At 39.1% G+C, this 72089-nt stretch overlaps 3 protein-coding genes across 3 annotated transcripts; all 3 read left to right on the forward strand.

Moving 5' to 3' along the window:
* Positions 1-3663: 3663 nt before the first annotated feature.
* LOC104239158 (dihydrolipoyllysine-residue acetyltransferase component 5 of pyruvate dehydrogenase complex, chloroplastic) lies at positions 3664-9556 on the forward strand. Its single transcript, XM_009793708.2, has 6 exons — positions 3664-4706; positions 5214-5405; positions 5504-5591; positions 8744-8814; positions 8921-9004; positions 9128-9556. The coding sequence occupies exons 1-6, from the start codon at positions 3816-3818 to the stop codon at positions 9230-9232; spliced, it is 1431 nt and encodes a 476-aa protein (XP_009792010.1). The 5' UTR covers positions 3664-3815; the 3' UTR covers positions 9233-9556.
* A 2925-nt stretch (positions 9557-12481) lies between these two features.
* On the forward strand, positions 12482-13546 carry LOC138889936 (uncharacterized). Its single transcript, XM_070173283.1, has one exon. The coding sequence runs from the start codon at positions 12482-12484 to the stop codon at positions 13544-13546; it is 1065 nt and encodes a 354-aa protein (XP_070029384.1).
* Positions 13547-35253: 21707 nt separating this feature from the next.
* On the forward strand, positions 35254-44238 carry LOC104222438 (chorismate mutase 2). Its single transcript, XM_009773673.2, has 5 exons — positions 35254-35546; positions 41706-41792; positions 41893-42042; positions 43017-43109; positions 43812-44238. Exons 1-5 carry the CDS (start codon positions 35340-35342, stop codon positions 44046-44048), a joined length of 774 nt encoding a protein of 257 aa, XP_009771975.1. The 5' UTR covers positions 35254-35339; the 3' UTR covers positions 44049-44238.
* The last annotated feature ends 27851 nt before the right edge of the window (positions 44239-72089 follow it).

Below are 72089 nucleotides of genomic sequence, written 5' to 3' on the forward strand. Positions count from 1 at the left end.
CGCGCCCACTTTTGTGCGGTCCGCGCGATGCCTACTGCGACCGCGCCCACTTTTGTGCGGCCCGTACAACACTCACCACGGGCGCACTTATTTTTATGCGGACCGCATGGGCGAGTTCTGGGGCCTGCAACCCTCCTAGACCCGCTACAACTATGATTTTCAGCCTAAAACATCCCGGAACCTACCCGGGACCCCCGAAACTTCAAACTAATTGTAACAACACATACCATGACATCGTTCAAACTTGTTCAACACTTCGGAATGCTTACAACAACATCAAACCACCTATTTAACATAGGATTCACGCCTAAGAACTCCAAGAACTCTTAAATTATGCTTTCGATCAAAAGGTCTATCAAATCTCGTCCGAATGACCTGAAATTTTGCACACACATCCCAAATGACACATCGAAGCTACTGCAACTCTCGGAATTCTATTCCGACCCCTATATCAAAATCTCGCCTTTCAACCGGAATTTGCCAAAATATCAATTACGCCAATTCAAGCCTAAATCTTCTCTACAACTCCAAAACCCATTCCGATCGCGCTCCTAAGTCACAAATTACCTCCCGAAGCTAACCGAACCTTCGGAACTAACTTCCGAGCCTTGTAACACATAAGTCAACATCCGGATGACTTTTCCAACTTAAGCCTTCTTAAAAGAGACTAAGTGTCTCATTTCTTATCAAATCCTCTCCGAACTCGAACTAATCAACCCGATCACATAAAACACGGATAACGAAGCGTAAAGAAGCTGAAATGGGGAAACGGAGCGGTAACTCATGAGACGACTGGCTGGGTCGTCACATTCAGTTATTTGTTTTTCCGGTTGGACCGATTCAAGGCCTTGAAAACTCTCTCGGGATCTGATAATGCTTCAAATACTTCACCAGTTCTCGATGAGTTTCTAGGCATGCACCTATACAACCAAGTCAACAAACGTTAAAATTTTAATGTATAGATTGGGTGTAGAGAAAACTGACTACACTAAGAATTTTTTATTTCTTTCAATTGTAATTGATAACACCGTTAATTCCCCGGCAACGGCGCCAAAATTTGATCACGCCCAACTATGCCTTATTAAAAGGACACACGGATGTTGCAAATATAATCTGAGTATTTAGCCCAGAGTCGAGCCCACAAGGAATTAACCTATCAATTACTCTCGTTAGACTTACTAAATTCCACGGATTCAACTTCTCATACGTTATGAATAACAATTGAAGATGTTTCTACTAACTAAGAATGAATGTAAATAAGCAACTGAAAACTAACTATGATTAAGTTGTAACCAATTAAGAGAAGGTTCTAAGGTTATGTTTTCCCCTATTGATGGAATCTTTTCCGGTTATGTTTCACATAGAATTGCCTAATCATCTCTATCAACCACGAGCACTTTTATTACTGTAAATCTCTCTCGAGTAATCACAATAATTTACTAGACGCACTCTCCCGAGATACGCTAGTTGGATTTGTTTATTATAGCTCACTTTAGATTGCACCCAAGACGTTGTTATCCCTAATCCCGCCTTTAAACCCTCAGTTATTGATCTCTCATATACTTTGGGAGTAGTATTGTTCAACAATTACCTAAATATGCACTCTCTCCCAAGTTATGCGCACTAAATAGGCACAACTAATTGAGGATCCTATCAATTAACTACGCACATAGTTGAACAAATAGAGATTAAACTAGGCACAATATATTAACATAACAAGAAGTTCATCCTTCAATAGGTTCCATCAAAACCTTAGACTAAAATATTTAGCTACTCATACTAGTGTTCATCATGACAATATTCAAATTCATCACAAATCGTAAAAACAAAAGGAAGAAAGGAAAAACTCGATGTTGAATTATCCTTCTTGCCTCTTGCCTCTCCTTGCCTTGAACTAAGCTATGAAAACCTTGATAATGAATCCTTGGGTGAGCTAGACGTTCTATAGGTTAAGTGGATTTATCCCCGAACTTCCAAGTTTACCCCTGAAATTTAATTTTCCGGAACTGGGCTAGCGCGGTTGCGCTAATGGACGCGCTAGTGACCGTGCATATGCCCTATCATTCTGCCTCGACCATCTGGGCTAGCGCGGTCGCGCTAGTCCAGGTCTTCATTTCGTCTCTTCTTTTTTTCGTCTTCCCACTTACTCAGCTCCTAGGGGCTTTTCTTGCTTCAATTTAGCTCCAATCACAGCTTTAAGTCCTCATACATGCTACTCACTCCTGCAACGTGTGAAATTTACAATTAGAGCCAATTTATCATCATTTAGTTATATTATCACAGTGAAACATAATCAAGCTGGACATAAACAATCGCCATATTACATAAAGCTAGCCTATTATCAGAAACATATCAAGGTTTCAAGAAATTTATTAAATAAAGCTTCAACAAATCGTTATGTGGATTAGAGCAATCAAGGCATACATGATTTATTTTTGTGTCTATTGCAGTTGGTGCTCTCTCTCTCTCTCTCTCTCTCTCTATATATATATATATATATATATATATATATATATATATATATATTGAGTATAAAAATATGCTAGCGAGATATAGTTTTATTCCTATATGAAGATATTGGAACACTATTCGTATTATATTGCAAAAGGAATCCTTGATATAGATTTGTTTATGGTAACAAATATTGTCAAGGTTTTGTTGGTTATGCAAATGCAGGCATTTTTTGAAGTCCGTTCTTTAAACAATTTGTTTGTATGTGAGGGAATTGTCATATTATCATTTGACAAGGTTATCAATTGTTGATAATTATTCAAGTCATGTTAATATACTAGCAATTGATAAAGCAAGTGACTCACCACACTACAGATGTGTGACTTTTCTTTGAAGAGAAGATTCCAATAATAGTGAAGACACTGATGTTTGCTTATCTCAATTGAAAGAAGGACTATCGAAGGAGACAAAATAAAGCACATTCACCAAAGTTCTTCAATTTGTTCAAGTGATAATTTGACAAACTTCTTCATAAGGCATTGCGGATCTCAATATTAGAGAAGTTGTTCTACAAGCTTGGAATTCGTCGTCCCCGAAGAATAAAGTGATGTTTTCATCAGGGGAGGCAAATACGTGTTGTACTCTTTTTCCCTTAGCTAAGATTTTATCCCACTAGGTTTTTCTGGCAAGGTTTTTAACGAGGCACCAAATAATGCGTATTACAAGATATGTGTACTCTTTTTCCTTCACTAAGATTTTTTCCCACGGGATTTTTTATTAGTAAGGTTTTAACGATGCACATTATATATAGATATCCAAGGGGGAGTGTTATGAAATATTATATTTGTAGTGGATGTCTATAACTCCTAAAGAAGTTACTCCCACTATTCTGCACCATTATGGTTGTAACTCTCATATTTTTATAACATCCTCCATGATCTCAATAGTTAATACCATGTTTATGATATTCCTTTGTATACTTCAATGTCATCCTATAAATAAAGGGTTTGGATATCACATTGTACACATTTGAATATATGGAAGAAATAAGAATTTATACTTTCTTGATTTCTACATTTTTGTCTATTTGCTTGTTTCATATTATTACGTTGAGGTAAGTTTATTAACTGACAAAAATTACTAGTTCGGGTACCAAATTCATAATTCCCACTTCCATAGAGTCAAAACAACCAAAAATGAGAACAATTCATTACCAAAATCCAACCGGTAATGTAGTTGAAACCTCCGCCCCCTCTCCTCTCTTTCGATACATCCAATAAAAACTCATTCCTACAAAAACAACAACCTACGCCATTCTTTTTCCCTTCAAAAAATCATCCCCATTTTTCTCCATTCTCCCCAAAATGTCGTCTCATCTCCTCCAAACCACCTTTATGCCCACCACCCCCATCGCCCTCCGCCGTGCTTCCATTTTCCCCGCCACCCATTTACGCAGAACCCATGTAATTGAATCCAAGATCCGTGAAATTTTCATGCCTGCACTCAGTTCTACAATGACTGAGGGCAAGATTGTCAGTTGGGTCAAAATTGAAGGTGATAAACTTGCTAAAGGTGAAGCAGTTCTTGTTGTTGAATCAGATAAAGCTGATATGGATGTTGAATCTTTTTACGATGGTTATTTAGCTACTATTATTGTTCCTGAAGGTGGGTCCGCTCCTGTGGGGTCCACCATTGCTCTTCTTGCTGAATCTGAAGATGAGATTGCACTTGCAAAGGCGAAAACTCCGATACCCACTTCGACTTCCAGTCAAGAAACGACTACTCCGGCTGCTGCTGTAAGCGAAGAGGTGGTTTCTCCGGTAGCAGCAGCTGCTGGAGTTTCACCCTCCGATGCGGGGCCCGCGAAAATGGCATCGGCCGTTCACCCTGCATCAGAAGGAGGGAAGAGAGTGGTGGCTTCACCATATGCTAAGAAATTGGCTAAGGAATTGGGTGTGGAGTTGAGGGGGTTGGTGGGTAGTGGGCCTAATGGGAGGATTGTGGCTAAAGATGTTGAAGCAGCCGTTGGATCAGCTGCTTCAACGCCTGCTCCTGTAGGTAGTGTGGTCGGGACCACAGTGGCGCAGCCAAGTGGCGGTGCACCGGTGGCTCCAGCAGTAGAATTGGGGACAACTGTGCCATTCACGACAATGCAGAATGCAGTGAGTAGAAATATGGTGGAGAGTTTGGCTGTTCCAACTTTTAGAGTGGGGTATACTATTACTACTAATGCACTTGATGCTCTCTACAAGAAGGTATGTTTTTTTTTTCCTGCTAATGTCTTATTTTAGTTGACAAAGATTTGAACTTTGGAATAAACTAGGGGAATTTCATGCTATGTTATGGTTTCGATAAGCTGAAAACGCTAGCTGAATTGGTTTTACTTTGAAATCATTAGAGAAGTGTATTTGCTACAATATCTTGTCTACAAGAAAGTAAGGATTTTGGTTGTCTTATTTTAGCTGAGTAGTTGTAAAGATTTGGACTTTGGAATAAACTAGGGGAATTTCATGATATGTCATTAATTGGATAAACTGAAAATGCTAGCTAATCTAAGAAATGCATTGCTGCAAAATATTGACTTTCTTCTTTTAGATAAGATTCTATGAGAATATGAAAATCAGAGTGGAGCTTCTTTGCTAATTACTACAAGATGTTATTACCCCCCACCTTGATAATATTATTGTAAATTTTATGATAATCAGCTTGTTTCCTATTAGGTTTCATTGCTATAGTTCTTACATGTGTTAATGAATTTATAGATCAAGTCGAAAGGAGTGACAATGACAGCATTGTTGGCAAAAGCCACAGCACTTGCATTGGCTAAACATCCTGTTGTGAACTCCAGTTGTAGAGATGGGAAGAGTTTCACGTATAACAGTAGTATTAACATTGCTGTTGCAGTGGCCATAGACGGTGGTTTGATTACTCCTGTACTTCAGGATGCGGACAAGGTTAGCTTAAATTCAGTTTTTATAATATCTGGATTTTGCATAGTTTCCCTTCCTCGGGTTATTATGAGGTGATTGATTTGATTAAATGTTCCTTCCAGGTTGATATATACTCATTGTCAAGGAAATGGAAGGAGTTAGTTGATAAGGCTCGGGCTAAGCAACTCCAACCCCATGAATACACCACAGGTATTGCTAATACATTAGATGAGTGAACAATTTTTGATTTGACGGAGATGTTTATTTATAGAAAATACCTATCACCAGCTGATCATATCGTTAACTGCAACTGCTTGTCCTTACATAGGGTGCTTTTATTGAACTAGATTCTTTAACTTGGATAATGGATATTATAAGGATTGGTATATCATAATATTTCTGAAGTCTATAAGACTAAGGTTCTCACTCACTCAGTAGACAGATACATGTCTAGAACTGACATAGAGATAGGAGCTGGTCGGCTACTAAGAGACCTATATATTTGGGAGATAGAATTAATGTTTCTTCAAAGCTCCTCTTCTGCAAGTGCATGCTCCTTGCGTTGAATTTGAGAACTTGTAACCGATCATCAAAAGGCTGGTATTATAGTTTGTTGTTTGAGCCAAGTTGCCTGTTAAACTCCAAATGAGAAACTAAAGTTCTCCTACTAACCCAATTTCATGCTTTTATGGATGGTTTAGCCACCTTATGAGTTAAGGCTACAACATAGAACAATAGTTGGTGATGGTTGCCGGGACGTGTTTCTTGAAGCTATTTTTTGCGTACAACTTCAGCAAACAAGAATTTGGTATTTATGATTGCTTAAAATATACTCCCTCCTTTCCAATTTATAAGAACCTATGGGCATGGAGTTTAAGAAAGAAATGAACTTTTAAATCTTGTGGTCCTAAACAAGCCATAATTTTTGTAATTCTTTGAAACTTGTGGTGTTAAACATGTTAGAGTATTTGGGTGGCTATAAAAGCTTTTGATTGAGGGTAGAATTGGAAGTTTAAGTTAAATTGTTTCCAGATTTAGAAAAGGGTCATTCTTTTTGGAACAGACCAAAAAGTAAATAGGTTCACACAAACTGGAAAGAAGGGAGTAACAGTTCTTTGTTTTGGTGGGTCAAGTCCAGACTGCTAGTAAAATGCGTCTTTGTCCACTTTATCTGCACAGCCACAATAGGGTGATTCCCCTTTTTGATGGCTTAGCATCATGACATTCTTGTGTTGCTAGAGATTTATTCTTTACATAGTGCCGATGCATGTGATGTTTATTTTATTTTATTTTATAAGGTAAATAATTTTATTAACAATTAGGGAGAACCCCGTATCCCCCCTCCCCCCCCCTCCAAAAAAAAAAAAAAAAAAAGACAAACTAGAAAAATAAGACTACTTTGCAACTTTACAAACTCTAATTTCTCCCCTTCAAAAGCCCTTCTATTTCTCTCTTTCCAAATAACCCGCATGAGTGCTTAGGGGGGAAGACTCCATGCCCTTTGACTTCTCTTCTCCCTCCTATGAGCCCAACTATGCAACGCTTCCTTCACTATGCCGGCATCACCCAATGTGTGAAGTTGTTATGGGCACTTGTTAGAGAATGATGAAGATAAAAAGAAAACTCCCTCCGTCTTGATTTTATGTGATTTTATGTGATTCTGTCTGATTGGATTTTAGAGTTACCAATCGGACAGAATCACATAAAATCAAGACGGAGAAAATTGTTATAAGGAGTAGTAGAAGAAAATATTGAACTACTAATTGAAAAGTTAGTATAATGGAGAAAATCACTGATGAAGTTCTTGATTAGTCAAACATGTTTGAATTCTTTAAACTTGGGAAAGTGATATAAAAATATGTTACTAGTCAGATGGTGTCTATCATTTTTGGGATATCACAAAAGAGAAAGTGTCATATAAGCATAATAGTTAGGAACGGACGGAGTACTTTATTCATTGGAATACAAGATTTCAGCTTCTTCGCTCATAATTTCCTGTATCATTTCTTTCCCCGCGTTAACCATTTATCTTATGCACTTTCAACTTTTTTTTTTGTTTAAACTTAAGTTGGAACTAGTATCGTTATGCACTCTTGGGTTTTGTTTTTACTTTCTCAGAAAAAGTGAGGGACTTCATTTTCTTGTATCATTTTACTCTGCTTCAGCTTTTAAGATATGATCACTACATTCCCTAAATTATGAATTTGCTATTGCCTGCTGTATTTACATCAATGCTGTCCCTATTCCAGCTAAAAGCCTTTCTTTCTGTTTAGTCTTTTTCCTGGGTTTTAGTTGGGTTGGGCAGGGAGGTGAGTGTTTATTTTGCAAGATATTACTAAACCTGCAATTTGATATGCTACAACTCTTGTGTTATTTTAGTTTTGTTTAATATTCAGGCTAAGCAAGACATGCCTACTTTTAGGATCAAATCTATATTAATCAGATAATAGCATAGCAATCTCAATAATCTTGTCCTCTAAAAAAATATTTTTATTTAGCCAACTTTCTGAACCTTATCTGTGGTTGAGAAGGTTGCACGCAATTGAAAGAAAAGGAGGTGAAACAATTGAAAGACGCTAAACCTTCAAGTTTCATGAAGGAAGTCAACTTTCAAGTTTGACCTTAAGAATGAGTACGACAGGACAATGAAGCTAGTTGGTTTTACTCAATTGAACTTTTGTTAATTGCGACTTGAACTGCCAAGGAAGGTGGGAATTTGCAGAGATATGTCACCTCGTCTGTTTTTATGTCTGTTTTGTGTTGGTGGCAAAGTAAATCTTTCACTTTTATGCCCTTGCACTTGTTTAATGGTCTCCTAGTGTTTTTGTTTACCAACAATAAACTCGTAGACTATAAATCGCATAGCTGATCAAAGCTATGTGATCCTATAGTCTACAAATGATTACATAGCTGTTCATGCATTTATGCTGGAAGCACGTAGGCTATCCCCTCTTGCAATTAGAACTAGCCCAGTTTGGTGTAAGTTGGCATGATTTTCTGCACTGAAATAATAATACTTTTGGACTTTGGATGAGTCCAATCAAAGAGTATTATTTTATTCGTATGGCTACTTACAGAGAAAGAAGGTGAAATGAAAATCAACTACTTTGCCTATGCATAAGATACCTATAGGCCAAACATAAAGATACGAGAAAGGGAGTGTCTATTTCTTGTCTCCACGTCGGAGATCAGTTAAAATAGCTGTGTCTTGATAAGTTTTTTTTTTGGAGTAGTGCTGTAAAACTCTTTTTGTTCCAAGATCATTCTGTTGTATTAGCTGACTTCTCTGCTTCTGCATGTCCGAGGTTCTTGTTGTTCATCTGTTGCTTAGTGGTGTTTGATTGTTTGGCTCTGTACTGCAGGCACTTTTACTCTATCTAACCTTGGGATGTTTGGCGTTGATCGCTTCGATGCCATCTTACCTCCAGGAACTGTAAGCTCTCAGTCGTAGATACAAACTCGTCTGTTCACTATACTGCCTGCCTGATATCTGAATATTTCTAGTATTGTTTCTCATGTTGGTATTTATTCTTTTCTAGGGTGCAATTATGGCTGTAGGAGCATCTCACCCTGCACTTGTTGGTACCAAAGATGGTCGAATTGGCCTGAAAAACCAAATGCAGGTTGAGTGATTATTTTTGTTATTGATCTTTGACATGCTAGGTTGTGTTTCTCAAATAAAAACGAAGGCATGTGCAATATCTAAATTCGTTGATGCCTAAGTTATAAAATGCTAAAATTTTCAGGTAAATGTCACTGCTGATCATCGGGTGATATATGGTGCTGATTTGGCTTCTTTCCTGCAAACCTTAGCACAGATAATTGAGGACCCTAAAGACCTTACTCTTTAGGCTTATTCTCAACGTGCGGAGATTAGAGTTTTTGTAGTGTATTTGTGTTTAAGTTTCATCAACAGAAACCAGATGCTGTAACATCTGAAGTATAATTCAGAAGATCAATTGGAATGGATGATTAGGTCATTTATTTGCTGGTGCTTAGTTAATCTTTTTCCTTTTTTGGGGGGGTTAAGTGTAAACTCGTAAGGACATTTTTCATGGCTGTCATAATTTATGGTCTGATGATAAGGTCTTCGTTGATTCATCATTTAAATGTTACATTTACAAAGGATGCTGCATAACTTTCAATTGATTTTTATATTCAAGAGTTTTCTGCCATTTCAGTTGTATCTGCAGTCCAATATATTGCAATTATGAAGTTGCCATGACCATATTTCCAGCTTAGATGTCATTTAATATGAGGATCCACAAGGAAAACAAGGCCTACTTCCATTTACAGGGTGAAATTAAAGAGAAATTTTCATAAAACACTATCTTTTAGTGGTAGTTAGCTATCTATAGATACCATTTGTTATATTACATAATGTAGATACGTTTTCTATTATTATAAGATGTATTAGATGTATTTAAGCTATTGTATTCATGAATATAGTAGCAAAAATAGGCGTGAATCGGGGAAGTCCACCTAATTTGTTGTTGTATTCGAGTGTATTCGAATGTATTCATGGCGTGAAACATGGGATTACAGTTGGGTAGATTATTGTATTCGACTATATTCACGGCATGAAACAAGGGATTACACTATTTTTAAACGGAAAGTGAATCAATTAACATAATAGACTCCTAATATAACTCAACAAACTCAATTATAACACACAAATTTTGTATTTCCAGTTATAAAAAAGATTCTCAATCGAAAAATACCCCAAAAATATAGTATTCTTCAGAGAAATTATATAATACATATGAATATATAAATTATATTAATTAAAAAAGAAACATATGAATACATTCATGGCATATAGCCAGAGAGTGAATACAATGAAATACATAGAATACAACGGGATACATTGAAATACAATGAAAAAAAGACAGTGAATACAATGAAATACATGGAATACAGTGAGATACATTGAATAACAATGAAAAAAAAGACAATGAATACAATGAAATACATAAAAATACAGCGTGATACGTTGAAAATACATTGAAATATATTAACAGAAAATCAAGTTACTCAGCCCCAAAGTCCGCCGTCTTTGTTCAAGAACAAACCCTAATTTCCGACGAATCTGCCGTCGAGCAAAAACCCTGAATATCTGAAAATTCTACTGCGAAAGTGATCTATTCCGAGAGTAAAAATTGTTTACAGTTGGAAGCGAAAGCGAAATGAATCTCTGAATAAGAGTAAGATGCAGTAGCATACTTAATCTCAATCCAGTTGGAAGCAAAGTGATCAAACATGATAATAGGCGAATTTAACTATAATTAGACCCTAAATAACCACCTTCTTGTATAGTTTGGATGATAAAAGTGATAACAAAATGCTCTTATTAGTGTTTTTCATGCTTTGCAGGTTATATATGACTAGAGAAGGCTATGGAGTACTTTTGGGATCAAATATGGAGAAAAAGAGGCCGATCGTAAAATTCCGTCAAGTAAACCACGCGAAACAACTCAAGTCAGAACTGAAAGAGGACTGCCGCGGTTCCACCGCGATCGCGGCAGAACCGCGATAGAAGATGGCTGCAGACAAAGTGAGAATCAGAGAGCATGTTTTGCCGCGGTTTGACCGCGACCGCGGCAACCGCGGCGGAGGCGGAGAACTTCAGGGACTAAAGTGCAAAACACAGGATTTTTAGCCCAAAAGCCTATTTTAAACACTAGACTTTGCCCAAGAGTGACATGTATTGATTTGGAGAGTATTTTTTTGGCAAAGAAAAACAACTGTGAGAGATCACCCAAAACATCTTTCTTCTTTTCTTTGATTTTTCTTGCAAGTTTTATGATGAATATTGTTTTAGTTTATTTATCCATAGTTATGAGTAGCTAAATCCTTTGTCTAAGGTTTTGATGGAACCTATTGGAGGATGAACTTCTTGTTTATGTGAATACGAATTGCTAGTCTCAATCTTTATTTGTTCAACTTTATGCATGTTGTAGTTAATTGACAGGATCCTCAATTAGCTGTGCCTATTTAGTGTGTATAACTCGGGAGAGAGTGCATATTTAGGTTATTGTTGAACAACACCACTCCCAAAGTATAAGAGGGATCTATAACTGCGGGTTTAAAGGCGGGATTAGGGATAACGAAGCCTTGAGTGCAATCTAAAGTGAACCGTGTTAATTGGAGCTAGCTAGTGTATCTCGGGAGAGTGCATTGAGTATATTACTGTGATTACTCGGGAGAGATTTACGGTAAGATGAGCGTTCATGATTGATAGAGAGGTGTTGGTCAATTTGTATGAAGCATAAACAGAAGGGATTCCATCAATAGGGAAGTCATTACCTTAGCGTTTTCTCATTATTGTTTACAACCTTAGCATCCTTAGTTTACAGCTGTTTATTTACTTGCAATTTTAGTTATTAAAGACACCATCAACTGTGATTCAAATGTTTGGGGAAATTGGTTATCAAGAGTTTAGTGGGTCTAAATATAGTGATTGATAGGTTAACTCTCTGTGGATTCGACTCTAGGCAGAATACTCAGGTTATATTTGCAACGTCCGCATGATCCTTTTTATAAGGCATAGTTGGGTGTGATCAAATTTTGGGGTGGACAAAATGGCTCAGAATTCGGGGTGGACGACGAGGAATGCACCTATCACTCCAGTGGTGCACTCACTGCCTTTTGACCCATCAAATTCCATGGCTGAAAATGTGGCGACCCTCTTGACACAGATGAGCATACTCACCAAAAAAGTGGAGGAATCAGGGCAGAAACAACAAGTGCACATTGTAGAAACCAATGGGGGCTTGTGCACATCTTGCATTAGTCAGCCAGTTGGTAATCCTTGGAATGCAGAGCATGATCATCATCATCAGCACCCTGAAGACATGAACTATGTGTCAAACTATGGAGGCCAGAGACAGGGCAATCAGAACTGAGGTCAGCAAACTCAGCAGCCATACAGACCACCTCAACCACAGTACAACGCTGGAAGCATGAGAGGTATGAGACCTCCCAACAATATGGCACCTTATCCAAGGCCACAGGGGTACAACAATCAGCAGTAAGGGTATCCCCCACCTTAGCAACAACATGGTGGAAGGCAAGAAGATGGGTTCACTAGATTTGAAGCAATGATGCAGCAGGTTATTGGGTCCAATGCAAAAATAAATGAAAGAGTAGATGCACATGACGCAACAATCAAAAATATTGAAGTGCAATTGGGCCAAATTTCAATGTCTCTGAACAATCGTCCTCGGGGGACATTACTTGTAGACACCCAGATTAATCCAAAAGATCAGGGCCCAAAGCAGCTGATGGCGGTGAGTCTCCGTAATGGCAGGGATCTAGATGTAAAACAAGAGAGAGCTCGAGAAAATATACAGGCTGAGACATTCATTCCAGTGCCCATTGAGCTGGATGAGTCTACGATACTGACAGTCCAGCCTGCCCAGGAAGAAAATAACATTCAGCAGGAGACCAAGAAAGTAGCTGAGCCAGTTGAAAAGCCAGTAGTTGAAATAGTAGCTGATAAAGAGAAGTCCCAAGTGATTGGGAAGAAGAGACCTCCTGCACCCTTTCCACAAAGGCTGGCCAAGCATCAAAAGGAGGAGCAGTATAAAAAGTTCTTTGAAATGCCCAAACAAATCCAGGTAAATATTCCACTGATTGAAGCTTTAAAGGAGATGTCTGGGTACGCAAAAATGATGAAGGACTTGATGTCCCGGAAATTTGATTTTCAAGACTTGGCTACGGTTACACTTACTCAGATATGTAGTGCAGTGGTGACGCGACCTGTTGCTGAAAAGCTGTCTGATCCAGGTAGCTTTACAATTCCATGCACTATTGGGAATTTCGCCTTTGCTAAGGCGCTCTGTGATTTAGGGGTCAGCATTAATCTTATGCCCCTGGCTATCTATAAGAGGTTGGGCATTGGGAGAGCTAGACCCACCTCCATGTTGTTGCAGTTGGCCGACAGAACTGTGAAGTGTCCATTCGGTATCCTTGATGATGTGCTTATTCAGGTGGGGAAATTTGTGTTCCCTACAGATTTTGTGATCTTGGATTGCAAAGTGGATGAAGATATTCCTATAATCTTAGGAAGACCATTCTTGGCCACGGGGAGAGCTCTGATTGACTGTGAGACTAGGGAGCTCAAAATGAGACTCAATAATGAGGAAATAACATTCAATGTGTAGAAGTCTATGAGGCAACCAAGTGAGTTTGCCAATTGCTTTCTTATTGATGTCGTGGATGTGATTGTAGAGTCTGATGATGAGGTGTTGACAATTGAGGACCCCCTTGCTGCATGTTTGATGAACTTAGATGAAGTGAATGGTGAGGATTTGGCGGAATAGGTGTTGGCATTGGAAGGTAGAGGGTTCTGAGAGAGAAATCTAGAGTTTGAGCCCTTGCACTTAGAAAAGAGAGAAACTCCTCCAGCTAAGCCATCCATTGAAGAATCACCAAAGCTGGAGTTAAAGCCATTGCCAGCCCACCTCAGGTATGAATTTCTGGGACCTGACTCCAGATTACCTGTTATTATCTCATCTAGTTTGTTAGATGTGCAGGTTCAAAAACTTTTACAGGTACTAAAGGAGTGCAAAACTGCCATGGGGTGGACCATGGCAGACATCAGGGGGATCAACCCCGCCTATTGCATGCACAAGATTCTGCTGGAAGAGTGGCACAAACCTTCCAGGGAACATCAGAGGAGGCTGAACCCCAATATGAAGGAAGTGGTGAAGAAGGAGGTGATAAAGTGGTTGGATGCGGAAATTATTTTCCCAATCTCTGACAGCAGCTGGGTGAGCCCAGTGCAATGTGTTCCTAAAAAGGGTGGCATGACGGTTGTGACAAATAAAACAATGAATTGATCTCAACAAGAACCGTCACAGGCTGGAGAATTTGTATAGACTATCGAAAGTTGAATCTAGCCACCCGGAAAGGCCACTTCCCACTTCCCTTCATTGATCAGATGTTGGACAAATTGGCAGGGAGGTCACACTTTTGTTTTCTGGAGGGGTACTCAGGGTACAATCAAATCTCCATTGCACCGGAGGACATAGAGAAGACCTCCTTCACATGCCCGTATGGCATTTATGCCTTTAGACGGATGCCCTTTGACCTATGCAACGCACCTGCCACATTCCAACGGTGCATGATGGCCATATTCACTGATATGGTTGAGGACATAATGGAGGTGTTCATGGATGACTTCTCAGTGGTGGGGAATTCATTTGATAAGTTCCTGATAAATCTGACGTGTGTGCTGTAACGGTGCATCGAAAGTAACTTGGTTCTGAACTGGGAGAAGTGCCATTTTATGGTACAAGAAGGCATAGTCTTGGGGCACCGGGTGTCAAGCAAGGGAATAGAGGTGGATCGCACAAAAGTTGATGTAATAGCAAAGCTGCCTCAACCAACTTCAGTCAAAGCCATCAGAAGCTTCCTTGGACATGCCGGTTTTTACCGGAGGTTCATAAAAGACTTCTCCAAAATCGCCAACCCTCTCTGTAAGTTGTTAGAAAAAGATCACCCGTTTTTGTTTTCTGGTGATTGCAGGGTAGCATTTGAGGAGTTGAAAAAGAGACTGGTCACAACACCCATCATTGTTGCCCCCAACTGGGAGCAATCGTTCGAACTAATGTGTGATGCCAGTGACTATGTAGTGGGAGCAGTGCTGGGCCAGCGGAAAGACAAACTAATGCACCCAATCTACTATGCTATTAGAACGCTGAGTGGAGCCCAGTTGAACTACACTGTGACTGAAAAGGAGATGTTGGCTGTAGTGTTCGCCAAGGTAATTGTATATACTGACCATGCAGCTCTCAGGTACTTAATAGAAAAGAAAGAATCTAAGCCACGCCTGATTCATTGGGTGTTGCTATTGCAAGAGTTCGATCTTGAGATTCGTGACCGTAAGGGCACTGAGAATCAAGTCGCTAATCATCTATCACGATTTGAGGGAGCTGAAAATGTAGTTGAGGTTGAGGAAATACTGGAAACTTTTCCAGACGAGCAGCTGCTCGCCACCACTCATCAGGAAGCGCCATGGTATGCAGACTTTGCTAATTATCTGGCTAGTGGTATAGTTCCTCAAGACCTTTCATCAGTCCAAAGTAAAAGATTTTTTCGTTAAAGTTGCCAGTATTACTGGGATAAACCTTATCTGTTTAGAATATGACTTGATAATATGATCCGGAGATGCGTCCCCGAGATAAAGCAATTTTCTGTTTTGCAGGCTTGTCACGCATCGGCGTATAGTGGACACTTGGGAGGGGTTAGGATAGTGGCAAAGGTGCTAGAGGCTGGATTCTTCTGGCCGATAGTGTTTAAAGATGCGCACCTATGGGTGAAGGGCTACAATGAATGTCAGCGGACCGGGAACATTTCCCGATGCCACGAGATGCCCATGAACCCAATTCAAGAGGTGGAAGTGTTTGACGTCTGGGGGATTGACTTTATGGGTCCCTTCGTCAGCTCTTATGGCAATAAGTACATTATTGTTACTGTAGACTATGTGTCCAAATGGGTGGAAGCTGCATCGTTACCCACCAATGATGCAATAGTGGTGGTGGGATTTCTAAAGAAGAACATATTCACCCGCTTTGGGACACCACGAGCAATTATCAGTGATGGAGGCACTCATTTCTGCAACAGGGCCTTTGAAAAGTTGCTTGCTAAGTACGATGTGCACCACAAGGTGGCTACTCCTTACCACATGCAAACTAGTGGACAGGTTGAAGTGTCCAACAGAGAAATCAAGAGTGTGTTAAACAAAACTGTGAACGCCACAAGAACTGATTGGGCGAGGAAGCTAGATGATGCACTCTGGGCTTACAGAACTGCCTTCAAAACTTCAATTGGTATGTCACCATACAAGTTGGTGTTTGGGAAGGCCTGCCACCTGCCAGTGGAACTTAAACATAAAGCATGGTGGGCATTGAAACAACTGAACTTAGACATGGAAGCTGTGGGCACGTCAAGAGTCACTGAATTGCATGAGCTCGAGGAGTTCAGATATCTTGCTTTTGAGAGCACAAAATTGTACAAGGAGAGAATGAAGAGGCTGCACGACCAGAACATTGTTGAGAGAAATTTCAAACTCAGGGACATGGTATTGCTATACAACTCAAGACTACGTCTGTTCCCAGGTAAACTTAAGTCACGTTGGTCTGGACCATTTCGAGTAGTTGAAGTTTTCCCTTCAGGAGCTGTTGAGATTGCCACAGAGAATGACTCTCGTACATTCAGAGTCAATGGTCAAAGATTGAAGCCATACGTGGGCATGAACAAGAAAAAGGAAGTGTCTGAGCTGCACCTGACTGAACCACAGAGGTCGAGCGAGCCTTAAATGCGCACATCCTGCGTCGTGCCGCGACGTTAAATTAGGCGCTGCGTGGGAGGCAACCCACGAAATTGTTGTAAGTGTAACACATTATATGTTTAAAAAAAATCAGACAACTGCCCAGACCGCGGTCAAACCGTGGTCAGAGACCCCCTCTGAACTTCGTTCACTGCGTTTCCACCGCGACCGCGGTGGGAACCCCTCTCTGAACTTCATCTACCGCGGTTCAACCGCGACCGCGACAGACCCCGTCGGGCCCAGGTATGCATAAAGTTTTTTAATTCACCCCCCCTTCTAATTCACCTAACCCTGCACCCACCCCAAAATAATTATTCCCCCTCCCTATTCAGAAACAGAACGCCCCCTCCCCCAAAATAAAACCCAAATCCTCTCTTCTCTTTCTCTCTCAAATCCCTCTCTCACTCCCAAAAACCGCCATTGTTATCTTCTCCACACCTCCTCTCGCCACTACCCACCCCTTCCAACCTTCATCAAGTAAGTGTTCTCTTCTTTTTGATTCTATTTCTTCTTCTAATTAGTGTAATTTAGTCTAAACTAGTTTAGTTAAATCCTAGGTAGGAATAGTGTAGATTTTCTTTCAATTTTTGCTTCTTCTCTATTTTTATTGCTGTATTTGCTTCTTGTTGATTTGTTTGGTGCTAAAATGGTTGGGTCTTTCTTATACTTCGATTGTGGGGGTTGTTTAGATGATTTGGAGGCCTAGAAATAATTTTTGCGGTGTAGTTTGGTGGAGGGCCCTTTTTGGCCGAAAATTTTGGGGCTTGTGGTGCTATTTTGAGGCATTTTGTGTCTATCCTAGGTTGTGGTGGTGTTGTATTTGGTGAATGGTAGTGTTATATTTAACGTGAATCACTTGAGGAAGTAAGTGTGGGGTGTTGTATGCCAGAATTTGTAAGAAAGTTGTGGGGCCATTATGGAGGTTGTAACCTGGAACACCTCACTAGTTGGAGGTTTGGCATAGTGTATGAATGGAATAAATGGGGGATATTATTTGGTGCCATCGGGTGGTGAAGTCTGAGTAACCATTCGGCTGGCACATGTAGGATATATTTGATGGTTCTCTTGTATTCTTTGCAGGTCATATGGCTCATAAGAAGCAAAAGAGATCGGCAGGCACGTCCCAATAGCCTACATATGATGCCTCAAGGTTCGAATCAGAATTGGCAGAGGACGACTTTCATGCCAAGGCCTCAAAGATCTTCATCCTTGAGATTCCGATTGACAGGGCAGCCCTCCGTGCAGAAAAGAAGGAGATGTATGAGGAAATCCGGCGGAGGGAAATGGAGTTCTTATTTGATAAACCTGAAACGGTAAACAAGATGCTTGTAAGAGAGTTCTACGCGAACTGCCCATCACATACGTTGCGGGAGGTGACTGTGCGGGGCAAATGGGTAGATGCCTCAGTTGAAACTATTCAACAGGTGTTGCGGCTGCCCCGGTTTACTGGTGACGTCGACTATTACCAGAACGCACCAAGAGTCACTTGGGATATTATGACTGATGCACTCTACGTAGGGGCAACTAATCTGGATACGTGACAATATCACCCTGAACTCCAATTCATTCACCCATTTGTCTAAGTGTTGGCTCACTGTCATTTGCAGCCGGTTCTTGCCCTCAGGCAACACGACTGACGTGAACTTCCAAAGAGCCTTCTTGACGTGGTTCTTCGTCACAAAGAAAGATTTTGATGCGGCAAGACTTATTGGTGATGAAATGATCATACGGTCCCGGCTGAGGTCAAAGGGATTCTACTTCCCCTCCCTGGTGACTACATTGTGCCTGCTGAAGAATGTCCCCACCAATCCTACTGATGGAGAGTTGCCCCCTAAAGAAGCTTTCAAAGCTTCGGTCATCAGAGTGGGCAGGAGTACGCGCACCACCTTCAGATCGATGATGAGGATGATGACCCGGTTCCCATGGCACCATCCAAGAGATCCTATGACAGTGCCGGACCCTCTCGGCGCCCCCATGCTGGGGCTGGCTTATCCAGCTCATAGTCCACCCAGCCTATGTTGCGTACTATGGAGGAAGAGGTCTCGGATCTTCGCACCTTGGTGGAGGGTCTACACACGCGCATGGATGCCATGTCTCAGCGGCAAACCAGGTCTGAGAGCCGGTTTATGTCCTGGTTTCGTGCTTTGGGGAGAGCTTGCCATGTGGACCCCAGAACCATCTCCGACTCTGATTGAGGCTCAGGGAAGTTTTCTTACCCTTCTGCTCGTTATTTTTGATATGACATGGGGACATGCCATAATTTTTAAGTGTGGGGTGGGAGACTTGCTCGGGTAATGTATTGTAGTGTATATAGACATGGTGTAGGTTATAGTATTTGATTGGTGTTGTTGTGTATAATTAACTGTACTCACATTAGAAGTAACTGACTTGGCCCAACGACGGACACTTGTTGACGGGTCTTTTGAGGGTCAAAGTCGGATTTTAAAAAAATGTAGAGGACTCTTCCTGAGGACGGACCACTTGGACAGTACTCTTGAGGGAAGTAGTCCATGTAGTTTCTTTATTTTATTTTCTTTTTTTCTTTTTTTAGGTAGAGTAGTAATTTTCCCTTGGTTTTTCTTTTGACAATGGTTCTTTTTCAAGGGCTTTTCTTGAACCATGTTAGGTAGATTTTTTGTTTGTAGTTTTAGGACCAAAATGGGTGAAGGCTAGAATGCAACCCTTGATGTACACACCTGAGAATAACAAAAGCGACGTCTAGGCTCGTTTGTAGACTCGTAAATCTATGCCTTAATTTTGCACATCCTGTCTTGCTTGAACGTTGGTATGAGTGTGTTGATAAACTGATTCATAATGAGTTACATGCCAAGTGTGTGTGAGCTATTACTTGTATTCTGTACTTGCATGTGATACCTAGAACTTGCCATGTGTGTTTGCAAAGCGAAATAGAAGTTGTTTGGTTTTAGGGATGATTGAGGCATTTCTTTGTGTAGCCTGTATATTTGTGAATCCACCTGTATATATTGCCATAGTTAACCCCATTGAGCCTGAAGCATGTTCTTTGATAACCCTATAATGATCTATATCCCTGTGTTTGAATAGTTTGACTGTTTGAACCTGTACCTCCTAGAAGCACTTGGATTACTAAAGAACATACAAAAGTCAAAGTGTGGGATGGTAAGGAAGTAGGAAAAAAGGGGAATCAGGAAAGAAATACTTGAATGGTGCAATGGATTTGTAAAAGAAAGAAGAAAAAAATAAAAGAATGAAGAAAACAAAACAAAAAGAAAGAAAAAAAAAGAAGAAAAAAAAATAGTTGCACCTAAAGAAAAGTGGGGGTCACCTATGAACTAAAATGTGGAAGAACGAGTGGGCTGAGCATGAAAATTGAAATAAAAGGAAGTGTATATTAAAAGTGCTTAGGGAGGTTAGTCACTATATCCAAATATATCCTACCCATCCCTTAGCCTACATTACAACCAAATAAATACCTCTTGATCTTTGACTGAATAGCTCGATTAGTAGAGTACTACACTAGGGGCAAGCTTATGGTGTGTCTGTGTGGCATGTGAATGTTCTTTGCTGGGAGTGAGTGAATTTTTCCTATCTTTGGTTCCTTGTTGCTTGAATTTTATGTGTGTGGAACTTCTCTCAGAATTATGATGTGAGGGCATGTGACTCAGGAAGAAAAAAAATGAGTTGTCACCTCTGTTAGAGTAACTAGAGTGAGCATGAGTGCGTCATGGTGTTAGAGTCTTCATCTGAGGCGTGACTGTTGCACTGCTTAGGTTGTTCCTTCATAATGGCGGGTGTGGCATAAAAAAAATAAAAAATTGGGTAATACATTGAACGATTAGGCCTAGAAGTGTGGTTTAACTTGCTCGAGGACGAGCAAAGGTTTAAGTGTGGGGTGTTGATAATAGGTGAATTTAACTATAATTAGGCCCTAAATAACCACCTTCTTGTATAGTTTGGATGATAAAAGTGATAACAAAATGCTCTTATTAGTGTTTTTCATGTTTTGCAGGTTATAAATGACCAGAGAAGGCTATGAAGTACTTTTGGGATCAAATATGGAGAAAAAGAGGCCGATTGTAAAATTCCGTTAAGTAAACCACGCGAAGCAGCTCAAGTCAAAACTGAAAGAGGACTGCCGCGGTTCCACCGCGACCGCAGCAGAACCGCGGTAGAAGATGGCTGCAGACAAAGTGAGAATCAGAGAGCATGTTTGGCCGCGGTTTGACCGCGACCGCGGCAGAACCGCGGCGGAGGCGGAGAACTTCAGGGACTAAAGTGCAAACACGGAATTTTTAGCCCAAAACCCTATTTTAAACACTAGACTTCGCCCAAGAGAGGCATGTATTGATTTGGAGAGTATTTGTTTGGCAAGGAAAAACAATTGTGAGAGATCACCCAAATCATCTTTCTTCTTTTCTTTGATTTTTCTTGCAAGTTTTATGATTAATATTGTTTTAGTTTGTTTACCCATAGTTATGAGTAGCTAAATCCTTTGTCTAAGATTTTGATGGAACCTATTGGGGGATGAACATCTTGTTTATGTGAATACGAATTGCTAGTCTCAATCTTTATTTGTTCAACTTTGTGCGTGTTGTAGTTAATTGACAGGATCCTCAATTAGCTATGCCTATTTAGTATGTATACCTCGGGAGAGAGTGCATATTTAGGTTATTGTTGAACAACACCACTCCCAAAGTATAAGAGGGATCTATAACTGCGGGTTTAAAGGCAGGATTAGGGATAACGAAGCCTTGAGTGCAATCTAAAGTGAACCGTGTTAATTGGAGCTAGCTAGTGTATCTCGGGAGAGTGCATTGAGTATATTACTGTGATTACTCGGGAGAGATTTACGGTAAGATGAGCGTTCATGATTGATAGAGAGGTGTTGGTTAATTTGTATGAAGCATAAACAGAAGGGATTCCATCAATAGGGGAAGTCATTACCTTAGCGTTTTCTCATTATTGTTTACAACCTTAGCATCCTTAGTTTACATCTGTTTATTTACTTGCAATTTTAGTTATTAAAGACACCATCAACTGTGATTCAAACGTTTGGGAAAATTAGTTCTCAAGAGTTTAGTGGGTCTAAAGATAGTGATTGATAGGTTAACTCTCTGTGGATTCGACTCTGGGCAGAATACTCAGGTTATATTTGCAACGTCCGCAGGGTCCTTTTTATAAGGCATAGTTGGGCGTGATCAAATTTTAGCATCGTTGCCGGGGAGTTAACGGAATTATCAATTACCATTGATAGAAATACAAAAACTCTTAGTGTAGTCAGTTTTCTCTACACCAAATTTTTGATTGAAATTTTTGACGGTTGTTGGCGTGGTTGCACAGGTGTATGCCTAGAAACTCTACGAGGACTGGAGAACTACTTGAAGGACTCTCAGACCCCAAGAAAACATTCCGGATATTGAACCGTGCCAACAAAAGACTTCAACAACCTCATCAAACACACAAACTCGAAATTGACATGGGTGACGTAGACAACGTCAACGGAAACGTCAGAGATATGGCACCTCCTGTGCCTGAGGCTGCACTATATGACTGGGCACAACCCACAACTGACAATCTGGCCACTGCCATTGTTGTGCCCGCGATACAAGCTGAATCGTTCCAGATCACGAACAACATGCTCCACTTGCTGCAAAACAAGGGACTATTTTCTGGGACACTAGCCTAAGATCCTCAGCAGCACTTGAAGAACTTCCTGTCGATTTGCAAAACTCAAAGGCAACCCAACGTAACTCCGGAAGCAATCAGGCTGTTATTATTTACATTCTCAGTGACAGGAGCTGCTCAGGTCTGGCTAAATTCACTCCCCATAAACTCTATAGAAACTTGGGATGAGTTAGTCAAGCAATTTCACATCAAGCTCCACCCGCCCAACAAAACAGCTCAACAAATTGATGAGATCATGAGCTTTAAACAGAAACCAATGGAGACACTGCATGAGACATGGAGTCGGTTTAAAGGAATGTTGGTTATAGGTCCACACCATGGTATTCTAGATCAGATGTTGGGACAAAGGTTTTACATGGGACTATCAGATAGCATGAAGAACATTGTAGATGCTTCAGCTGGTGGGGCATTTTTGAGCAAAACTTGGAGAGAAGGTCAGAGTCTGCTTGACAAAATGGCTCAGAATTCGGGGTGGACGACGAGGAATGCACCTATCACTCTAGTGGTGCACTCAGTGCCTTTTGACCCATCAAATTCCATGGCTGAAAATGTGGCGACCCTCTTGACACAGATGAGCGTACTCACCAAAAAGGTGGAGGAAATAGGGTAGAAACAGCAAGAGCACATTGTAGATACTACCAATGGGGGCTTGTGCACATCTTGCATTAGTCAGCCAGTTGGTAATCCTTGGAATGCAGAGCATGATCATCATCATCAGCACCCTGAAGACATGAACTATGTGTCAAACTATGGAGGCCAGAGATAGGGCAATCAAAACTGGGGTCAGCAAACTCAGCAGCCATACAGACCACCTCAGCCACAGTACAACGCTGGAAGCATGGGAGGTATGAGACCTACCAACAATATGGCACCTTATCCAAGGCCACAGGGGTACAACAATCAGCAGCAAGGGTATCCCCTACCTCAGCAATAGCATGGTGGAAGGCAAGAAGATGGGTTCACTAGACTTGAAGCAATGATGCAGCAGGTTATTGAGTCCAATGCAAAAATAAATGAAAGAGTAGATGCACATGCAGCAATCAAAAATATTAAAGTGCAATTGGGCCAAATTTCAATGTCTCTGAACAATCGTCCTCAAGGGACATTACCTGTAGACACCCAGATTAATCCAAAAGATCAGGGCCCAAAGCAGCTGATGGCGGTGAGTCTCCGTAATGGCAGGGATCTAGATGTAGAACATGAGAGAGTTCGAGAAAATATACAGGCTGAGACATTCATTCCAGTGCCCATTGAGCTGGATGAGTGTACGATACTAACAGTCCAGCCAGCCCAGGAAGAAAAGAACATTCAGCAGGAGGCCGAGAAAGTAGCTGAGCCAGTTAAAGAGCCAGTAGTTGAAATAGTAGCTGATAAAGAGAAGTCCCAAGTGATTGGGAAGAAGAGACCTCCTGCACCCTTTCCACAGAGGCTGGCCAATCATCAAAAGGAGGAGCAGTATAAAAAGTTCTTTGAAATGCTCAAACAAATCCAGGTAAATATTCCACTAATTGAAGCTTTAAAGGAGATGTCTGGGTACGCAAAAATGATGAAGGACTTGATGTCCCGGAAATTTGATTTTCAAGACTTGGCTACGGTTACACTTACTCAGACCTGTAGTGCAGTGGTGACGAGACCTATTGCTGAAAAGCTGTCTGATCCAGGTAGCTTTACAATTCCATGCACTATTGGGAATTTCGCCTTTGCTAAGGCGCTCTGTGATTTATGGGCCAGCATTAATCTTATGCCCCTGGCTATCTATAAGAGGTTGGGCATTGGGAGAGCTAGACCCACCTCCATGTTGTTGCAGTTGGCCGACAGAACTGTGAAGCGTCCATTTGGTATCCTTGATGATGTGCTTATTCAGGTGGGGAAATTTGTGTTCCCTGCAGATTTTGTGATCTTGGATTGCAAAGTGGATGAAGAGATTCCTATAATCTTAGGAAGACCATTCTTGGCCACGGGGAGAGCTCTGATTGATTGTGAGACTGGGGAGATCAAAATGAGACTCAATGATGAGGAAATAACATTCAATGTGCAGAAGTCTATGAGGCAACCAAGCAAGTTCGCCAATTGCTCTCTTATTGATGTCGTGGATGTGTTTGTAGAGTCTGATGATGAGGTGTTGACAATTGAGGACCCCCTTGCTGCATGTTTGATGAACTTAGATGAAGTGAATGGTGAGGATTTGGCAGAATGGGTTTTGGCATTGGAAGGTAGAGGGTTCTGGGAGAGAAATCTAGAGTTTGAGCTCTTACACTTAGAAAAGAGAGAAACTCCTCCAGCTAAGCCATCCATTGAAGAACCACCAAAGCTGGAGTTAAAGCCATTGCCAGCCCACCTCAGGTATGAATTTCTGGGACCTGACTCCACATTACCTGTTATTATCTCATCTAGTTTGTTAGATGTGCAGGTTCAAAAACTTTTATAGGTACTAAAGGAGTGCAAAACTGCCATAGGGTGGACCATGGCAGACATCAGGGGGATCAGCCTCGCCTATTGCATGCACAAGATTCTGCTGGAAGAGGGGCACAAACCTTCCAGGGAACATCAGAGGAGGCTGAACCCCAATATGAAGGAAGTGGTGAAGAAGGAGGTGATAAAGTGGTTGGATGCAGAAATTATTTCCCAATCTCTGACAGCAGCTGGGTGAGCCCAGTGCAATGTGTTCCTAAAAAGGGTGGCATGATGGTTGTGACAAATGACAACAATGAATTGATCTCAACAAGAACCGTCACAAGCTGGAGAATTTGTATGGACTATCGAAAGTTGAATCTAGCCACCCGGAAAGACCACTTCCCACTTCCCTTCATTGATCAGATGTTGGAAAAATTGGCAGGGAGGTCATACTTCTGTTTTCTGGATGGGTAGTCAGGGTACAATCAAATCTCCATTGCACCTGAGGACAGAGAGAAGACCTCCTTCGCATGCCCTTATGGCATTTATGCCTTTAGACGGATGCCCTTTGGCCTATGCAATGCACCTGCCACATTCCAACGGTGCATGATGGCCATATTCACTGACATGGTTGAGGACATAATGGAGGTGTTCATGGATGACTTCTCAGTGGTGGGGAATTCATTTGATGAGTGCCTGATAAATCTGACGCGTGTGCTGAAACGGTGCATCGAGACTAACTTGGTTCTGAACTGGGAGAAGTGCCATTTCATGGTACAAGAAGGCATAGTCTTGGGGCACGGGGTGTCAAGCAAGGGAATAGAGGTGGATCGCACGAAAGTTGATGTAATAGCAAAGCTGCCTCCACCAACTTCAGTCAAAGCCATCAGAAGCTTCCTTGGACATGTCGGTTTTTACCGGAGGTTCATAAAAGACTTCTCCAAAATCGCCAACCCTCTCTGTAAGTTGTTAGAAAAAGATCACCCGTTTTTGTTTTCTGGTGATTGCAGGGTAGCATTTGAGGAGTTGAAAAAGAGACTGGTCACAACACCCATCATTGTTGCCCCCAACTAGGAGCAACCGTTCGAACTAATGTGTGATGCCAGTGACTATGCAGTGGGAGCAGTGCTGGGCCAGCGGAAAGACAAACTGATGCACCCAATCTACTATGCTAGTAGAACGCTGAGTGGAGCCCAGTTGAACTACACTGTGACTGAAAAGGAGATGTTGGCTATTGTGTTCGCGTGTGACAAGTTCTGATCCTACCTGATAGGGTCCAAGGTAATTGTATATACTGACCATGCAGCTCTCAGGTACTTAATAGAAAAGAAAGAATCTAAGCCACGCCTGATTCGTTGGGTGTTGCTATTGCAAGAGTTCGATCTTAAGATTCGTGACCGTAAGGGCACTGAGAATCAAGTCGTTGATCATCTATCACGACTTGAGGGAGCTGAAAATCTAGTTGAGGTTGAGAAAATACTGGAAACTTTTCCAGACGAGCAGCTGCTCGCCACCACTCATCAGGAAGCGCCATGGTATACAGACTTTGCTAATTACCTGGCCAGTGGTATAGTTCCTCACGACCTTTCATCGGTCCAAAGGAAAAGATTTTTTCGTTAAAGCCGCAAGTATTACTGGGATGAGCCTTATCTGTTTAGAATATGCCTTGATAATATGATCCGGAGATGCGTCCCCGAGATAGAGCAATTTTCTGTTTTGCAGGCTTGTCACGCATCGGCGTATGGTGGACACTTTGGAGGGGTTAGGACAGCGACAAAGGTGCTAGAGGCTGGATTCTTCTGGCCGACAGTGTTTAAAGATGTGCACCTATGGGTGAAGGGCTGCAATGAATGTCAGTGGACCGGGAACATTTCTCGACGCCACAAAATGCCCATGAGCCCAATTCAAGAGGTGGAAATGTTTGACGTCTGGGGGATTGACTTCATGGGTCCCTTCGTCAGCTCCTATGGCAATAAGTACATTATTGTTGTTGTAGACTATGTGTCCAAATGGGTGGAAGCTGCGGCGTTACCCACCAATGATGCAAAAGTGGTGGTGGGATTTCTAAAGAAGAACATATTCACCCGCTTTGGGACACCTCGAGCGATTATCAGTGATGGAGGCACTCATTTCAGCAACAGTGCCTTTGAAAAGTTGCTTCCTAAGTACGATGTGTGCCACAAGGTGGCTACTCCTTACCACCCGCAAACTAGTGGACAGGTTGAAGTGTCCAACAGAGAAATCAAGAGTGTGTTAACCAAAACTGTGAACGCCACAAGAACTGATTGGGCGAGGAAGCTAGATGATGCACTCTGGGCTTACAGAGCTGCCTTCAAAACTCCAATTGGTATGTCACCATACAAGTTGGTGTTTGGGAAGGCCTGCCACCTGCCAGTGGAACTTAAACATAAAGCGTGGTAGGCATTGAAACAGCTGAACTTAGACATAAAAGCTGCAGGCACGTCAAGAGTCACTGAATTGCATGAGCTCGAGGAGTTCAGATATCTTGCTTTTGAGAGCACAAAATTGTACAAGGAGAGAATGAAGAGGCTGCACGACCAGAACATTGTTGAGAGAAATTTCAAACCCGGGGACATGGTATTGCTATACAACTCAAGACTACGTCTGTTCCCAGGTAAACTTAAGTCACGATGGTCTGGACCATTTCGAGTAGTTGAAGTTTTCCCTTCAGGAGCTGTTGAGATTGCCACAGAGAATGACTCTCGTACATTAAGAGTCAATGGTCAAAGATTGAAGCCATACGTGGGCATGAGCGAAAAGGAAGTGTCTGAGCTGCACCTGATTGAACTACAGAGGTCGAGCGAGCCTTAAATACGCACATCCTACGTCGTGCCATGACGTTAAATCAGGCGCTGCATGGGAGGCAACCTACAAAATTGTTGTAAGTGTAACACATTATATGTTTAAAAAAAATTTAGACAACTACCCAGACCGCGGTTCCACCGCAGTCAAACCGCAGTCAGAGACCCCCTCTAAACTTCGTTCACCGCGTTTCCACCGCGAACGCGGTAGAACCGCAGTGGGAACCCCTCTCTGAACTTCGTCTACCGCGGTTCAACCGCGACCGCGGCAGACCCTGTCGGGCCCAGGTATGCAGAAATTTTTTTAATTCACCCCCCTTTCTAATTCACCTAACCCTGCACCCACCCCAAAACAATTATTCCCCCTCCCTCCCCCAAAATAAAACCCAAATCCTCTCTTCTCTTTCTCTCTCAAATCCCTCCCTTGCTCCAAAAAACCGCCATTGTTATCTTCTCCACTCCTCCTCTTACCACTACCCACCCCTTTCAACCTTCATCAAGTAAGTGTTCTCTTCTTTTTGATTTTATTTCTTCTTCTAATTAGTGTAATTTAGTCTAAACTAGTTTAGTTAAACCCTAGGTAGGAATAGCGTAGATTTTCTTTCAATTTTTGCTTCTTCTTTGTTTTTATTGTTGTATTTGCTTCTTGTGGATTTGTTTGATGCTAAAATGGCTGGGTATTTCTTATACTTCGATTGTGGGGGTTGTTTAGATGATTTGGAGGCCTAAAAATAATTTTTGCGGTGTAGTTTGGTGGAGGGCCCTTTTTGGCCGAAAAATTTGGGGCTTGTGGTGCTATTTTGAGGCATTTTGTGCTTATCCTAGGTTGTGGTGGTGTTGTATTTGGTGAATGGTGGTGTTATATTTAAGGTGAATCACTTGAGGGAGTAAGTGTGTGGTGTTGTATGCCAGAATTTGTAAGAAAGTTGTGGGGCCATTGTGGAGGTTGTAACCTGGAACACCTCACTAGTTGGGGGTTTGGCATAGTGTATGAATAGAATAAATGGTGGATATTATTTGGTGCCATCGGGTGGTGAAGTCTGAGTAACCATCCGGCTGGCACATGTAGGATATATTTGATGGTTCTCTTGTATTCTTTGCAGGTCATATGACTCGTAAGAAGCAAAAGAGATCGGCAGGCACGTACCAACAGCCTACATATGATGCCTCAAGGTTCGAATCAGAATTGGCAGAGGACGACTTTCATGCCAAGGCCTCAAAGAGCTTCATCCCTGAGATTCCGATTGATAGGGCAGCCCTTCGTGCAGAAAAGGAGGAGATGTATGAGGAAATCCGGCGGAGGGAAATGGAGTTTTTATTTGATGAACCTGAAACAGTAAACAAGATGCTTGTAAGAGAGTTCTACGCGAACTGCCCATCACATACGTTGCGGGAGGTAACTGTGCAGCGCAAATGGGTAGATGTCTTAGTTGAAACTATTCAATAGGTGTTGCGGCTGCCCCGGTTTACTGGTGACGTCGACTATTAGCAGGACGCACCAGGAGTCACTTGGGATATTATGACTGATGCACTCTGCGCAGGGGGGAAACCAATCTGGATACGTGACCATATCACCCTGAACTCAAATTCATTCACCCATTTGGCTAAGTGTTGGCTCACTGTCATTTGCAGCCAATTCTTGCCCTCAGGCAACACGATTGACGTGAACTTCCAAAGAGCCCTCTTGATGTGGTGCTTCGTCACAAAGAAAGATTTTGATGCGGCAAGACTTATTGGTGATGAAATGATCATACGGTCCCCGATGAGGTCAAAGGGATTCTACTTCCCCTCCCTGGTGACTACATTGTGCCTGCTGAAGAAAGTCCGCACCAATCCTACTGATGGAGAGTTTTCCCCTAAAGAAGCTTTCAAAACTTCGGCCATCAGAGTGGGCAGGAGTGCGTGCACCACCATTTAGATCGATGATGAGGATGATAACCCGGTTCCCATGGCACTATCTAGGAGATCCTATGACAGTGCCGGACCCTCTCGGCGCCCCCACACTGGGGCAGGCTTATCCAGCTCACAGTCCACCTAATCTATGTTGCGTACTATGGAGGAAGAGGTTGCGGATCTTCACACCTCGGTGGAGGGCCTACACACGCGCATGGATGCCATGTCTCAGCGGCAGGCCAGGACTGAGAGCCGGTTTATGTCCTGGTTCCGTGCTTTGGGGAGAGCTTGACATGTGGACCCCAGTACCGTCTTCGACTCTGATTGAGGCCCAATGAAGTCTTCTTACCCTTATGCTCGTTATTTTTTATATGACATAAGGACATGCCATAATTTTTAAGTGTGGGGTAGGAGACTTGCTCGGGTAATGTATTGTAGTGTATATAGACATGGTGTATGTTGTAGTATTTGATTGGTGTTGTTGTGTATAATTGACTGTACTCACATTAGAAGTAACTGACTTGGCCCAACGACGGACACTTGTCGACGGGTCTCTTGAGGGTCAAAGTCTGATTTTTTTTAAAAAAAAATATAGAGGACTCTTCCTGAGGACGGACCACTTGGACAGTACTCTTGAGGGAAGTAGTCCATGTATTTTCTTTATTTTATTTTATTTTTTTCTTTTTTAGGTAGTGTAGTAATTTTTTCTTGGTTTTTCTTTTGACCACGGTTCTTTTCCAAGGATTTTTCTTGAACCGGGTTAGGTAGATTTTTCGTTTGTAATTTTAGGACCAAAATGGGTGAAGGCTAGAATGCAACCCTTGATGTACACACCTGAGAATAACAAAAGTGACATCTAGGCTCGTTTGTAGACTCGTAAATCTATGCCTTAATTTTGCACATCATGTCTTGCTTGAACGCTCGTATAAGTGTGTTGATAAACTGATTCATAATGAGTTACATGCCAAGTGTGTGTGAGCTATTACTTGTATTCTGTACTTGCATGTGATACCTAGAACTTGCCCTGTGTGTTTGCAAAGCGAAATAGAAGTTGTTTGGTTTTAGGGATGATTGAGGCATTTCTTTGTGTAGCCTGTATATTTGTGAATCCACCTGTATATATTGCCATAGTTAACCCCATTGAGCCTGAAGCTTGTTCTTTGATAACCCTATAATGATCTATATCCCTGTGTTTGAATAGTTTGACTGTTTGAACCTGTACCTCCTAGAAGCACTTGAATTACTAAAGAACATACAAAAGTCAAAGTGTGGGATGGTAAGGAAGTAGGAAAAAAGGGGAATCAGGAAAGAAATACTTGAATGGTGCAATGGATTTGTAAAAGAAAGAAGAAGAAAAATAAAAGAATGAAGAAAACAAAACAAAAAGAAAGAAAAAAAAAGAAGAAAAAAAAAACAGTTGCACCTAAAGAAAAGTGGGGGTCACCTATGAACTAAAATGTGGAAGAACGAGTGGGCTGAGCATGGAAATTGAAATAAAAGGAAGTGTATATTAAAAGTGCTTAGGGAGGTTAGTCACTATATCCAAATATATCCTACCCGTCCCTTAGCCTACATTACAACCAAATAAAGACCTCTTGATCTTTGACTGAATAGCTCGATTAGTAGAGTACTACACTAGGGGCAAGCTTATGGTGTGTCTGTGTGGCATGTGAATGTTCTTTGCTGGGAGTGAGTGAATTCTTCCTATCTTTGGTTCCTTGTTGCTTGAATTTTATGTGTGTGGAACTTCTCTCAGAATTATGATGTGAGGGCATGTGACTCAGGAAGAAAAAATAAGTTTTCACCTCTGTTAGAGTAACTAGAGTGAGCATGAGTGCGTCATGGTGTTAGAGTCTTCATCTGAGGCGTGACTGTTGCACTGCTTAGGTTGTTCCTTCATAATGGCGGGTGTGGCATAAAAAAAAATAAAAAATTGGGTAATGCATTGAACGATTAGGCCTAGAAGTGTGGTTTAACTTGCTCGAGGACGAGCAAAGGTTTAAGTGTGGGGTGTTGATAATAGGTGAATTTAACTATAATTAGGCCCTAAATAACCACCTTCTTGTATAGTTTGGATGATAAAAGTGATAACAAAATGCTCTTATTAGTTTTTTTCATGCTTTGCAGGTTATATATGACCAGAGAAGGCTATGGAGTACTTTTGGGATCAAATATGGAGAAAAAGAGGCCGATTGTAAAATTCCGTCAAGTAAACCACGCGAAGCAGCTCAAGTCAAAACTGAAAGAGGACTGCCGCGGTTCCACCGCGACCGCAGCAGAACCACGGTAGAAGATGGCTGTAGACAAAGTGAGAATCAGAGAGCATGTTTGGCTGCGGTTTGACCGCGACCGCGGCAGAACCGCGGTGAAGGCGGAGAACTTCAGGGACTAAAGTGCAAACATGGAATTTTTAGCCCAAAACCCTATTTTAAACACTAGACTTCGCCCAAGAGAGGCATGTATTGATTTGGAGAGTATTTTTTTGGCAAGGAAAAACAATTGTGAGAGATCACCCAAAACATCTTTCTTCTTTTCTTTGATTTTTCTTGCAAGTTTTATGATGAATATTGTTTTAGTTTGTTTACCCATAGTTATGAGTAGCTAAATCCTTTGTCTAAGGTTTTGATGGAACCTATTGGGGGATGAACTTCTTGTTTATGTGAATACAAATTGCTAGTCTCAATCTTTATTTGTTCAACTTTGTGCATATTACAGTTAATTGATAGGATCTTCAATTAGTTGTGCCTATTTAGTGTGCATAACTCGGGAGAGAGTGCATATTTAGGTTATTGTTGAATAACACCACTCCCAAAGTATAAGAAGGATCTATAACTGCGGGTTTATAGGCGGGATTAGGGATAACAAAGCCTTGAGTGCAATCTAAAGTGAACCGTGTTAATTGGAGCTAGCTAGTGTATCTCGGGAGAGTGCATTGAGTATATTACTGTGATTACTCGGGAGAGATTTATGGTAAGATGAGTGTTCATGATTGATAGAGAGGTGTTGGTCAATTTGTATGAAGCATAAACAGAAGGGATTCCATCAATAGGAGAAGTCATTACCTTAGCGTTTTCTCATTATTGTTTACAACCTTAGCATCCTTAGTTTACATCTGTTTATTTACTTGCAATTTTAGTTATTAAAGACACCATCAACTGTGATTCAAACGTTTGGGGAAATTGGTTCTCAAGAGTTTAGTGGGTCTAAAGATAGTGATTGATAGGTTAACTCTCTGTGGATTCGACTCTGGGCAGAATACTCAGGTTATATTTGCAACGTCCGCAGGGTCCTTTTTATAAGGCATAGTTGGGCGTGATCAAAACACAAAGCAGATTCAGGAAGATGTGTATTTTTCCCAAATATATATTACTCCAATTGTTATCATCCCTTCACTATCACTATGAAAACATAGAGAAATACGAGAAGAGAAATAGGTTAAAAGCACCGTTTGTGACTAATGGTAGGTGATGTGGGGAGAAGAATTTTGAGATTGTGCATTGTATTTTCAGGGAATGGGGGAAGAGAATGGCATGTATCAAAGTAGAGAGAGAAAGAATGTGGAGTGAGATGTTTATGTGAAATACGATAATTATGTGAGAGAAAATTAATCTGAAAAAGAAGAGAGAAAAATAAAAAATAACGTATTTAGTGGCTTGGGGTAGGAGGTAAACAAAATTAGATATTTTGCTATAAACATTAAAAGGTATCTATAGAATATAATTTTTAAAATGGTATTTATTTAAAATAAATAAGGTGTTTACCTTTGTTGTAGAAGGTAAAAATTCCAAAACTAAAACATAGCTAGATTTATAAGTGGTAATTGAAAAATAGTGACAGTTTCAAAAGTAATCAAAATTTAGCCACTTTTCATGTAAAGATAAATCTGAACAACAACATTGTTCAAAATCCGAAAAATATTCCAGCATAATACACTGGAGTTCCAGTATATTAATGGTCCAACATAATATGCTGGAAGTTCATACACAAGTGTTCCAATCTCCAGTATATTATGCTTGAACTTTTCGTGTGTTGGATTTCTAGCATAATATGTTGGAAGTTCATACACGAGTGCACCAATCTCCAGTATATTATGCTAGAACTTTCGGTGTTGCAGCAAAATAGTGATTATTTTTTAATAACTTTGCAAACACCAACTATTTTTCAATTACCGATCTGATAACTGGCTAGCCCGTGCTATTTTCACCCTTTTACGTCCACCACTTAATTGTTGGCCAAGTGCTAGTTCTTGATGTTGAAGGAGGATTTTCTATAGTTTAAATTTTGGAGGAAAATTCAATTTTCAACACAAAGACTGATGAGAAAAATGACTATCATCCTTTACCCGAATGTTTGATTGAGTACATAGTTTAAGAAAAAAATAAAGATTTTTGAAACTTGTAGTTTGAAATAAATTATAGAAATTATAGTAGAAAATATAAAAGTTACTATTAAACATAGAAATATATCATTTTTGTAGGGACTTACCTAAGAGAAAAGAGTATTATATAAATCAGGATAGAGGGAGAAATATGATCTGATTATAGCATATAAATTGGGACATAGGGAGAAATATAATCTATATATATATATATATATATATATATATATATATATATATATTTCAAATCAATTTGTACTCATATTTTAATATCTATAGCTAAATAAAAAACATCCAATCACGGACCCTGTTTAATTTCTTAAAGCAAAGTACAAAACGAGAAAGCTAGTTGTGAATGTGATCAATTCTTTTCTTTAAATCATCGAGCAGGAAAAAGAAATTTGATTGGGTGGACTTTAGTGAAAAACTTGACAACACAAAGGACAATGTTGTGTGGATCCCCACTACAACACCCTTTACGCGTGACGTTAAATTCTTATTTTACACAAAGTTCCTTAGGTATTAAGCTTCATGTTAATATTATTCTCAATTGAAATAAATATTTTTTTAGTAGATCTTATGTTAAACAAAGTTAAGTTAATTGTTGTTGCAATACGAATTCTAATGTCCTTTATTCAACTTTAGATACCTGCAATAAGCAAACCGTGCACCCTAAACAGCTAAAGTGCGCCGCATGACATTTCTGACGCAAACGGACATTCCCATGACTCTATTATAGTTGAAAGTCATGACAATTTGCAATTTTAGCCCTTCAATTATAACTAAAATCTAATTTAGCTTTTACAAAATCATGACATACTCTCTTCATTTTCAACAAGGATGAAGAGGTTCAAACTAGGAGGATCAAACATTCGGCCTTTTAAATCCCAATTTGGATATGAATTTCTTATTTTTAGAAATAAAATTAGATAATAACATACTACATTAAAATATTACACATTACAACTTTTTGTATTTAAAAATATTTATATGACGTATCAAAAACTTATATTAAAAAAATAAATTAATTCTATAAAATAATAATAGTATTATATAAAGTGGAATAAAGAGAATATCGTAATCTTCCATTGGTATGCAAATATTTATTTGAGAAGCCACCATTTAGATGAGTTCTAAATATCTCCACAATTACGAGCTTATCTGGTTCCACCAGGGAAGCAAAGTTTGCCAATTCGTTGTAATTAAATACCCTACGTCAGATTTAGTTCGTTCATATAAAAAGAAGTTAAAATTTTATGTAACGTATAGTAGTAGGACCATAACCTTAATTAATAAAAAACATAGGGACTAAAAACATAAAAAAAAAAAAAAAAAAAAACCTCGTGAATGTATAGCTCAAACTTAACCAACCAAAGCTGATAACGTTGTTTCATTCTCCTTTTGCCTTCTTAAAGTCCCCTGCCTATCAAACCACCACAAGAATTCTCCTTCTGAATATTTGCCTATTAATAATGGCATCGGATAATAATAAACTGAGTCTTGATTCAATAAGGGATAGTTTAATTAGACAAGAAGACACCATCATTTTCAATCTTATAGAGAGAATCAAATACCCAATAACTCCCACCTTGTACAAAGAAGCTTCTTCTTCTTCTTGGAATATTTCAGGGTCATTGTTCCACTACTTGTTTCAAGAAACAGAAGCTCTTCATTCTAAGGTACTTATTTCATCCCTTTCTCTTCTTCTATCATACATATATACATGGTTGTTCTGATTTAGATGTTGTAGTAGTTGTTTCTTAGAATTTTAAGGGGTTGTTTGGTTGGTGGAATAACAGACTATAATCCCAGGAAAAATTATAGGATTATTTCTCTCATATTTGGTTCAATTTTTTATTTTGGAAATAATATTGTTTATGCTACAATTGTGGTGTTATTTTATATCACACTCTATGTTATGTGGGATAACAATCTTGAAATTAGCAATCCCAAGATAAAATAATAAAACCACACGACTCCATAGCTTTTCTTTCATAAGGAAGATAAGGTTATTTGGAAATAAAAGTTTAACATATTTATATTCATTTTTTGTCCTAATATCAAATATCTATTAATAAAAGTATATTCACTGAATAATCACACTATCATTTAATTTTTCTATTATAATTACTTTATTAGAATTCCAATCTTTTTACTCGTCGGGGAAAAAGAAAAAGAAAAAAAGCAAACGACCCTATGGGAAAAAGAAAAAACCAAATAAACACGGTTAGAAAACTAATTTAAAATCGTAGTAGAAAATATTAGTTATTTATGATTTGATTTGTTTAATTCATATCTAAATAAAATTTGCTGTTAAAATAAATATGGAAATATACTTTTGTGTTTGTAATTGAAATAGGTGAGAGAGAGAGTTATAATAAAATAGTTTTACTTCAAACACCTAATGGTGTTGTCGTATTATGGTAGGTTTCCTTGATCTTCGGAATTTATTGGTCTTGTATTTACTTTGCTCTATTTTGTTAGTAGTTGCTATATTTATTGCGTTGGCTGTAAGTTTTTTTCTACCTTCCCTTCTATATTTGTTCTTCTTTTCTTTATTTTTGGATAACTAAGAAATCTGGGTGGTTAGGCAAGTACATGGTCAAAAAACTCTGATAATAGTTACCGTAGCGTTGATTTACCTCTCTCCACTCAAATATTACGTAAGTTTTATCACAATAAATTTAAACTCTTTGATGTGCGTCTAAATCATGCGTTCACTTACCAAAGTTCGTCGATTACTTGAAAAATAAATTTTACGGGATTTAAAAATAGTTTCTCGCATTTTTGCATAAAAAAAACCGATCAAAGTTGGTCAGTTTTGTAAAAAAATATTAAAAATTAAAATATATTGAAAAACCGACCAAATTGGTCGGTCGACCGTGATCGATTTTTGCCGAATTTCTAATAGTGGTACTATTCTTATTTCTCTTTTAGTCCATGTCAAAATAATATTGACGTCCTTAAAGTAAAGTTTTCAAACTTCTTAAATTTTGTAACGAATATCCCTCTTATTTTAGAACTATAACTTTCCTACTATTATATTCTGTGCAACAAGAAAAGGTAATCATGTGACTCCAAATATAATATTCACTCCATAAATAGTACGTAACAAATTCATTTTTTCAATTTATTCTTTTGTGTGGCACGCTTGATTATGGTTTTTTTTTTTGTGGGTAATCTGAAAGGTTAATTTTGAAGATTTTGGATTAGTTTTTGAAGTGAAACTTAGAGAATATCTTTATTACATGTAAAACCTTCAGTAATAGAAGCTGAATATCATTTCTGTACGGGTCAAAATTAGATCAGAGAAATTCGGTACGCGGAGTCATAAGGCCGAGGTCGGACAGGCCGAGGTCGGACAACCATAAGACTGAGGTCGGACAGTCATCAATAGCCGAGGTCGGACAGTCCTTAATAAGACTGAGGTCGGACATCGATGAAATAACTAGTTTACTTTGGAATCCTCAAAGGGAATATTCTAATATTTCCTCTAATTGTACTTTTTTAGGATTTTATATGGATACCCCTTATAAATAGGAAGGGAGGACTTCCAAAAAAGGAGGGCTCTCTCCCTCTCTCTAGAAAATATGTAAACACACCTCCCTGGAGGATCAGTGATCCCATACCTTCTTCGGATCCAAAAAGGGTCCTAAGGTTCTTGTATTTGTCTATCATTCGTCTTTATCAAATGAAAGAAGATCCGTCTCACTCAAGATTGGGTAAATCTTTTTCTTTATTTAAATTTTATTGCCACTTAATGCATCTTTCGTTATGCTATTAAATCTGGTCATAATCACGGTTAATACTCATACTCAGCTATGTTTTTCTATTCATATTATTCATCTCATATCTAGAGTTAATTATCTTTAACTAAGATTTACCCTTTCATCTTTGATTGATTTGTTAAAAAAGGTTTTAATATCTTTTGAGTCAAACAATTTGGCGCCGTATGTGGGAATTTTTTAGTTAAAATTTTAGTTTCCTTTAGATCTAAAATTCAATTCCAACTGTGGAGCGTCTTCAGGGAAGCCAAACAAATTTGATACACCAAATAGTTTTTGTATTTGGTGCTTGTGCAAATGAGAGGCAGCTAATTAAAGGGTCATCATTTGATTTTCTTTTTCTTTTTCTTCTTTATTTAAAGAAGACTACTACATTCAATAGGCTGCAGAAAACAGAAAAACAATAATAAAGGTAGTAGGACAATTTTATATATGCTCCCCGTAAGAAGTTATTATAGAAGTTGAAGACTTTTGTTGCTGATTAATGATCATCAATATGGCCTCATTCGATAAGCATGATCATGAGCTGAAAGTTGTATTCATCTTTGCTCTTTTATGTTATCCTCATGTTACAGTAAAGGGTAAAACGAAAAGCAATAAGTTAGAAGATCACATTTCTTGATGATGAGAAAGGACAACCTGTCAAACGTCAATGGAACAAAGCTTAACAACAACACACATTTCTATCATTTAATTAATGCTTTCCACGTTTCACTTTTTTTCTATTAAGTGCACTCCACTAGTGTCCTTAACAATTGATATCTTCCTTACAAATTTTAGTTTATTCCTTCTTTACAGTGGCCAAACATTACATTTGGCAGATAAATAACCACGGTTGAGAGGTGTGGTTCTGCATAGTGGCGTCCTTACAGGCTTTCGTGTGCTTTGCCATGCCAACTTCACTTTTTGCTTTGACATTTACAAGGACTGAAACTAGCTCTCAAGTATGGAGCACGGCGAATCATCCTCCGATATGACTCACAACCCGTCGTCAACCAAGTCACAGAGACTTTCCAAATAAAAGAACAAAGGCTACGAAAATATCATGCAGGAATTCATAAGCTACTGCCCGAGTTTGACGAGTATCAACTCAACCAGATACTCCGAGCATAAAACATCGAAATAGGCGGCCTTGCCAAATTGGTAGCGGCCACCGAAAGCATAACCAGAGAAGGTAACGTGATCAAACTGAGGTAACAAATGCTTTTATTTTGTTTTAACTAACTATTTCTCCAAGTGGAATAAAAGTACGGTCAGTCACCTGAGAAACGCATCGTACTCTCCAATGCAAGCAAAATTAAGCAAATTGGGACTCACCCAAGAAATGTAGAAGCTAAGCAAAACTGAGACTCCCCCGGGGAACACCCTTTAAGGCCAAGGGCCATCGCTAAAAAAGAAGAGGTCGACCCCTACGACCAAGAGACATCGTCAAAAAATAGGAGGTCGACCCCTACGACCAAGAGCCATCGCCCAAAAAGAGGAGGTCGAACCCGTACGACCAAGAGCCATTGCCAAAAAAGAAGAGGTCGACCCCTACGGCCAAGGGCCATCGTCAAAAAAGAAGAGGTCGACCCCTACGGCCAAGAGTCATCGCCAAAAAAGAGGAGGTCGATCCCGTACGGCCAAGAGCCATCGCCAAAAAAGAAGAGGTCAACCCCTACGGCCAAGGGCCATCGCCAAAAAAGAAAAGGTCGACCCCTACGGCCAAGAGTCATCTCCAAAAAAAAGGAGGTCGACCCCTACGGCCAAGAGGCATCGCCAAAAAAGAGGAGGTCGATCCCGTATGGCCAAGAGCAATCGCCAAAAAAGAAGAGGTCGACCCCTACGGCCAAGGGCCATCGCCAAAAAAGAAGAGGTCGACCCCTATGGCCAAGAGCCATCGCCAAAAAAGAGGAGGTCGACCCTTACGACCAAGAGCCATCGCCAAAAAGGAGGAGGTCGACCCCGTACGGCCAAGAGCCATCGCCAAAAAAGAAGAGGTCAACCTCGTTCGAACCACGACGGGTTAACATTTCGACCAGCTCGAAATAACACCCCTACGGCCAAGGGCCATCACTAAAAAAGAAGAGGTCGATCTCGTTCGAACCACGACGGGTTAACATTTCGACCAGCTCGAAATAACACCCCTACGGCCAAGGGCCATTGCTAAAAAGAAGAATTTGGCCTCGTCCGAATCAACATCTATCCTCGTCCAAGTCAATATTCGGCCTCGTTCGAGTCAACATTCGGCCTCGTCCGAGTCAACATTCGGCCTCGACCGAGTCAACCTTCGCCTCGTCCGAACCACGACGGGTTAACATTTCGACCAGCTCGAAATAACACCCCTACGGCCAAGGGCCATCGCCAAAAAAAAGAATTTGGCCTCGTCCGAATCAACATTCGACCTCGTTCGAACCACGACGGCTTAACATTTCGACCAACTCGAAATAACACCCCTATGACCAAGGGCCATCACCAAAAGAAGAATTCGGCCTCATCCGAATCAATATTCGCCCTCGTCCGAGTCAACATTCGGCCTCGTCCGAGTCAACCTTCGGCCTCGTCCGAATCAACACGGCCTCGTCCGAATCAACATTCGGCCTCGATCGAGTCAACCTTCGGCCTCGACCGAATCAACACTCGGCCTCGTCCGAATCGACACTGCCTCATCCGAATCGACACGGCCTCGTCCAAATCAACCTTCGGCCTCGTCCGAATCAACTTTCGGCCTCATCCGAATCAACCTTCGGCCTCGTCCGAATCAACCTTCAGCCTCGCCCGAATTTACATTCGGCGACCTCGTCCGAATTCACATTCGGCCTACTCGCCCATCCAGATCCGAGGACGCGAATGACCTCCTCCGATGCCGCCATCCTAGCATCGATGGCCTTCCCCAACTCTTCCGTCTTCTCGATCGACTCATCACTCGAGTCATTGGCCCTGATCGAACTCTGCTAAAGTTCAGCCCGCGGGGATACCACTTTGACCTAAAGATCAGCACCCTCAGCCGTGATCCACACTAGTCGACCTCCCCATCCAAATTTCTCGAACTACGATTAATGAAGTCCGCTCACCGAGCTCGACCAAAAGATGACCTCAATAAGCGGAGGGACTAACTGTATGGGTCAAAATTAGATCAGAGAAATTCGAGGCACGCAGAAACATAAGGCCTAGGTCGGACAGACATAATGCCGAGGTCGGACAGTCATCAATAAGGCTGAGGTCGGACAATCATCAATAGTCGAGGTCGGACAGTCATCAATAGCCGAGGTCGGACGTTCACTAATAAGACTGAAGTCAGACATCGATGAAATAACTAGTTTGCTTTGGAATCCTCAAATGGAATATTCTACTGAATATTCCCTCTAATTGTACCTTTTTAGGATTTTCTATGGATACCCCTTATAAATAGGCAGGGAGGACTTCCAAAAAAGGAGAGCTCTCTCCCTCTCCCTCTCTGTAGAAAATATGTAAACACACCTCTCACCTCTCTAGAGGATCTGTGATCTCATACCTTCTTCGGATCCAAAAAGAGTCCTAAGGTTCTTGTATTTGTCTATCATTCGTCTTTATCAAATGAAAGAAGATCCGTCTCACTCAAGATTGAGTGAATCTTTTTCCTTTATTTACATTTTATTACCACTTAATGTTACTTAATGCATATTTCTTTATGCTATTAAATCTGGCCATAATCACGGCTAATACTCATACTCGACTATGTTTTTCTATTCATATTATTCATCTCGGATCTAGAGTTAATTATCTTTAACTAGAATTTACTCCTTCATCTTTGATTGATTTGTTCAAAAAAAATTTAATATCTTTTGAGTCAAACAATTTCTCTGTTCCAATAAAAGGGCCCATCTTGGATTGCTTTCGATCTGGAAAAAGTCATTTTTATTTGATTTCTGAAAACTAAAATCTTTTTGTTTAATTTACATCTTGCTTACTTAATTCTATGTGAAAGAAAGATTATGGGTATGCTTGATACGACAGAAGTTATATTATTGAAAAATGTATGTTTTTTTTTTATAAAAAATATTTGGCTGGTGAATATATTATTATATTATTCAGGTTGGTAGATACCTATCAGCAGAGGAAAATCCTTTCTTCCCAGATAAGTTGCCTGCCTCAATCATACCACCTAGCAAATGCACACCAGTAAGTATTTATCAGACAAATGTATTTTTAATTAATTATAAGCTGTCCTCTTGACCTGAATTTAAATTATCTATCATATTGTCACTAATTTGAGTTATAGGTTTTGCATCCTGCAGCAGAATGTGTGAACGTAAATGAGAAGATATTGGATGTTTATAAAAAGCAGTTGCTTCCACTATTTTGTACTGATCAGGCTGACGATGAAGAAAACTTTGCAACTACTGCTTCCTGTGATATTCAGTTATTGCAGGTAACTCAACTTGTACATTAATACTGATTATTTGCGCATTGAAAATGAATGTACTGGCATTTCGTGTACATCAATAAACACATGACATGTGCGACTTTTTACCTCAATCTACCAATAGTAAACTAGTGTGATTTAATTTACTGCAAACACCCGAATGGACAAAAAAATTTGATTCAACTATATTCCTTTCAACATTTCTAGACCACTAGATAAATTTATATATCCAGCTCAATTTTTGAACTTAGTTTTAAACACGAAAGCCTAACTCTTAGACTGCCTTTACATAAGCGTAGTTGAAGACACATGAGCAACCCATTATTTAAATTATCATTTCTTAAGAAAGCCTAATCTGCTTTAATTAAATAACACGAGCTGACACTTCCTCCCTAACTCTTAGACTGCCTTTACATAAGCTTCAGCTTCCTTCATCACTTTTTTTCTTCTTCTTTATTTTATTATATGGCTCTTTTTTATATTTCAATTTGTAACCAAAAAAAAAAAAGCAAAAATCAACTTTAGTTGAACTCTAGTCATGTTAACAAGCTGGGAAGTGTTTTTAGGCTTAACTACTATTCTTATACGTTCCAATTTCTAACCCCAAATTATAATATTTACATGATATATATTATATTGTTTACTTTTAACTATTTAAGAAAAATCTACTTCTTAAATCTGGACTATTTTTGACCTAGAGAGAGAAATATCGACCGTATTTTGATCCTAATAGGTCATCAATTTCCTCTGTTATAAATTACGTCTTACATTACATTTTCATCTCGTAAATTTCATTCCTGTGTATCCAGTTTAATACTTTGATCTATTTTAAGATGTAATCTAAATAATGATCGTATGAACTTTATATATTTTGTTTTTCTTAAGATATAATATCTCTCTAATAATCCAGCTTGTTATGTGAGTGGCTGACTTGAATTACGATGCTTATAAGCTGAAGTGAAAATATCTTTTCGTTGAAGGCACTCTCTAGAAGGATTCATTATGGGAAATTTGTTGCTGAGGTTAAATTCAGGGATTGTACTGATCAATATAAACCACTTATTCTTGCTAAGGTATGTCTCACATACAACTGTTTACGGTTTCCATGTCTTCTCTAAACCCTTTTATTCCACCCTGGATGGTTGGATTGCAGAGTGAATTTTATTTTGTGGAGATTTTTTTAGAAATCTTTGCCGAAAATGTCTCTTTTAAGTTTTTTCTGAAGAAGCTTTTGTAAAAGGTATACTTTTAGAAAGACTGTTTCTTGCAGAAGTTGTTCTATAGTGTTTCTGAAGATTTCCAAAACACATTTTTTTCTGCACACACATTATAGATTTCTCCAAAGAGTTACAATTGATAATTGATAGTACAATATTATGCATATACACTAATGAAATATATTTTAGCCAAACATGAAAATTTTCGTGGCTTAGCACTTTAGCCACATTGACTTTTTTTCCTAGTATGGCAAAGCAAGAAATGAAATAGCTAAAAGTTTGCTACAGACTTTACAATTTTGACTACGGACTAATACCAATTGCTATATATGGAAGTTTTGTGTTGCTAAACCAAGAAACTTTACACAATTGTAAATAGCCATGGAATTTTAATGTTTGCCCGCGGCTATAGCTAGATACTAGGTACAATCCTCATTCTGTAGCTGAGAATCTATAGCTATATATGCATAGTGTTATAGTATTATGAATTATATCGAACAAAAGCATGTTCTCAAAGTTTGTTTTAAGAAATAATAACATATATCTTTGTTATTGCAGGATAGGGATGCTCTAATGAAGCTATTGACATTTGAAGCAGTTGAAGAGGTGGTAAAAAAGAGAGTTGCAAAGAAAGCATTTGTGTTTGGGCAACAAGTGACCCTAAATATTGATGATAACACCAAAGAAGCAAAGTACAAGGTTGATCCATCACTGGTTTCGCGCTTATATGATGAATGGATAATGCCTTTGACAAAACTTGTCGAAGTTGAGTACCTTCTACGCCGTCTTGATTAGCACTACCATACAACTTTTATTTGACAATCCTTTTCTTTTTTCATCATTTATCATTTTTAGTATTTGAAGATTTAAACCAAACACATAATTTACAGGATCATTGTATTTGTTACACTAGTCAAATAGTTCACATATGTTAATACACGGATTAAACTATAAAGTTCACAGTCTATGATCGTACCTTATTACAGAGATTCGTTCCAAGTGTTTCGCAAAAGAAATCTTCACAAGATCTTCACTGGAACTTTTTAAAATTTTGTGGGACAAGAAAGAGTTTTTTTTTTCTGGTGAAGGAGGAGAGAATTTGATACCAGAATTCTCGCGCATACTTATCATTTTATTGAACAGATACGACACAACGAGTCCTAACCGTTGTGTCTCTTCTTTTATTTTAATAATAATTAGATATTATACATATACAAATATATTTACTTATTAAAAATGGACTGGGTTGGCCCATATGGGTGGCCCAAGTCTAATTTCTTTCATCTCCCCCTCGCACACAGTGGGTCAACTCTCACTCATATTCAGTAACTTTCATACATAACGACTAGACCGTGTGACCGGTGCATACTTCGAGAGCTTCACCGCTATACATCTGTTAGGAATATATAGCTTCTCGATTTAATGGAATTTGGAGTAGATAATAGTATGCAGTACCCTAGACCATATATCACATTCATATCCCACAATCTCTATTGTCTTAATTTGAGTTCATCATTATGCTCTTGTCCAATGAACAAACATAATGGATCGATCAATGAACATAATTAATGTGATAATACTCAATGATCTTCCTCATCTCATGAATTTCTCAGTCTCAATCTGATATGCTTTTCTAGAGATATTCCTCCAGACCGAATCAAACATGATCTTTTGGCAACACTCTAAGATAGCAAACACCAAACTAAATCTTAAGAAACTGGTCAGAGTCATGAGGGTACGAAGTGAAAATTACTAATAATTTTCAGGACTTCATACGATAGCAAGCAGAAATTAAAACTTGTATCGGCCTTATAGGTCATTTTATACATACGTGGCATGAATCACGTATCACAGTATTGACTCCTTTCCTATAGAGCATGTGTCTTTTACAAATACAATACTGTGCAGATGATAGTTCAGACAACTCATGTCTAACTTTGAGTTCATAAATCTACTCTTTATTTTAACAATCTATCATAACTCACGTTTGGAATTAAGACATACTGTTAAATATAATCACACATGATTAACTATAAATTCAAAATGACATTCATATTATAAACATCAAGCTCTCTATTATTATCGCTTATGATAATAATAAGTTTATAATTGTCTTATCTCTATTAGTCACGTCACAACGAGGCGATTTCCTATGTGAATAAGCAAATCAGTTTTTCTGTCCGACATACTTTTATCCTTAAAAATAATGTACTCTAACATAAAAAAAATATTATATGTATATGGACCAACAAGAATAACTAAATAGGCATCACTAACATTAACTTTAATAATGTAGTTTTACATGAACATGTTTGGAAAAAATTTAAAAATATAAATACACTAGCATCTACGCAAACCCAATGACTTCACATGGCTTTCATAAGCATCACATGTTGTAGGTTTCGTTAATGGATCTGCTACCATGTGGTGCGTAGAGATATATTTCATGCTCACTTCTTTATTTACAACCATGTCTTTAACAAAATTATACTTAATATCAATATGTTTCGTCTTCCCATGATGTAACTTAGGATCCTTTGTGTAGGCTATTGCAGCTTGACTATCACAATTGATGGTTACTGGTTCAACGGTATTGTTATACACACCCAAATGGACCAGAAAATGTTTAAGCCAAACAGTTTCTTGCACAGCTGCTGAAAGTGCTACAAATTCAGCTTCCATTATAGATAGGGCTATGCATAATTGTTTCTTGCTACTCCATGATACAACGCCATTGTTAAGCAAGAATGTGTATCCAGAGGTGGATTTTCTCTCATCTAAATGTCCTCCCCAATCAGTATCAGTGTAGCCTTTGAGTTGCAGATCAGTTCCTTGGTAACATAAGAAATAATCGATTTTGCCTTTAAGATATCTCAGTATTCTTTTAACTGTTTTCCAATGTTGTTGTCCTGGGTCAGATTGATATCTGCTAACTAATCCAACAACACAGATATCGAGTCTAGTACACATCATAGCATACATTCGATAACCGATTGCATTGGCATAAGGAATCTTTCTCATTTGTTCTTTCTCTTGTGGATTCTGAGGGCACATCCTCCGGCTTAAAGCTTCACCTCTAGAAATAGGAGTGTTTATGGGTTTGCAATCTTTTATTAAAACGTTCAAGAACTTTCTTAATGTAAGGCTCTCGGTAAAGAGACAACAATCTCTTTGAACGCTCTCTTGAAATCTTAACTCCAAGAACATATGATGCTTAACCCATATCCTTAATCTCTAAAGTAGAAGATAATCATTCTTTTATCTCTTTTACATACTCGATGTCACTTGCAGCTATAAGTATGTCGTCTACATACAATGATAAGATTACAAACTTATCTTTGGATCTTTTAATATACACACAATGATCTTCGTGGACCATAGTGAAATCATATGATATGATCACATTATGAAAACGTAAATACCAGCATCTAGAAGATTTCTTAAGGCCATAAATTGACCTACGAGGGTGACATACTTTATGCTCTTCGCCTTTTTTTTACAAAACCTAGAGGTTGTTTCATATAGATTTCCTCTTCTAGTTCTCCATTAAGAAATGCAGTTTTTACATCCATTTGATGCAATTCAAGATTCAAATTAGCCACTATTGACAAAATTATCCTTATTGAAGTAAACCTCACAACATGTGAAAAAGTTTCTTCATAATCGATTCCTTCCTACTGTGTATACCCTTTAGCTACTAGGCGAGCTTTATATCTTTCGATACTACCATCAGCCTTACGTTTGATTTTAAGAACCCACTTGTTCCCAATTGCTTTACGGCCCATAGGTAGATCAACCAATTCCCACACTTGGTTTAAATTCATTAACTCCATCTCATCTTCAATTGCTTTTAGCCATTTATCTTTTGGGGGGCATGTAAGAGCCTAACTTACATTTCGTGGCTCTTCTTCGCCGTGTGGAGTAGCCATAAATGCTTCCCATTCAATCTCAAATAGACGACGGAAAATATGTTGACAACTCGTTCGTCGAGGTTGAGATTGATAAATTGATCTATAATTGGTAAGTTACTCCCACTGGGACTAGCAATATCAAATTCACTCGATTCGGATGGTGTATTAGTATTAATTGAAACTTATCCCTTATCATCAGAGTGACTCTCATCCAAAATTATTTGAGTGTTTACAGCGGAAGCTATCTGGTCCGTAGTTTCATAAAGAGACAAGTCATGTGATTCAAGTTCAGTCACCTTGCCGCTATCGTGTTCACCTATGAACACATAACCCTTCGATTGTTTAGAGTATCGTATAAAGATACATTTTCTTCCCATTGAACCTAATTTTCCATGTGAAGAAAAAAGATTATGAATAAAAGCAGCACAACCCCCAAGGCTTTAAAATGCTCAAATCGTGTTTTTGATTAGTCCATAACTCATATGGCATAGATGTAGCTGACTTAGAAGGGACACAATTAAGTACAAATACAGCAGTGAGCAAAGCATCACCCCAATAGGTGATAGACAATTTGCTTGTGCCATCATTGACCTAACCATTTCTAACAAGGTTCTATTTTGTTGTTCCACAACACCATTTTGTTGTGGAGTGTAAAAAATAGTCAATTGCCTTTGAATTCCCTTTTCATCACACAATTGTTTGAACTCATCAGACAAGTATTCTCTTCCCTGATCAGTTCTTAAAGCTTTGATTTTCTATCTAGTTGATTCTCAACCAAGTTCATAAACTTGACGAAGCAACTCAAAGCTTAAGATTTATGAGGAATTAAATAGACATAAACCATACCGAGTAAAATCATCGATAAATATGATATAATAAATAGCACCGTGCCTTTCTCTTACATTCATTGGACCACAAATGTTAGAACGAATTAAATGCAATGGAGTTTCGGCTCTAGTACCTTTACCAAATGGTTTTCTTGAAGATTTTTCAGTTAGGCAATACTCGCAAGTAGACAAATTTACTTTATCTATAGAGCCAAGAAGACCTTCTTTGACTGAGCGATTCATTCTTTGTTGACCAATATGGCCAAGCCTACCATGCCATATATTTACATCATTTTCATAAATAGAAGTTGACATAAATAAGGAAAAACTATTATTATTATTATTATTAAGACTAGGAACAATATCCATTATGCAATAAAAAATTTATGCAAGTCATCTCCAAATTTATTCTATTATTGTTTCTCATAGGCAGACCAAGGGAATGACACATAGTCTTCTGAACCTTTAAATCTATGTACTTATATACACAAAATCTTGAACCGTCTTCCTATACGATCCTTTTAACTTGTGGTCAACTTCTTGCCATGATTTATCAAGCAATTCTTTATAAAAGTTATAATTATATGGTAATGCAGACCATAAAGCCCTATACTTTTCTTTATCACTTAATAGACCACCAGCCCAAACAACTTCTTGAATTAACTTATTAATTCTAGTAATATGTTTCACAAAACTTGAAAGATCGTCATCTTGTTCATTAGATTCCATTGGCAGATTGATCAAATTATCAATCATAGGCTTCACCCTTCTTCTTTGGTCCTTTGTAAAAACTCGTTTGGGTGTCCCTATCAACACCATAATTTTCTGTTACACGTACAAAAAATATTAGAATCATCATAAATATACACATACACACATGTATATGTCTTTATATATTATATATATGCACAAATGCGTACATTAAAATGGTGACTGGCGATAGATTATTAATACATGTATTCGTTTAAGTTACTATTATATTAAATGTTAAACCAATGTTAATGAATAGACACATAATCTACCATATCCAAAGAGCAAGCAGCTGACAGGAAAAAACCAAAAAAAAAGTCTTTACTTGACTGTAAAAAAAAATAGTCTGTAATTATTTGCCAGATAACTACCATTAAAGTTTAAACTACAAATTTTATGACATAAAAATCTGTTAGTCACACGTTTAAACCCTTATACTTAAACCAAAGTACTGTACTAGAAATAGAATTCTTCACAGTGTGAAATTTGAATTGATTTATAACCAAGGAAGTTGGTCACGTATTGCCAACAGAAGGCAAATCTTCAATCCATTTATAATAAACTAATGTCACACTACACTAATATGTTCTTTACTGCACAAAAAAGAATCTCGGCAACACTTCAACTCTATAACCAATTTATATTGTAATGTAAATCTATCTTCAAAAAGAGAAAGAAAATAAAAAACACAAAGTCTTAAATGAAAATTTCGGCGACAACGTAGCCAGTTCTGGAACACCTTATTCATCCAACTTAATCCAGTTTCCAGAAAAATAGACGAGCAGCTGATAATGCTATTATCGTACAAGAAATTATCCACAGATTCCACAAAATGAAGGGTAATAATTTAAATATGCTTCTCAAGCTGGATCTTGAAAAGGCTTTTGATAAGTTGGAATGGTCTTTCATTTACAATACACTATACAGCCTAAATTTTCCTCAAACTTTTATTCAATTAATAATATCTTGTATTACAACTACCACTACAACTATTTTAATTAATGGTACACATACTGATTATTTTACACCTACGCGGAGCATTAGACAAGGGGATCTTCTCTCACTTTATATTTTTATTTTATGCTTGGAAATGCTATTGAGGAAAATAAATTCTGAAGTTGACTATAACATTTGGTATCCAATTTCCATAGGTAGAAAAGGACCTCAATTATCACATCTATTTTTCGCAGATGATATTATTTTGATATAAAAAATTACACCTACCTTATGTCAATCCATAGATGATACCATCACTCAATTTACTCATCATTCTGGGCAAATTATTAACTTTGAGAAATCTAGGATATTCTTTTCTAAGAATTGTGCTGATAATATCAAAGATTCTATAAAAAAAAACAAATTTCACCTGAGTGAGGGCAAACGTTTTGGGAAATATCTAGGGTTTTCTATTTTTAATTCAAAGCCTAGTAAAAGAGATTACCAATTTTTACTTGACAATTTTAAATCTAATTGGCAGGTTGGAAAACACAATTTTTAACCAAAGCAGGAAGGAAAACTTTAATGCGTTCCACTTTAAATAACCTTTCTAATCATCTCATGCAATATATCACACTACCTTCTTATATTATTTCCTCCCTTAATAGATACCAACGGAATTTTCTATGAGGCACTACACCTCAACGGAAAAAATTACATCTTATTAAGTGGTCTATGGTTACACAACCATTAGAACGAGGGGGTAAAGAATCCAAAATCTTAGTACCGAAAATCAGGCTTTGCATGCTAGCCTTGCATAGAGGCTTTTCCCAAACCCTAATCATCTATAGGCACAGGTATTACTGCATACTTACCTAAGGCCATCAAATTTAATCAAAAAGAATGCTTCAAAAACCCGGTTAAACATTCTTAAGGGTTGGTCCAATTGTCGTTTAGGTTATAAATAGAACCTGACGACTGGTAAACACGTTCAATTTTGGAATGAACCTTGGATAACTCATAATTCATTGTTTCGTAATTATATTTCTGGATCCCTACCCCAAGGTGAGGACAGGAAATTAGTGTCTGATTACTATTTCAATCACCAGTGGCACCTGCATAAATTACCATTCATATTACCTCCTTCTTTAGAACATGCAATCACTGATATTTACATACCAATGGTGCCCATCAATTATGACCAACTTTATTGGGCAATTACACCTAATGGGCTATTCTCTGTTAAATCTATGTACCATTCTCTCATAACTGGACTCAATCACCCAAACACTAATAATTTCATAAACTATAAGTGGATTTGGAAGCTTCAAATACCACCTAAACTTTCTTTCTTTTTATGGTTATTATGCCATGAAAGACTTCCTACAGTTGCATATTTACATAAATTAGGAATTATAAATTCATCCCTGTGTACACAATGTCATTTGGGCCATGAGACTATAAATCATATTTTCCTTGAATGTCATAATGCGAATGCACTTTGGACTGCTCTTAATATATCTACTACACAAATAATTAGTCTAACACAATTGGATAGTACCTCTTGCTGGTATGATTTTATACATAAGCAGCGTTTACCTTCTTTTAACCGCATTCTATTTTCCATAATCTTGCCTTTTGCTTTGTGGCAGTTATGGTTTATACGAAATAAAAACCACTTTGAGTGTCACCATCTCCAATCCAGTATTTCTTTACTATACAAACAGGCTGTTGAATTTTATTATCTCAAAAATCCTACAAAAATAAATAATTCATTACTACCTCTTTATATAAAATGACATCCAACGAATGGATAATTTTTTAAATTAAACATTGACGGTTCTTCATCGACAACTCAACATAAATGTGGTATTGGTGGGTTGTTTCGTAATCAATAGTGCAAATGGATTTTAGGATTTGCAGGGAGAGCACAACATGGCTCTAGTGTTCAGACAAAATTGCTGGCACTTCTCATGGGGCTAAAAATTGCTATCCAGCACCAACTCATACCACTGATCATCGAAACAGATGCAACTACAATACTTGGTATGCTAATTACACCTACTATACAATACACTAATTTAATCAATGATTGCAAGTTATTACTCCTACAACTGGATAATTCAAAATTGCAAAGCATCTACAGAGAACAAAACTATGTTGCAGACTGTCTAGCAAAATATGGAGCAGTGCATGCGGAGGATAGTTGTGTAATTTTTGATATTCCTCCAGCTTTTGTCACCCCTTTTTACCAACAAGATCAGGGTGGAATGCTTAGAAGAAGACTACTCAAATCAAGCAATATGTTATGTAATAGTAGTGGCCTAACTAGTACTATATCTCGTAGTAGTAGTGTTGTAGTAGGTAATCCAACTTCTGTGTATGATCATCGTTCCCATAAGGGGGACATAGTATCTAGTTCTAGTTGTCTTCAACTGATGCAACTTATGCATCCTATAAACCCTTATGTAACTGTTTAAGCATCTATAATATGTTTATCTTTTTCACCAAAAAAAAAAAAAAACAACGCCAAAAAATAATACTTGCAATAGGTTGATTCATTAAAGTAAAGAATTACTTCCTTCATTGTCAGGATTAACAAACAGAAACCAATTATAATCTTTTATGGGTTTCACTTCAATTAAGATGAAAATAAATTTCATCGTAGTGATGCATCAACGAGTTTTGGAAAATAATTATTTACTATGTGTTTCTTCAACAATAGGTATTCCCAAAATAGAATCAAACAATGATAAAAAATAGTGAGGACAGACTGTCGCTTCCAATTTTCACATTGTAAAAAAAAACACAGAACATACGATTATGAAACTGACCAGAAAACAAGTAACATAGCTCTGATACTAATGAAGATTTAAATCAAACACATAGTTTGCAAGATCACTGTATTTGTTTCACTATTCAAATAGTTTCATCACATGTTATACACGAAATAAAATTCACAGTTTATGATCGTACATTGTTACAGAGATTCATTCTAAGTGTTTCGCAGAAGAAATCTTCACAAGATCTTCACCAGAGCTCTTTAGAATTTTGTGAGACAAGAAAGAGATTTTTTTCTGTTGAAGGAGGAGAGAATTTGATACCATAATTCTCACACATACTTCTCCTTTTATTGCACAGATACGACACAACGAGTTATAATCATTGTATCTCTTCTTTTATTTTAATTAGATATTATACATATATAAATATATTTACTTATTAAACATGGATTGGGTTGGCCCAAGTCTAATTTCTTTCAGTATTATTAAATAAGTTAAAGGGTTTTTACTATATTTTCATTTGGACCATCTATTCCATTGATGGAAACTGTGACAATTCTCTAAATTGAGGATGTCGCTAAGTGGTTCAACAAACTAATGTTACTTGCAAAACATTTGTGCATAATTCAGCCGTTAAACTAACAAATATCTTTTCTTCTTTTCGATTTTAAAGCCGTTTATACATCGTCAGAGTTCATATTTACATATTTAATCTCCAAAATCCTTTCAAACTTAAAGATTGCAACGTTAAAAACAAAAAGAAGAAAAGAATTGCAAACTGCATTTTGCCTTAAAATTTGTCGTCTACAGTCATTTTCGGAGGGACGAAAGGCAATTGATCGTGTTATCCTAATCAATACTGAGAAGTTCGACGTTGGTCCCTAAATACTTCACACTCATAGACCTTAACTATATCTAAGTAAACACATTTAACATTCAATTAATTGAAATATCACTTTTAATCATCTACTTGTGAATCTTCAAAAACTTGCTAATTATGTACACATTACATAATTAAGTGTCCATGTATTATGTTAAAGTGTATACTTATTTTGTATTTCAAAGTGATATAGTTCTAATCTAAAACTAGTTTAAATATAACAAAATTTCTACATCAAGGAAAAAGTATGTATATTTTAATTAATTTTATATCATAAGGGTTGTTTACCCTAAAAATTGGATAACAATTAAAATTATAATGTGATTTTAAAGATATGTGTTTTCACCTAATACCAATTGATGAATATGAAGATTAATAATGAAAATTGACAATAGGATAAAGCAAACCAGTGTTTGAATGGAATTCAGCCCTCGGGCTTGAATACCCTCGAACTTATTGGTGCAAGAATAGCTAAAAATATAACAAGCTGATGAACAAGAATATAAGCTAAAGAGAAAGTGTTATATTGCTTTGATATGCCAGAATGTATGTCCCTTACAAATGATTGGGGCTCCTCTTTATATAGTAGAGGAATCCTAATTATGGTATAACTCTAATTACAGAAGGAAATCTCATGATTAGCTAATTAACCGTCCTTGATTTGATTCGTTCCGAGATTTTCGCCATGATCTTCGACCAGTCACATATGTCTCGCTTTTCTGTTATTATGCTACCTTCGATCTTGCTCGATGTCTATCTCATTTGGTCTCGATCACTACCGTCCTCGATCTTGTCAGGTACCTCGAATCTCGAACTCGGTATCTTATCCTCGTGCCTTGGTCTGACCTATTATGGGGTCGATCTTCAATCCCTCACACTGGTCCCGATAAATCAGTAAAATTGGGTAGGCCCGATTTTAACCATTTATAGATAGTCCCCTCATTTTTTGGAGTGTAATGATAAGAATCGAATTAAGCCTTCGATCCTAGACCTGTCATGACGTCATTCTCGTAACGTAAGCGGCAGATGTGACCAAAACGTCCCGTCGGTGCAGTTCCCTAGGCATTTAATGCATGCAGTTGATGGTCGGCCACTAGTGGTTTCGAACCGTCACCGTGAAACCCATAAATAGGCATTTTTCTCATTGATTCAAACTTTACCTTCAATTTCTTCTAATCTCCAAAGCATTTTACATCTTTTAAGTTTTTCTGTTCTGCAAAATCTTCAGGTTTCGTAGTCAACCTTCTCTCAAAACGCCAAGTCTTATTTTCTTATTCTTTCTTCAAGCTCAAACCCAAAATGGCAAAAACATCAAAAACTCTTCCGTAGAAGAAAAAGCTTCCTCGTCTAAGCAGGCCGACGAACAACCAGTGGTGGAGCCACTCCGTGAAGAATTCTTTCCTCTGTCGTGTTTCCTTAATTTCGATTTCAAAGTTGAAAATACCTCCACGGTTTCTGGGCCGATGTAAGCTGATGTCGAGGTATATATGCACAATCACCGGTGGCCTTTTAAATTAAGTTAAAAAGAACTGCAACTGGGTAGACAAGCACGTGGTGGTGCCCTCGCCCGAAGAGTCAATCACTACGCATGTGGAGGGGTTTTTGAGTGTTTACACCTACCCTTTCACATTCGGTCCTCTAGATCCAATCAATGTGGACTTATGTAAGAAGTACAAGGTCACCTTCGGCCAGATTCATCCTTCCTTTTGGAGGATAGTGACATTGCTTCGTTTTTTTGTGAGCAAAGTCTAGGGGCTTCCCTTCACCCTTGATCATCTCATTCGTGTGTATAGCCCCTGACTTTATCAAGGTGGGCTAATAAAGCTTCAACGTCGATCTTCGAAGGCGGACTTCTTAAGCACAGATGAGGACAAAGACCGGGGTTGGATGGGCCGATTTGTCCGAATGAAGACCTCGAACCTGATCCCGGCCGAGAGCATGCCATTTCTAGAGAAATGGAATATGAAACATGAGTATGATTCCACCTTTTAACTTCTGTTTATTATCTTCTCTTTTTTCTTCCTTTCTTACCGGTGTTTTACTCGGTGCAGCTATTGCTTGGATGCCAGGGGTGATTCCCCATCTAGAGAACTGGGTCAAAAACTTGGTATCGATGTCTACACACGCTGAGCGCGTATGGCGCAAATTGTCGAAGGGTCGATGGGACGCCCGAAGCCATGGTAAGTTTTCGTATATCTCGATAGCCATGATTATTGTCTGAATTTCTCCTCATACTTATTTTTTGTTTTGTAGGTCTCGGGAAGGATGTGTCGATGAGGCCTTCACCTGGTGATAAAGAAAACCCATCCCCTGTCTCGAAGCTGGCAAAGGAGAGCAAGGGAAAAAAGACCTCTTCTCCCGAAGGGTTAGATCCTAAGAAAAGCGTAGCTCGAAAGCCCAAGAAGAAAGTGATCCCTCTGTCCATAGAGTCGGTTCAACTCCTAAGAGAGGAAAAAGAAACAGAAGAAGATGATTCCGGTCTAGTGGCTCGAACACAAGCAAATACCGAGGGTCAAAAGGCCACTAGATTAGTCAAAATTGGATATTCTACCCCGATCTGTCGGGGTCCAAGAGGGGAATTTAGTTGGAGTACCCGAGCTGACGGGAGCCGAAGATACCCCACCTCGGTGTGGGAAGGCATTGAAAATGGTTGTGGAGGTCAGTTGTTACATCTCGCATTTTTGTACGTTAAAGTTTCGTCTTCAGTTAATTGACGTAAACTTGGGGACGGGATCATCTTGACGTTAAAGTATTTACGCTATTTATAACAAGTGATAAATAAGTGTTATGAAGGATAAAGGGGTACACGATTTAAAAAAAATGAGTTTCATTGAAAGTGGCCAATTTGGGATAAAATACAGGTCGAGTGATAATACTCGATAATTATGACCTAGTACCATGTATAATGTATAAAGTATATGAAAAAAATAAGTAGAATTTTAAGTAATTTGAGGTAATTTTTAAATTATGCGGGTAATTGGTTAATTACCGGGTAACGGGACATTACCCAATTAACTAATAAGTGGGTAAAGATTAATATCTTCACCCTACTCCCCACGTGGCAGTAGACCACTATTCAAGCATATGACTCATTAGTCATATATGCTTAGTAGGCTAAAGTAACGTGTAAATCATTAAAGGACTTCTAATAATGAGTCATTTTTAAAGGTTTGATTAACTTTAAAGAGTTTGGTTCATTTGGACAAAAATAGTAGTACGTCCAAGTCTTGTTCATATGCCATTTTTGTTCAAACCATTTGAAGCAGAAGCAAGATTTCGTTTAAAAGAAAGCTTCTTAGATCAGACGCAATTTTCGTTCAAATTTCAAAGAATCCAAAAGCACAATTTCGTTCAAAAATCAAAGAAGCAGAAGCTTAGTTTCATTCAAAGTATTTCAGCATAGTTCCATCAAAATTTTGCAGTTACAAAAGAGTACGGTGCAATCTCCAAAAATATTATACGGAGTTTTCCTTACTCCAGGTATATTTAGTTCATCCCTTCTTTCTTTTGGCATGGTCCAAATTATACAGAAGAAACAAGCAAACGCACAGTTTTCATAAATTACTCTATTCATAGAAATAGTAGGGGTGTCTATATTCTTGATTTCCCATGAGAATTATTATTATCTTCTCTTCATGGGTCTCAAAATAATACTCAGTTGAAAAGTTTATCCGGAAAGAATATTGAGATTATTATGTATTTTTCATGCATTTCGCCCATTTATACATGTGCATTGACCCATGACCAGATGGCCTTATATAAGCGTATATATGTAAATATATGTATATGGAATGTGGGAAAAGGTTACGGCGTTATATACGCAACACCACCTGATCAACTGGTATATATTGATGATGTTGCCCACAGTGGACGAGACGATATGATGGGATGCCCTCAGGGCTTGATGATATTATGTACACCCATACCTACGCATGACACGACATTTATACGCACGTGCATGACATTATAAACGTTTCAGAATTTACAAAATTATTCAAATTTAAATATGTGTTTCTTTATTCCATATTTCATCTATGTCTTTTACGTACTAATTTTCATGCCTTACATACTCAGTACATTTTTTTATTGATGCCCTATTTCACAGGGCCTGCGTTTCATGCCCGCAGATACAAGTAGGCAGGCTGACGGTCCCCCTTCTTAGGATCCCTGATCAGCGAGAGTTGGCTTGCTCCACTTGATATGGAGCTACTTTTGATTTTGGCACGATACGTTTGTGTATATATATATATATTGTCACACCTCCTTTTTACCTACACCCCCGAAAAGGTATAAGGAAGTTTTTTCAATTTAAGTGACAATCGAAATGGGATATATTTAAAAAATTCAGATTCACCACTTGGGATAGTTTATGGTATCCCAAGTCACCGTTTTTAAATCCCGAATCGAGGAAAGATTGACTCTACTTTACAGTCCGCGAATACAGGAATCCGGGTAAGGAATTCTGTTAACCCGGGAGAAGATGTTAGGCATTCCCGAGTTCCATGGTTCTAGCACGGTCGCTCAACTGTTATTATTGGCCTACTATCTGATTTTAAAATATTTTAAACCTATGTGCATTTTTAACTTCAAACCGCTTTCAATTATTTTAAGGAAGATTTCAACGTCATCTAAAATATGTCTTTGGACTGCGTCACATGAAATGAACCCGCAGTCTGAGACATGTTCTATTTAATGTTGTTAAGATTTGGATTTGGGTCACATGAAATGCACACCCGAGTTTAGGAAGGTAATTTTAATTACATGCCTAAAGCAACTACGCATTTTAGATTTGCGAGGGCCATGGAAAATTCTCTAAATGGCGCATCTCGAATTCTAAGTATTAAAATACTAAAGCGAGGGCCACGCACTTTAAGATTTTTCTTGGCACGGCACACCTTGATTTATTTTAACCAAATGGTTTCTAAACTAACTTATGAGGGCCATAAATTATAACTTGTCTAATATGGCTCGCCTCAAGTCTAAACCAAAGTTCAATTAACTAGCTAAGGCTTAACGCGATTTGAATTTAAACTAAATAGACGTATAAGCTATCCTTGAGAACCAGAAAAATAAAATGAAGCCAGTATTTGGCTATGCGAGAAACTCGATTGTTCAGCAGGCCCAATTAGCATTTATGCGAGCATGCTCGCTGAGAACCCAAAAGGGAGATAGGCTCGAGCGAAGCTTGTACTTGAAAGTCAAGAGAGAGCGTTGTGACAATGCTATGGGGGCCCAACTGCATGTTCCGACATGATTAATTAAGCAAAATCACCCATTATGTATAGAGCTTAGAATTAAACAATTAGGGGCAGGCTTTTGCAAATGTAGACAAATACAAAACATGTTTTTTACATTCAAATCCCTTCAAGATGGCAGTATTCTTTAAGGTCATGAGAACCCAAACACACTCATTTAGAATCTAGCAAACAAACACGACGTTTCCTTCCAATCACTAAATCTCATTCCAAATAGCCTTAAACAAATTGTTAATTTCAAGTGCATACATTCCTCCACACCTAACAATATTCAACCTCTGAGATTACTCAATTTTGAAAGTGTTTACAGAATAATATGCAATCTCTCACACCATGCCCCCTGAACTCTTCCCTTACGATAAAACAGACTTCAAGACTATAAGATTCAAACTCTCATTTCACAGGACATTAAACACTAAATTGATTCCTGCCCAAAACTTTTAAACAAGACTAATGGGTAAATTAAACTACTCCTAACATGGGTCTATATATCACAAGTCAGACCTTATTCTCCAGCAACACTTAACAAGCAAACCTTAGATCACATCACAATTCCCTTCAAATAGAAAATTACACTTGTCATTTTGCAAATTCTGTATGAAATCGTCACACTGACTCTCAACAAAAAAAACTGATAGCATAACTAGAACAAATCTGCTGCACTATATCTAACAGTCCCAAATCAAACATAGGCATACAAACTCGACTGCCTAAATCAGAGATTAAGCAGAAAACATACTGAATCAAGCTATTAAGACATCATACAAAGGAGGAACTCTTAAAGGGCACAGATTCATTTCTACAGTACAACATTTAGGCTAGCATGTATAATATAAGGTCTATTACAGATCATTTAAATAAATAGAAGAAGCGAATGAAGGAAAATCCAGAAAAAATAAAACAACTTGTATTCAGTCAGGACTCAACTCGAGGTACATGTTCTTAGTCACTCGTTGACAATGAGTTGAAGTAATACCTGGTAATGAACAGGGAAAACAAAAGAGATGAAGAATCAGCAACACACAGCAGCAGAATCAAGTTAACCCAGCAATGAAACAGTAACGGAATCAGCAAGTCAAGCCTCAGATTTTCAAACCCAAATTCTGATGTTCAAAAATCCAAATACACCATTTCTGCTAAACCCTTTCAAATCTGACTTTTCACAAGGGAATTAAAACTTGAAATCAAACAGAAAACATAACAATTTCTGTATTTTTTTTGGAAAAGAAAAAGGACTTCAGCCGTTTACAATTTTGCAGAATTTTCTCTCTTAAAAATCTCCTTGAGCTTGAAGAAATGGATACCTTTACGGGCAAGGAACTAGAGGAGCCTAGAGAAATCAGATTTTTCATTTTGACTCTTTTGAAATTTTGGTTTTTGCTTAGAAATCCTTAGGTTAAAATTCAGAAATTCATTTGAGTCCCCACCCCCACCTTCTAGGCAACTTCCTATTCAGTTACAAATATATTCCCTAACCTAAATTCCTAGACTACCCCTTCAAACCCTGCTATTTACCGTTAAAACCAAACGGGGTTAATTGACCAAAGACCCAATCCCAAACTTGGGCCAACGGACGGGCTTCCAAATTTGGACCTTCATTTAATGGGCTGGTACTGACAAACCCCAAACCCAATCCAAACCAAACTTAGAGTGATTTGAATTAACAAATTAATACTAAATTAATGACCAACAAAACTAACTTAGGTTACAGAAAAGGAGGAGGAGTTTATGACTAACAATTGAACTTATGGAGAGAAAGAAAAAGGAACAAGAAAATACCAATGGAGCCCAATTAAACTCCAAAATCTTCAAGAACAAAGATGACACGAACTCGAAGTCCGGAAAATCCAAAACTCGACCAAACGGTGAGAATTGTAACACGAATATTAGTCGAACTTTCATTCATAGTTAATAATTAATGCAGCAATCCTCACCATGTGCCAAGAAAGGAACGAGGTAGAAGCTTGAAGAAATTGGATCGTTTAAGGATAAGTGTCCGAAATCTGTCCAAAACCAAAGGATAGAGCATTCTTGACATCAAACGGACTCTTTTTGATGAAACACTGAGGACTTCATACAGGTTTTGACACGAATTGAGGATTTAATCGGGAAAATTTGGGCAAAAAGAAGAAAGTTCGTATATTTATTTTTGGATCTGCAATTTGGAGAAATTGAGTGATCTTTTGGGGAAATCAACGGTGTGATATGAACGAGGGGATGATGAGGACTGGCTGATTAAAATTTGGAGGGGTTTGGAGGTGCTCCGCCGCCGTGAGGCGATTTCCGGGCGACGGAGTTATGGCGGAGGTGGGCTGTAATTTCAGAGAAGAAGGGGATTTAGGTTTGATTTAATTTCAGATGAATTAAGTGAGAGACCAGGGGCGAGTTTGGTCATTTAATGATGGGGGAAGAGTGAAACGACATAGTTTAGAATTGTAACTACGTCGTTTTGGCTAAGGCGAACCGGACCGGGTATGGGATGGATTTGGGCTGGAATTGGGGCGGGTTTGCCCGAGTCTTAGGGGAAAACAACTTGGGCCTGAATGAATTGGGTGAAATTGGCCCAAAACTGAATTCTTGACTTCCTTCTTTCTTTTCCTTTCAATTAATTCTTTTTATTTTCAAAATTACTTTCCTTTTCAAAATTAAAATAACTAAAATCTAAATTAATCCCCAAATCAAATTATCCTACCAATTTAAGCTAATTAACTCTAAATAATAATTAACACAACCAATCAAATACCAAATTGAAAGAAAACTACCAAAATTCGAAGCTAAAATTAAAAATGCAAAAATAAACTATTTTTGTGATTTTCCATTTTTGCAAAGCAATTAAATTACTAATTAATTTTTTAAAAATGCAAAATTTAATCCTAAATGCAAATGCAACCAATTTTTGTATTTTTCATTAATTTAAACAAAATTAACATGCGCAGACAAATGCAAACAATTAACAAAAATCTACAAATTTACGAATAATGGGAAAATTTTATTTTTCTTGAATTTATGAGAGTAATGCATATAGGGCAAAAATCACATGCTCACAGCTGCCCCTCTTTGTTCGGAAACACGAAGAGTTTTCGTGCAAAGATATAGTGAGCGGATACGAGCGATTTTTGCCCATTTGTATACTCCGTTGGGAAGCATTTTTGAAAGATTTGACCGCTCCCTGCTTTCGAGGTTGCCTACATATCCGTGGCTATAAAGGAATCAGGTCAGTGTAGTTCGGGGAGTTTTGGTAGCTGGGACTACCATGAAGCTATGATTTTACTGTTGTTGTTGCTGCTACTGCTACTGCTTACTGAACCCCTTATTACACCATGACAAAATAAAAGAAGCTAAACTAAACTATGATTTATGAATTACAAGAATCCTATCTATATCTTAAAACTTGATCTTGCAGTTCATGCTGCCTTGTTGACTTGTAATTTCTAGGTGAAATTCCTTTGTTGTCGCCTTGAATTGTAATTTTGAGATGCTTTCCCTTTTCTTCAGGTGGGTGTCTGATTGTTAAACTTGAACCATATTCCCTTTCTCTCCAGGTGGACACCTGATTATCAAAACTTTAACTGTATTCCCTTGCTTTCTAGGTGGGCGCCTGATTACCAAAACCTTAGCTGTATTCCTTTGCTCTCCAGGTGGGCGCCTGATTACAACATTTGAACTGTATTCCCTTGCTCTCTAGGTGGGCGCCTGATTGCCAAAACTTTAAGTATATTCCCTTGCTTTCCATGTGGGTGCCTGATTACCAAAACCTTAGCTGTATTCCCTTGCTCTCCAGGTGGGCGCCTAATTATAACAAAATAGACAAAACAAAGAAAATTTCCTACCCCAGTTTGGTAGTTGGGCACATATGTGAGTGTTAACTGAATCATGTTACCAAATATTCTAAGAATTTGAAGGCTAGGTCCCATTATCCAGGAGGGTCCTGAAAACTCCTAGTTAGATGACGGTTTTAAATCCAAATTATATCTTCTAAAGGTGTGACTTTCACTAAATCTTGTTATTTAATGGAAATTTTAGAGTTAAGTCCCATTATTCAGGAGGGTCCTGAAAACTCTTAATTGAATCCTATCTCATGCATGCAAACTTTGAAGCCAACTTATATTCATTTGGGGTACATTTATGCTAGATTTTGCTACTCATGATTGTTTTGAATTTTTAAACTAGGTCCCATTTTCCAGGAGGGTCCTGAGAACTTCAAATTAAATCCCATTATCCAAGCGGGTCCTGAGAATTTACGGTCAAATCTATCTGGTGCTTACTTTTCCCCTGCTGAGGGTTTCAACAAACGAAATTTTTTGCCCCTATTTCAATCAAAGAAAAATCTTGTCAGTTTCAAATGTGGTGGTTAGTTTGTGGCATTCTTGCTGAAGGTGGCCTCTCCGATGTCGTGCTTTGTTTTGACTGACTTCCCCGAACTGGCCAAGAACCGCTTGACTTTCCGACTGACTTTCACCCCCATGACCTTGGATGACCCGACTGTTCTATACCCAAACTGTTGTGTTACATCTCTGACCCATCTGTTTGAACCTCTGTATCTCCCACGAAATTACTAAACCATTTCACCGATGGAACTTTCACTGACCTTTTATATCCCATTTCACATCATACTATATCTAGCAATGCCTTGGCCGCCCTGCGCTTTGTGCAACTTTGGAAGTTGGTAGTGAGCTTTGAAATCCTTTCTTATTTGCTTAAACAGAACTGACATTGGAAACACTTTAGAGAAATAAACCCAAAAGAAATGAAATGCAATGACTTTGAGAGCTAGGGATAAGAAAAATCCAAAACTAGAAGACTGTCTGAAGGGAAAAAAGAAAAGAGACTTATCTAAGTGAAGCAGATGACACCAACGAATCATGAAATGCATTTTGGATAAATTGGCCCAGTATATCCAACCAATCAAATTTCAGTTGTCGTACTTTATGCCCCGAGATCTTCAAAACCCAATTCCTTCACCAAAACCTTGACCTTGCTCAGCCTGCGGTGCCCTGAAGGATTTTCACCAACAAACCTCTCTCATTCGTTCATCTCTCAACTTACTTTCGCCTCAAGGTGCCCGTGAAGGTTTTCACCAATAAGACTCTCTCATTTTTTATTTCTCTCAGCTTTCATCGCCTTACGGTGCCCGTGAGGGTTTTCACCAATAAGACTCTCTCATTTTCATTTTCCTTGTTTGGACCGGAGTGTTGCCCCTGATATGAATCACCTCTACTTGCTCGACTTGGCATCTTTCGAAGACTGGTCGGAAGGTCTTTCTTTGGACCGTAATGTGGGCTTTTGGATGGGGTTAGAAAGAAAGGGTATCAAAGGGCTTAAAGCAATTCAAGTACAATAAAGCTCAGAGGGGGTAATAAAGGATAAAGTGTTTAGATAGCAGAACAAAATACATTCGTCATTCCAATCTTTAAAACATGCCAAGTACAAACAAATACAATTTAACCAAAGAAATCATACATAATATCTCTTGAACGCATCAGAATTGATAGCCATATCTATACATTTGCCTTCTATATCTGTTAAATACAAAGCACCATTGGACAACACTCTCGTTACGATGAACGTCCCCTGCCAATTTGGGGCGAACTTGCCTTTTGCTTCAGCCTGATGTGGAAGGATACGTTTCAATACTTGTTGACCCACTTCAAACTTTCGTGGACGCACCTTCTTGTTATATGCTCTTGCCATTCTCTGTTGGTATAACTGGCCATGATACACTGTTGCCAATCTTTTCTCATCGATCAAACTCAATTGTCCCAGGCGGGTTTTACCCACTCATCATCATCAATTTCGGCTTCTGCGACAATCCGAAGGGACGAGATTTCAACTTTCGCGGGTATCACTACTTTAGTGCCATATACCAACAAATAGGGAGTTGCCCCCACTGAAGTGCGAACAGTAGTACGATAACCTAACAATGCAAAGGGCAGCTTTTCATGCCATTGCCTGGACCCTTCCACCATTTTTCGAAGTATCTTCTTTATGTTCTTGTTGGCTGCTTCGATGCTTCATTCGCCTTGGGCGGTATGGGGTGGAATTGCGTTGCATAATCTTAAACTATTGGCATACCTCTTTCATTAGATGACTGTTGAGATTAGCACCATTATCTGTGATGATCACCTTTGGGATCCCGAACCGATAAATGATATTTGAGTTCAAAAAATCGACCATCGCTTTCTTGGTCACAAACTTGAAAGTTTTAGCTTCAACCTACTTGGTGAAATAATCGATGGCCACTAGAATGAACCTATGCTCATTGGATGTTGCTGGCTCAATTGGTCCAATGACGTCCATGCCCCACGCAATAAAAGGCCATGGTGCAGATATTATGTGCAATTCAGATGGCGGGGAACGAATGAAATCTCCGTGCACTTGACATTGATGACACTTGCGCACAAAACTGATACAATCTCGCTCCATAGTGAGCCAATAATATCCTGCTCGAAGAATCTTCTTCGTCATCACGTACCCACTCATATGCGGTCCACAGACTCTAGAATGTACTTCGGTCATGATGGTTGTGGCCTGTCTAGCATCTATGCATCTCAACAATCCAAGATCTGGAGTCCTTTTGTACAAAACTCCTCCGCTGAGGAAAAATCCGCTTGCCAACCGCCGAATTGTTCTCTTTTGATCACCTGTGGCTTGTACTGGATACACCCACATCCTAATATATTCCTTGATATCGTGGAACCATGGCTCACCATCATGTTCCTCTTCCACTATATTACAATAAGCATGCTGATCTCGGACCAGAATATGTAAAGGGCCAACATAAGCCTTATCTGGATGATGTAATGTTGACGCCAAGGTAGCCAAGGCATCAGCGATCTCATTATGGATCCTTGGAATATGCCTGAACTCTACTGATCGAAATCATTGACAAAGATTATGCAAACATTGCCGATGCGGTATGAGTTTTAAATCCCGTGTTTCCCATTCCTCTTGAATCTGGTGCACCAGAATGTTCGAATCTCCCAAGACCAAGACTTCCTGGACACCCATGTTTGCAGCCAACCTCAAAACCAAAATGCATGCCGCGTACTCAGCCATGTTGCTAGTACAATAGAAACAAAGTTGAGTCGTTATAGGGTAGTGGTGCCCTGTTTCAGAAATAAGTACGGCTCCTGTCCCAACGCCCTTCATGTTAGTAGATCCATCGAAGAAAAGTTTCCAACCTAGCTCTTCAGCCTATTCCAACTCATCAATGTGCATTACCTCTTCATCAGGGAAGTAAGTCTTCAAAGGCTCATATTCTTCATCTACTGGATTCTCAGCTAAATGGTCGGCCAATGCTTGGGCTTTCATCGCAGTCCGAGTCACGTAGACGATGTCAAATTCTGTGAGCAAGATCTGCCACTTTGTGAGCCTCTCTGTGGGCATAGGCTTCTGAAAAATATACTTTAGCGAATCCAAATGAGAGATGAGATAAGTAGTGTGAGATGACAAATAATGCTTCAACTTCTGTGCTACCCAAGTTAGAGCGCAACATGTCCTTTCCAGGTGAGTGTACTTAACCTTGTAAGATGTGAACTTCTTGTTGAGATAATAGATGGTCTGCTCCTTCCTGCCGGTGATGTCATGCTGACCCAACACACAACCAAATGAATTGTCTAGGACCGTCAAATATAGAATCAAAGGTCTCCCCGGTTCTGGTGGCACCAACACAGGTGGGTGTGACAAGTACCCCTTTATCTTATCAAATGCTTCTTGACACTCATCTGTCCACTTGACTGCTGCATCCTTCTTCAGTAGTTTGAAAATAGGCTCACAAGTTGTCGTAAGCTGAGCAATAAACATGCTGATGTAGTTCAACCTCCCTAATAAACTCATCACCTCAGTCTTGTTCCTTGGGGGTGGCAATTCTTGGATAGCTTTGATCTTTGACGGGTCCAATTCAATACCTTATTGACTGACTATGAATCCCAACAGTTTTCCAGACGGCACCCCGAATGCGCACTTTGCAGGATTGAGCTTAAGATTGTTCCTGCGAAGCCTTTGGAAGAACTTTGTCAAATCTCTGACATGGTGAGACTACTTTCTAGACTTTATGATTACATCATCCACATAAACCTCGATCTCCTTGTGTATCATGTCGTGGAATATGGTCATCATTGCCCTCATGTAAGTTGCCCCAACATTTTTCAAATCGAAAGGCATGACCCGGTAGCAGTATGTTCCCTATGGCATGATGAATGCCATTTTTTCTGCATCCTCCTCATCCATTAGGATCTGATGATAGCCCACATAGCAATCCACAAAAGACCCAATCTCATGTTTTGCACAATTATCAATCAAAATGTGAATGTTCGGCAATGGGAGGTTATCCTTTGGGCTTGCCTTGTTGAGATTTCGATAATCAACACAGACCCTGGTCTTACCATCCTTCTTTGGTACAGACACGACATTGGATAACCAAGTGGGATATCGTGTGACTTGAATGACCTTTGCCTCGAACTACTTTGTGACCTCTTCTTTAATTTTTACACTCATATCTGTTTTAAATTTCCTCAACTTCTCCTTGACGGGAGGTAATGCCAGGTCAGTGGGCAATTTGTGAACCACCAATTCAGTGCTTAGACCTGGCATGTCATCATATGACCATTCAAAAATATCTTTGTACTCAAACAATGCTTTGATTATCTCTTACCTGAGTTGTGGTTCAAGATGGACACTTATCTTAGTTTCTCTGATATTATCGGGGTCCCCTAAATTGATTTCTTCTGTATCACTCAGGTTGGGCTTGGGTTTTTCTTTAAAATGGCTTAATTCTTTACTAATCTCTTCAAAGGCCCCATCCTCATCGTATTCTGATTCATCATCACACTCTATTTCTTGAATTATTATTTCAAAATTAGATTAGCTTTTAAGACTGGGCCAAAGATTCCTCATGCATGTCATGTCATTGAAACCAACATAAAAAGAACTATACAAGGAAGAAAAAAACAAAAATAAAAACTATCAGGAATGATGAAAAAGGGAAATTGCATTTCATTGAAAATAAAAGATAACAAGGTTTATCCATCCAAACGGATGGAACATAGAATCTGAATTACAACCCTGGAATAATCCAGATAAACTGAAAGAAAATCAAAGCAAACTACCAAAACTCCTTCCGGGTAGGGAGAAGAGTAGCTTCCCAATTGTTAATCTTTGCACGGGACCCAACAAATTGCACATCCGCCTTGCTAGAACCCTCTCCAACTTCCACCATGTTCACACCATCGAACAATTTCTCAAACCTTTCAATCAACTCTTTATCAGGACCAACCACAGAATCGGGAACTGTTGTTACTGGGCGCTTCCTGGTGCCAGGCTTGACAAACGACCGGGAGAGACATAGGATGGGCTTCGGGAGGACCCATGCCCTCTATTTCAACTTTATAACTCTTTTTACGTCTGCGGCTGTGGGCTTGAATCCCAAAACAAATGTATCCAAGTTTTTGGGAAGAGACACTGGCTGTACGATACCTTGCAGAGATACCCCCAAACCTTTACCGGTTACAAAACCATTCTTCAACATTTCAACGGCTACCATGACTGATGCGGCAACTACCTTCGGAATTGGAACGCACTTCCCTTCTGGAATTTTTTCTACTAACACCGTGTCAAAAAGCTGGTAGACCCAAGGCCCCTTATCGTCTTCAACCTCGATGAACGGAACAATGGCATCATTAGAAGCATACAAATTAACCTCGCCGTGCACAACGATTTCCTGTCTATCCCATTCAAATTTTACCATCTGATGCAGAGTAGACGGGACTGCTTTGGCAGCATGAATCCAGGGTCGACCCAACAACAAATTGTAAGAAACATCCACATCTAGCACCTGGAACTCCATGGTAAATTCAACTGGTCTGATTGTCAGCTCGAGCACTATGTCACCGACTAAATCTTTCCCTCCACCGTCGAACCCTCGAACACAAATACTATTCTTGTGAATTCTTTCATCATCCACTTTCAATTTGTTCAGAGTGGAGAGAGGGCAAATGTTCACACTAGAACCATTGTCGACCAATACCCGCGTAACCACGGAATCTTCGCATTTCACTGTAAGATAGAGGGCTCTATTGTGCTCAGTACCCTCTACGGGCAGCTCATCATTAGAAAAAGTGACTCTGTTTACCTCAAAAATCTTGTTGGCTATCTTTTCCAAATGGTTTACTGAGATTTTGTCAGGAACGTGGGCCTCATTCAGGATTTTCATCAAGGCCCGACGGTGCTCGTCTGAATGGATTAACAATGACAATAATGAAATCTGAGCAGGTGTCTTCCTCAACTGCTCCACAATGGAATAGTCTTGCACTTTCATCTTTCTCAAAAACTCTTCTGCCTCTTCTTCGATTACAGCTTTCTTCACTAGCACTGGGTTATGTTTGGAGGTTTTAGCTCTTCTTAACTCCTCGAGGGCAAAGCATCTCCCTGAGCGAGTCAATCCATGGGTCTCATAGACTTTTTCTTTGACTTCTTTCCCTTTGTAAGTCACTATCACCCGTTCATAATTCCACTGGATGGCCTTGCTGTTGACTATTGGTAATTGAGTTACTGGATTGATAATGACAGGATCTGTGCGGGCACCCTCCACAATTACAACAGGCTTGTTCACCACTCCTGGCACAACCACTTTTGCTCTTTCTTGTTTTACTACAACATCACTTGAGGTCCCCTTCTTGACTACCGCAGATGGTTCACTGTGTGCCCCGCTCAACTTGATCACTGATTTCTCACTTGTTGACTTTTCAAACGGCCTAGCTTCACTGGACCGAATCATCATGATGGTCTGCGAAGGCTTCTTAGGCTCCCCTCCCTTATGCATTATTTTGATCATATTTGTCTCATTATGGGCCGACAATGGGTTCTGGTTGATATTGGGCACCTCCAGAGCTTGGAAATCAATTCGATTGGTATCAATAAGCTCTTGAATAGCTGTTTTCAATTGCCAGCATTTCTCTGTGTCGTGCCCTGGGGTACCAGAACAATATTCGCAACTTATAGAATGATCAAGATTTCTCGGAGGAGGATTTGGCAGTTTTGGCTCAATCGACCTCAGCATATCCAATTTTCTCAGCCTGTGGAACAAACTAGTATAGGACTCTCCCAATGGAGTGAAGGTTTTCCTCTTCTGCAATATCTCGTTCTTAAATGCTTGATTGGGCCGGAAACCTGATCCAGGAAGGTTTCGGTAGGCTCGTGGGGGTGGATAGGCATTTTGTGGAGCTGGGTATGTATTTTGTGGGACTGGCACACGCCATTGTGTGTGGGCAAGAGGTTGGCTGTATGTTTGGGCATGGTAGGCAGAAAAATGGGGGTCTGGTGGTGGGTAGTAGTGTTGGAGTGGATTATACGGGGTATAGGGGTAGGTTTAGTGGTGGAGACGAGGCTGATGATAGTGGTGAGGTGAAGCCCTGGGTCCAAACCAAGCTCCCGAATCAATCGTTGCTACATCTTCTTTCTTCTTCTTTCTAATTACTCCCCTAGTTCCACTTTGAATGGCCTGAGTGGTTGCATTAATAGCCGAATAGCTCATGATTTTATTTGTCTTGCATCCTTCTTATACCATATCGCCCATTTTCACCACTTCATTGAAGGACTTGCCTATAGCTGATACCAGATGATCGTAGTAAGTAGGTTCTAAGGCCTGCAGAAAATAATCCACCATTTCACTTACTTTCATTGGAGGGTCCACCCTTGCTGCCTGTTCTCTCCACCGAAAACCATACTCCCTGAAGCTTTCATTGTGTTTTTTCTCAATCTTTGTCAAAGACAGCCGATACGGAATAATCTCAAGATTGTACTGGAAGTGACAAGCGAATGCCTGGGCTAGATCGTCCCATGTATACCACCTTCCGTGATCCTGCCGAGTGTACCACTCCAATGCTGAACCACTCAGACTTTGACTAAAATATGCCATTAGCAACTCGTCTTTCCTGCCAGCTCCCCTCATTTTGCTATAGAAACCTCTCAAGTGCACCACTGGATCACCATGCCCATCATACAAATCAAACTTGTGCATCTTAAACCCTACCGACAACTGAACATCTGGGATTAGACATAGTTCTTTAGCCACGCTTACCTGACCTCCCAAATCCCGCATGTCTCTGAATGACTGTTCCAGGCTTTTAACTTTCCTGAACATCTCATCCTGTTCGGGATATTTAGATGGTTTCTCAGTTTCCATAGGGAGATCAAAACGAGGAGTGCAGGAATATGGTTTTGGAGCTTTGATAGTGGGCTCTGGGGGGGTAATATTGGTTATCATGGGCTTAGAATAAGGGCTCGCTGGAGGATCTATGAAGCGTAACGGGTGGGGGTGCCACGAAGACAGGAGTGGCTGGTGGAGGAGGGTATGGAACTGGTTTAGGTGGTGGGGCTTGTGGTGTTTGGGAGGTGGTGCTCTGGTAGTGTTGGTAAATGGGAAAGCTCGGGGATGAATCGGTGGCAGGATGATCCTGAGACAGAGCCAATGGCGGGATGAAGGCAGGGTTGGCAATGTAAGCTGGTGGTGGTTGCCCTTTTGCCCATGCCTGGTACATTTTAGCCATCTGCTGTTTCAGCTTATACATCTCTTCTTTCATCAAATTAACCTTCGACTCTTCTACCTCTCTCGAAGGATCGATAACACTCGCATCAAGTTCTTGATTATCCATGATCGTCTTGTTTTTGGACTGGGTGTTGTATGGGTGAGTTGCCAGAATGCCACACAAACTAACCACCTGCCTGTTACTTGACGACAACAACAAACTTGTTAGCGATCAGGGTTTAACGGATAGGCAACCGCACATTTGGGGAATGAATTCACCTAAGCAGTTAATAGTTTCTATTATGCATTTGATCGGTTGCTTGCGTCATCCCGGCTTTCCCTTATTTCCATTTGCAACCTCTCTTTTTCTCTTCTTTTTTTTTCTTTTTCATTCTTGCCTTTCTTTGCTTGATTTCCCTTTGTTTTTTATTCTCTCATTTCTCTCTCTTATTTTGCCATTGTTTCCTCCCCACGGTTTCTTATTTCTCTCTCTTTTCTTTTCTTTTTCTCTTTTTTTTTTCTTTTGGTTATGATCGAATCCTATGTAAATTGCCTACATATCATGACCCCGCATGAATCAGACCAAGCGTAATTCTGGGAGATAAGTGTAAAAGATAAATAATAAAACATTTTGGAATTTTCAAATTTTCATAAAAATAAAATGTTTTGGTTACAACAACTCATTCTACCGAATTTAACCATAAAAAAACCAACAGACTCGAAAAAGGAAACTAAGTGACTCCAATAGACTAACAGACTCTGGCAGAAAGAAAATACAGACCCGAAAACAAACTGACAGACTCCAACAGAAAGAAAATACTGACTCAAGTAAAATTCATGAATACATCAATGCCTCAAATGCTCCTAGGGCCCGTGGGACATCATTCGGTCTCGCCACGGGCCTATATGTGAGATCCCCCTGCAACCACTCCAAGTCACTCATTATCTGGCGAACGAACATCATCACTGCA

Source organism: Nicotiana sylvestris, chromosome 4, assembly GCF_000393655.2.
Source record: "Nicotiana sylvestris chromosome 4, ASM39365v2, whole genome shotgun sequence".
NCBI lineage: Eukaryota > Viridiplantae > Streptophyta > Magnoliopsida > Solanales > Solanaceae > Nicotiana > Nicotiana sylvestris.

Excerpts from the sequence above, each read along its gene's own strand:
- LOC104222438 (XM_009773673.2), top strand. The coding sequence starts at position 35,340 with ATGGCATCGGATAATAATAAACTGAGTCTTGATTCAATAAGGGATAGT. Across the intron at positions 35,547-41,705 it reads CAGAAGCTCTTCATTCTAAG|GTTGGTAGATACCTATCAGC; the intron begins GTACTTATTTCA and ends TATATTATTCAG. Across the intron at positions 41,793-41,892 it reads CACCTAGCAAATGCACACCA|GTTTTGCATCCTGCAGCAGA; the intron begins GTAAGTATTTAT and ends TTTGAGTTATAG.
- LOC138889936 (XM_070173283.1), top strand. The coding sequence starts at position 12,482 with ATGATGCAGCAGGTTATTGGGTCCAATGCAAAAATAAATGAAAGAGTA.
- LOC104239158 (XM_009793708.2), top strand. The coding sequence starts at position 3,816 with ATGTCGTCTCATCTCCTCCAAACCACCTTTATGCCCACCACCCCCATC. Across the intron at positions 4,707-5,213 it reads TTGATGCTCTCTACAAGAAG|ATCAAGTCGAAAGGAGTGAC; the intron begins GTATGTTTTTTT and ends ATGAATTTATAG. Across the intron at positions 9,005-9,127 it reads GCCTGAAAAACCAAATGCAG|GTAAATGTCACTGCTGATCA; the intron begins GTTGAGTGATTA and ends TAAAATTTTCAG.